The sequence below is a fragment of the Dasypus novemcinctus genome, chromosome 10 (assembly GCF_030445035.2).
Source record: "Dasypus novemcinctus isolate mDasNov1 chromosome 10, mDasNov1.1.hap2, whole genome shotgun sequence".
Taxonomy (NCBI): domain Eukaryota; kingdom Metazoa; phylum Chordata; class Mammalia; order Cingulata; family Dasypodidae; genus Dasypus; species Dasypus novemcinctus.
Window position 1 is genome coordinate 29,941,082 of NC_080682.1, and position 72,089 is coordinate 30,013,170.

Below are 72,089 nucleotides of genomic sequence, written 5' to 3' on the forward strand. Positions count from 1 at the left end.
ATATGTTAACTTCAACTGATGCAGAAAAGACATTTAACAAAAACCAGAGTACTTTCTTTGTAAAACACTTAGAAAATTAGGAGTAGAAGGAAATTTCCTCAACATGATAAAGGGAATATAGAGAAATCCATAGTAAACATCATGCTTAGTGGTGAAAGACTAAGTTTTTCCCTCAAAGATCAGGAGCAAGACGAGAATGCTCACTCTGACTAACATTATTCACCATCAGATTGAATATTCTAGCCAGAGCAATAAGAAAAGAAAAAGAAATAACAAGCTACCACATTGGAAAGGAGGAAATAAATCTTGCCTATTTGCAGATGGCATCATGCTATATATTGAATAGCCTGAAAAGGTAACAAAAGCTACTAGATTTAATAAACAAATTTGGCGATTTGGTAAGGTATACCATCAACATGCAAAAATCAGTGGTATTCCTATGTTCTACTAGTCTGAAAATGAACTAAAGAAAAAATTCCATTGTACAATAACAATGAAAAAATGAAATCTCTAGGACAAATATTCAAGAATTTAAAAACTTATAAATAAAAAACTAAAAATAAAGAAGACAAAATTTTAAAAATGAAAAATGATTACACATTAATTTGAAAAAAGCAAAGATATCCTAAATAAATAGAACATTCTATGTTCATGGATTAGAAGATGAAATATTGGTAAGATTTAAATTCTACTGAAAGTGCTTTAAATATTCTATGCAATCCCAATAAAAATTCCAGCATCTTTGTTTGCAGAAATGAAAAAGGCAATTATCAAATTTATACAGAACGAAAATAACCCTGTGATGGTTTGCAGTTGAAGAGACCCAAGGAAACATTTAAAAATATAATCCATTCCTGTGAGTGTGAACCCATTGTAAATCAAAACTTTTGATGAGATTACTTCAGTAAAAGCAGAGGTTCTTAAAATGTTTTGTTTCTTTACCTCTTTGCCATTCAGGTAAAAATCATGTTCTCTTGACTAAGTCCACACTATACTGTATGTTATTTAATAAATACACCACACTTGTACCAACATGTCCCCAAAAGAATAATGTTTGTTTTGTTTTGTTTTGTTTTATTATTTCAATTCAAGCTCATGGAACCCCCAAATCTTTCCATGGACCCATGGGAGAGCTTGTGCATCTACGCTTAAGAAACCCTGATTTAAAGTATGACCCAGTTCAATCAGGATGGGTCTTAATCCTCTTACTGGAGTCCTCTATATGTGGTATAAAACTCAAATGGACATAGAGAATACCATGTGAAGCAAGAAGCTGAAATTCAATGACACACAAAGGAAAACTGAGAGGCCAGGTGAAGCTGCCATTTGCATTGTCATGGGATGGACAAACCGAGAACCATGTCTCTCCAGCTAGGAAGCATTAAAATGCCAGTCTTCAAGAAGAAACCTGTGCCTTGATGCTGCCTTAACTGGGACTTTCTTTTTACCTCAATGCAGTGATATAATAAATTATCGTAGCTTAAGTCCACTCCGCATGGTATCTTGAGCAGCCAGGGAAACTGAAACATGTCCCAAATAAGCAAACCACCTCAAGTGGAAGAAAGAAGTTGGAGAACTCACACTTCCTGATTTTTAAAACTTACTACAAAAAGGCAGGAATTAAAACAGCATGTTATCCACATAAGGATAACATATAGACCAATGGAATCCAGTTGGAAGTTCAGAAATAAACCCTCACTCACATCTAAGGCCAATTGATTTTTTATTAAGGGAGCTAAGTTCACTTAATGGAAAAACGGTCCTGTGCGATCTGGATATCCACATGCAAAAGAATGAAGGTGGATGTCTACCTTACGCAAGAAAGAGATTAACACAAAATGGATCAAAGACCTAAATATAAGCAATCAAAACTAAAATTCTTGGAAGGCTAAGTGTAGTATCTTCAGAGCCCAGTGTTAGGCAATAGTTTCTTAAAATTTACACCAAAAACATTATCATCACAAAATAAATAAATTGACATCATCAAAATTATTTTTTTCCATCTAAGGACTTCTTCATAAAAGAAAGAAAGACAATTTATAGAATGAAAGAAAAGATTTGGAAACCACATATCCGATAAGGGTTTAATATCCAGAAAACATTAAAAACTTCTAAAACTCAACAATAAAAAGGCAAACAATCCAATTTACAAAAAGGGCAAAATTTTTGAATATCCATCACTCTAAAGAAGATACATAAATAGTAAAAATCACATCAAAAGATAATCAACATAATTAGCCTTAGGGAAGTGCCAATCAAAACCCTAACAAGATACAATTTCACACCTACTAGGATGACTACTATTAACAAAAATGGAAAATAGCAAGTGTTGCAGGGAGTCTGGAGAATTAGGAACTCTTGTCCATTGTGAATGTAATATGGTGCATGTTCTATGCAGACACAGTGTATAACTCTATCTATATATTGCTGAATTCAGTTTTATATTTGCATTTTAATGAGATAAATTGTTCTGAAGTTTTCTATTTTTGTACAGTCTTTGGTTATGATGAAAGGGTATTACTGGCCTCATAAAATAAGTTGTGAAGTATTTCATCCTTTTCTGATTTCTGGAAGGGATTGTGTAGAAGTGATATAAATACTTTCAATGTTTGGGAGAATTCTTCATCTGGGTTTAAAGATTTCTGTTTTGGAAATATTTCAAATATAAATTCAATGTATTTGATGATTACAATTCTATTCGGATGGTAAAGTCCAGTTGGATAGAGTTTGGATAGTTTGTAATTTTTGAAGAATTGGTCCCTTTTATATTACTGAATTCAAAGTTCTTTGTGGTATTTTTGTATTATCATTTTAATGACACCTGGGAACTGTACTGATATTCTATATTGTATACCTGATAGTAATTTATACCTTCTCTTTATTTTTTGTTAACCTTGCTAGAGATTTATTAATTTTATTAATTTTTTAAAGATGAGCTTTTATTTTATTGATTTTTCTCTAATGATTTCCTGGTTTCAAGTATATTAATTTCTGCCTTACTTTATTATTTCTATGCTTCTGTTCGCTTTGAGTTAAACTTTTTCTAATTTCTTAGGAAAGAACTTAGACTACTGATTTGAAACTTTCCATGTTTCTAATGTAAATTTAGCACTATACACTTCCCACTCAACAATGTGTAAGCTGCATTGTAGCATATAATATGCTGTTTATTTTTCTTTAATTTCTATGTAATTTTTAAGCTTCCATTACAACTTCCTCCTTGACCCATTGATTATTTTTTATATTTTTATTTTTATTAAATTGTCTTTTTTATAAAGATACATGAATCACAAAAAATGTTACATTAAAAAATAAAAGAGGTTCCCACATACCCCTCCCCCAACTCCTCCCACATCAACAACCTCTTTCATCAATGTGGCACATTCATAGCATTTGGTGAATACATTTTGAAGCACTGCTGCACTGCATGGATTATAGTTTACATTGTAGTTTACACTCTCCCCCAGTCCATTCAGTAGGTTATGGAGCATATATAATGTTCAGCGTCTGTCCCTGCAATATAATTTAGGACAACTCCAAGTCCCCAAAATTCCCCCAATCTTATCTCTACTTCTTTCTCCCTACGCTCAGCAACTGCCCTAGCCACTTTGTCCAGATGAATGCAACAGTTTCCTCCATTACTAGTCACAATAGTTCTATAGTAGATTACCAGTAAATTCACACTAATCCACATTTTATTCTTCCATCCTGTGGACCACACCACTAAGCCCCCTACTTAGTTCCCACATGGCTGATGAATGTGATTCTCCTGCTTCAAGTGGCATGCACTCTCAGTTCCCTGGTGAGGTGGTTGACCATCTTCACCTCCCTATTATCCAACCTGTGCAAGTCCAACAACCTGGAGAGGAGAAGCTACAGCTCTGCTGAGGCTCAAGGCCCAGCTGGCACATGGCCAGTCCAGAGATTAAAGTCTCCTGAGTGTACATCACTCCCAGCACCAACCATAGATTCAGTAAAAGGGACAGAAGAGGCATGTGTGGCAAGGTCACATCTGAGCCCAACTCCATCACACTCAGGAACACAAATTCCAAAGTAGGGCCCACTGACAAAGCACTGAATTCCAGAACCAACTGCCATGATTATAGAACCTGTATGTCTCTGTAGCCCTCAGGAGCACCAGTATTTGGGGTTGTATCTACTTTGGCTGTCTCTGTGATCCTGCTGAGGCATGTATAAATGCAACCCTCTGATGACCTCCCAACTTTTTTTGAAGTCTCTTAGCCATATTAACTCATTTGTCTTTACCATTTCTCCCTTTTATTCAAAGTCTCTTTCTAGTTACATCACCAGTTAGTGATTGGTAGTAATCCCTCGGTGCCAGTGAGGCTCATCTCCAGGAGTCATGTCCCATGGTAGGGGGAAGGTAATGCATCTACATGCTGAGTTTGGCTTAGAGAGTGGCCACATGTGAGCAACATGGAGGCTCTCAGGAGGTAACTCTTAGGCACCCTGCAGCTCTAGGCCTAGTTCAGATTTCAGGTACACAGGCTCATAAACATAGTCATTAGTATCAAGGGCTCATCATTGGAGCATCCTTCCTCACTGGTCTTTGCCCTTGCACTTGTAGGATTGTTGCTGTTCCATTGAGGAATGTGGCAGCGGTCCCCTGGCTAGGAACTCAGCAGTCCCTCAGTTGTCATTTGTAACTGTAACTACGATGAAAATACCCAACATAATCCAAACATGCTCTGGAGAACTCCCATCCAACCATGTGCCCCCCATCAGTAACACCCCACACCAGTGTTCCTCCCCTGCCATAGTTGAACCCCTTTGTATTCCAAAACTTCTTCAAAAATGAAGCCTAATATATTGCCAAATTCAATTCATAGGAAAATGAAATAGTAGTAATAGGTTTAAAAATTAGAAATAGAATACATACTAAGATAGAAAAACTAACAAAATAAATTGGGATATTAAAAATGAAAAATATCATAAAACTTTTTTTGACGTTTTGCCTTTCATCACTATAATAGGTGTTGACCTGTATGTACAGGGCAAAGGCAATTTCTTTCATTTCTTCCTCAGTGTCTACATCCTTTCTTTTTGGGGGGATCTAAAGCCATTTTGCTGAAATGAGCTTTGTTACAGATATGAGAACTGAAATGTGAATGGTTATGTGATAGTCTGAAATAATTAAAACTTTATTTTCTATCCTAAAGACATGTTGTTATAGGTTAGGGAGAATTTACCGAATCATGGTATATGGATTAGATTTTTCATTAATTCCTGTTTAAAGCAAGGTTTCCAGGACCTGGATCTTCTTCTACCTCTACCGTTAAGGCCATTTTCCTTCTTTCCCACCTTTCTCTAACTAAAATTCTTAGACTCTCCGAAGGGATGATCAGTGTAAACTTTTCAAAAATACATGTTCAGCTGTTTAAGTAAATATGTGAGCTGTTCCTCTATTCCTTCAGCAGCTCTATATTCTCATAATAGATATTTGTGGTATTCTAATTACCCTCATGGCTAATCTCACAGGCCTTGGGATTTGGAATAATCTGAATTTGAACTGAAGCTGTGAAGTCATGACTTTAAAAAATTACTTCCAACCTCAATTTTCTCATCCAAAATAGGGTGTCAATAAGGACAATGTACCTCCTAAAACACAGTTTATCATAAGGCCTTGGAGTCAGACCTAGGACTCTACCCCTGTTTCCACCATATCCCAGATTTCAAAGCCTCGTGCCATCATCCCTGATCTGTGAAATAAATATAATAATGATAGTGTCTAGAGCAAAAGTTTGTTAGTTTTATTGTACAATGAAATAGGTTATATGTAAAGTATTTACCTATTCCCTTTTAAGTAATAACTACTGCATAAATATTAGCCTTTATTAATACAACCTTGCTTCATAGCACTTGTCATAGGCCGATACTAAGGGGTAGCAGTAGAAAAATTGAAATCATTCTTTGCTGTTTACCTGCTTCTTGCAGTTTCTATAAAGAGTGACTACACAGATGGATACATAGATAGATACGTAGGTAAAAAGTTCACACATAGATGATAGATATTTTCCTTGTTTAATCCACTCAGGAACCCTGTGAGATTCTAATATTATGGGTAAAATAATTTTTTTACTATATTGGTGATGGTCAAAGCCAATATGTGACCAAGGTGAAATCATTAACAAATCTAAGTGTAGAGCAAAGACTTATCTTTTCTAAATACCTGATGTAGCAGTTTGATATTGTTTATGAATTCCAAAAATAGATTTTGGATTATGTTTGTAAACTTCTCTGTCCTGCCAGGCATATTATATTTTGTTGGATTCAGAAGTTTCATGTTTACTTGATTAAATAATGATTAAGGCTTTGACTGGGCTACTTCAGTAGGATGTTGCATCCCTGACTACTTGGTAGGTGGGGACTCACAGAGAAACTGCACAGCAGAGAAGGGAGGTTGGAGTTTTGATCCTGGAGCCCAGGAAGTAAGCAGACAGAGGAGCTTGGTCATGAGGCAGAGGCCCTGGGAAGAGAGAAAAGCTGTTCACCTGACAGTTCACAGCTGACCTTGTGGAGAAAACAGAGCAGCTGAGCCTGGAGAGAAGCAAGTTCTGGGAGGGATAGGAGACTTATCCCAGTCTGAAGTGAATATTGGGAGAAGCTGGGACCATGGAGCCTTAAGAGGAAGAGGAAGAGGAAGAGGAAGGTTGAATGATGGCAGCCATCTTGCTCCAACATGTAGCAATAGACTTTGGTGAGGGAAGTTAGTGTCTACAGCATAGTAACTGTAAGCTCCTACCCCAAATAAATATCCTTTATAAAAACAAACCAGTTTCCAATATTTTGCATCAGCACCTGTTTGGCTGACTGATACACCTGCTTATTTTCAAAACAGGAAAAATAAGAGTAAATTAACAGCTGTTTTGCTTTTATTGCATCTCATTCATACACTCTCAGGTAATAACATAAGACAACTTTAAAAATGTGATTAATCCTTCTATTTCTCAATAGATTTCAAAGCACCCATGTCTTAAAGTGGTTTTAATAATCATATCATAAAAATAAATTGAGTAATTAGTACTGTCACTGCTATAGTATTTATTACATAAATAAGAGAATGACCCCAAAATATTTTTAATTCTATCCCTGGATCATTTGGCAACACTAATATAACCCACTGGATATGTTAAATGTGTTGTTTCACATATTTCCTAGTCATTTTTTAACAAATCAATTTTATTGTTGCATATTAATAAAACACATATCCATCCAAAGTGTACAGTCAATGGTATTCAGTATAATCACATATTTGTGCACTCATCAGTTCAATAATCACTTTCATTATTCCAATAATATTAATAATAAACAAACTAATAAAACAATACCTCTCAGTCTCTCTATGCTCTCTATGCTTACCCTGCAGTACATAGCTGCTATTCTTTTTCCTTCTCTCTAGTACATTTGTAAAAAGCCTTAAATATTCAATATCACTCATATTCATGTTTCACATAAGGTTTTACCATCATATACAATGCTGCGTTGCAGCTTTTAGCTTTCATTCAGGATATCATGTGTTTTTAACTAGCCCTGCAATTGTATGGGTATGACAGTAGTTGAAAGGAAAAGTCTAAATTCATGTATATTTCCTAGTCTTTTTTAAAAGTCAAGTTCAAAATCCTTGTACTTCAAAGTCAAGTTCAAGATCCTTCTAGTTCCAGAAATATTTTGAGAACCCAGAATCAGTGTTCATCTGAATTTCAGAATCAATACCCTGATTTATACTAGCATAAAAATAGATGGCAACTGTTTTTGTCTGCTAATTATATTTCTCAGTGAGGACACAATACAGACTACTTCTAATTAATTAGAAGACAACATACGACTATTTATTTACCTGTTTTACACATTCATCAACTAATATTCTTTGGGTGTTATTTTAATAGCTGCAAAAATACAGGAACAAGTGTTTAACTAATTTTATGTTTGGTTTAGTAACTTGACAGGATTTAAGGCATTACCTTAATGTTTTTTCTTGTCAAAACAAAAGTGTGCTCAAAACTTATATTATTGATATTTGCTTTCATTTCACGTATATTACATTTACTTGCAATTCTCTGGTGCATGTTTCATTATACCCCTCTATCCACCATGATAAGAGTTATGTTTAGGTAGCGTCTATTAATTCCTTGACAGTAAAAAATAGATGGTTCCATAGTTCTTTCATCCCATGGCACACTCCAGAAGTCAATTTGCTTTATGTATTTACTTTTTCTTTCCTTTATGCAATCCTCAGCCCATTCATTAATTCAGTAATTTGTTTAATCCTCTGTACTAGTTATTTTGTAACATTTGGTGGGACAGAGGGAAGAAAAATCACACACAATATCTGAGCATATGGAACTAACTATCTGATGGAATAAGTGATCATTAATCACACAAATAAAATACAAATTGCTATTATGAACTCTTAGAACTATTAAATCCTGAACTATATATATCATTTTATATTTGAAGGACAGTTTGAGTCTTGATTTCTTTATTTGATTGCTTGTTTGGTGAAAAAATAAAACCACCTCTCAATTATGTCTAATTATTTTTCTCTTTTCATCAATATGGCATTTAGGATGTTAAGTTCTCATAAAAGGAAATCAAGAAAAACCCAAAGTATGGAACTGAAAGGTGTAAAATACGCATTGGTGACTGAGTTTATTCTATTAGGATTTCCAACTTGTTCTGAGTTGCAGATTGTTCTATTCCTCATGTTCCTGATATTGTATGGTATGATTTTCACAGGGAACATTGGCTTCATGATGTTAATCAGAATAAATCTCTGGTCACAAATCCCCATGTATTTTTTCCTTAGCAACCTGTCATTTGAAGACCTCTGTTATTCTTCAGTCATTATTCCTAAAATGCTGGTCAATTTTCTCTCAGAGTATAAATCTATTTCCTATTATGGCTGTGCCCTGCAGTTTTAATTTTTCTGTACTTTTGCAAATACAGAATCCTTTATTTTGGGTATTATGGCCTATGACCGCTGTGTTACCATCTCTAACGCTTTGTTGTATACATTTGTGATGCCCCTAGGCATGTGTTCCTGGCTGATTGTTTTATTCTACACTGGTGGCACTATAAGTTCCCTGGTTCACAAATCCTTTGCCTTTATTCTGAAATACTGTGACAAAAATGTCATTAATCATTTTTTCTGTGACTTTCCTCCCCTGCTCAAACTATTCTGCACAGACACCTCAATTGAACGGTTCCTCTGTACATTTGGCATCTTCATGGAAGTTATCTTTTTCATCATCATTATCATCTCCTCCTTTTTTATTCTTCTCTGAGTCATAAAGGTCCACTCTTCTAGTGGAAGGAAGAAAAACTTTTCCACATGTGCCTCTCATCTGACGTCTGTAGACATCTATCAGGGGACCCTTCTCTTTACTTACTCATGACCCAGCTACCTATGTTCTCCTAACACTGATAAAATTATCTCCATTTTCTACACCATTATCATTCCAGTGCTGACTCCATTAATATACACTTTGAGAAACAAAGATGTAAAAGATGCATCTAAGAAATAGCTAAGACCAAATGTAGATTCCTCATGAGTTATAAGATTCTGGGACTCACTACATTCCCCAAATGCAAACTCTAACTGGGAACTCGTAACCATTTTACCATGATGTACACAACTTGTCACATAAGGGATTTTATCAAATGCTTCCTTTTTATACAGAGCCAATTGCATTTCATAACCTCAGTATTAAGAAAGCATCAAAATTTTTGCAATTATCACTGAACAGTCAAAATGCTGTTTAATGAATACTAGTTTGAAGTTTATGTTAAAAAGGGTTATATCAGGTTGTCTTGAGGGATATGGGGATATGGTAAATATCTCAAAACATTATGTGTTAATGTGTGTTATGTGTGCTCCTGTGTAGAGTATCTTATATCAGTAGTAGATTACTAGGTGAGGGAATGAGCAGGACTGCCATGGCTGACCTGCCAGCTCTGAGTCTGGCTAATGAGTGGCACTTTGAGGAAGCTATTAATTTTCTATTGCTCAGTTTCCTCACCTGTGAAATGGGGAGAATATCATACTTTTATCATTTTGATTTAATGTTGGAAAGTTAAATGAGTTAATACAATTAATTGAAGTAGTGCCTAGACCATTTTAAGTGCTCCATAGGATTACGTGAGTTTATATAATATTCTCACTGTAATTTAAAAATGCATGCTGTGAGCTAAAAATGATGAGAGGTGGGAATATTAGGAAAGTAATGTTACAGAATCAGATAACAAATGTGCTTAAGTGTATGTCAATCTTATGTTGATAATCTTTCAAACTATATCTACTCCAAAGTGTTTTTGGAAACTTTTTCTAAGTGGCATCTTGAAGAATATAGGTTAATCACGTGGTGAAATATTTGTTTTTCCCTATATCTTGTATTTTCTATACACAAAAGTATTACTGAAAGTGTGGAACATCCCTCTCTACATCCTATAAGAAGAATAAGTTACTAAATGTATCACATGGTTTGATCTGTGTCCCCATGGGGAGATTAACCCACCTGCCATGGTGGAACTCCAAATGGGGAATGTGCATTTGAAGACTGATATTGAAGTATGTGTATCATTGCCAAATATATATTAGTGACTGATATGTTTTTAAGGTTTATAATTATTATTTTATGATAACAAATATTTACAAGCAGTGTCCTGGAAATATCAAAATTTAAAAATATATTTAAACCATGCATTCTTTTGTGAAAGCCTAAACCATTTTTATGCCAGTCATCAATTCCCCTAGGAGGTTTTATTTGGTATTCCTGACCAACAGTACTTCTCCCGAGATTTTATTTTGCTTAAACTGGGAGGAGAACACATTCACTCACAACTACACAAGCACACCACACCCTGTTGTATTAGGTTAAGTATCAGATTTCCTTAGCTACAGTTATAGAGGATCGTAACCACACAGAGCAAGATGAGACGCTATATATCTCAACATCACTTTTCATGGTCCATGTCTTAAATACATGCAAGCATCTACTAGTGGTAATAACTGCACTGAATAGCGTGAAGATGAATATGAAAGTTATATTTTTGCTATACCACTGCTTTTTGATACTGAAGAATTAAGTCTCCAATGATTCTACCAGTGGAAATAAATAAATGTTTCCAATTAAGGGATTGACTAATAATAGAAAGTATTCTTCTTGAGCCCCCCCCCCAGGTGATTTCAACATATAGCCAAATCAGAGAAGCACTTACACAGATGAAACCTTGTCTCAGCTATGCCTGCTTCTTAACGACTCTGACAGCCACTAGCATCTGCTGAGCATCCTTCCCTCCTGGTCTGCACTTTTTCTTCCACAAGTAGCAAGCACTGTGTATTTCAACACCCTGAAGATGTAGAAGGCTACTAAATTTCATGCCTTAATGGTGTTTAGCAAGGCCTGAATTTGTATTTTGGGCCCAGCATAGCCAGCATTTTCTGAAGCCACCCATTTACCTATAATTTGACTAAGACCTCGTCCTGTCATATTTGGTGAAAATCTGAACTCCTGCTGAACCCCATTAAATTCTCATTCAGTTACAGAAGTAGAGTCATGATACCTATTATGGGAATAGAAAAGTTAATTCCAAATCTCATGCAAATTCCTATTTTAACTAATTCTAACTTGGAACCCTGGGAAGAAGATTTTGGAAGTGAGGCTGCCATAATCAAGTTAACAGCAAGATCCTGAACAATGCACCCCTTCTCAACTTGCCATGCATACACAGCTCTTTGAACCATATTTAACTTTAAATAAATACAATAGCAATAGTATGCTTGCTCTTAGCATATGAACACAAACAACTGAAAAAAATTAGTTTTCTCCCCAAATGCACAAATCTCATGTCATTTCATCCCTCTGGGATGATTTAGGATTTTTGTAATTCACACACTAGTCTAGATGTCCTAAGACTTTAAAATAATGAGGAAAAATTTTTAATTAATTAATTAATTAATTTCTCTCCCCTTTCCTCCCCCGCCCCCGTTGTCTGTTCTCTGTGTCTATTTGCTGCATGTTCTTCTTTGCTTCTGTGTTGTCAGTAACATGGGACTCTGTGTGGGTTTTTTTTGCATCATCTTGCTGTGTCAGCTCTCCGTGTGTGCAGCACCATTCCTGTGCAGGCTGCACTTTCTTTCGCCCTGGGCAGCTCTCCTTATGGGGCACATTCCTTGCATGTGGGGCTCCCCTACGCAGGGACACCCCTGCGTGGCAGGGCACTCCTTGTGCACGTCAGCACTGTGAATGGGCCAGCTTCACACTGGTCAAGGAGGCCCCAGGGTTTGAACCGCGGACCTCCCAAGTGGTAGACAGGTGCCCTATCTACTTGGCCAAGTTCACTTCCCCAGGCAAACTTTTAAGTCCTATTACAACCTGTTTTTAAGAAGTAGGATAAAGGGAGGGTAGTTGCTATGGTACAATAATTACAAATATACTCACATCAAGCAAGAGAAAAGCAATCTTTTTTAACTAATAGAGCAGGTGTTGTTAACAAGGGGTCAATGAGCTCAAATTTAAATTAAAAAAGATATTATCCTTGTGGGAATGTGTTGATGCAGGTGTGATATATTTATTAAATAATACACAGTACAGTGTGGACTTAGTAAAGGAGCATAATTTTTACCTGACTGACAAAGAGGTTTATGGAACAAAAAAGGTTAAGAATTCACCTATTTTAGATTTTTGGTTTCAACAATTGGACATATAATCATAGCTGGTCTATAATGCTTCCTTTTTCTACTACCCTTTGTTACCCTTCCACTATGCCATAATCCCTTTGATCTCAGCAAAAAACTCAGCAAAAATTTTTGCTGAGATCAAAGGGAATATGGCATAATGGAAAGGTACCAACATGCAACTGCATTAATTAATTTATATAAATTAAATAATATCTTTTTTAATTTAAATTTGAGCTTGTCAGAGTTCTTTGTCTGACAAAGTCACCCAAAATTTTTTTTCTGATATATTGATTTCATTAGCAATCCTTTATATTTTGGGCTACTATAGCTTTCTCTCAACATTTTGCCAATGAATATGATAATTATTAAAGGTACCCCGAGTCTTTTCTGCATTCTCTAATCTTTTTCCTTAACCCTATTGTATGGCACCAATCCAGTTTCCCCACTGTAGTCAAGAACTCACCCAAGCCAACAGAGTAACCACTTTTGCTTTTGACTCAGTAGCATGAAGATCTCAAAATAACCTGGTAGCAATATCAGCATCAAGTTTAATGGAACCATTATTGTGTCCTCTAGTGGAAGAATTTATCTTTTGAGAAGAAAGAACAACTAACACTAAAACAGTGAGTATAGGATGCAAAAATGTCTTTTATGGACTTCTTCTGGGAAGATGGCATCAGAGTAGGTAGGCAGGACTAAACTTTCTCACAAAAACAATGGAGGAAGGACAAAAACTGACTGAGAACCTCTAGTACCAAATGTTAAAGTCCACACTATATATAAATTAGTATTGAAATACAGGTGATTCTTTCTCTAAGCTCTCCCATTTACTAATTTATATAGCTTTTTCTGATATGCTATTGTGGGAACTTTCATTTACTAATAAGAGTTAATAAAATGATTATTACAAGAACTAAATGTATCTGCAAAGCCTAATTACAAGAATACCTTACTTTTGTGTCACTAAACACCAAAGAAATAATGTGAATGGTGATAACTTTTTAATAGTTGAAGAGTTTAAACAGTCATCAATATTTTAAAAGTAATCAACATGCATGTAAGATCACTGCATTGTTTTCCATTTCTAAGGACTTTAAATAGAATCCAAGTAATTTTGCAAATCATACCTGTGCTCACTATTAATGCAATTTTGAACATTATTTCAGTGAGTTATTTCTGAATTTTCTATGCCTTCATTCATAGATCTTGGGGTTAATCCACAATATTTTAGTACTGGAAGTTTTCTTAAGAGTTATTTAGACCAATTATTTCTAGGAAGAAAACTAAACAATGGAGAATTTGGATGGTTTTTCAGTGACCCAAAGACTGAGAGCTGGGTAGTCAAATAACTGAGTCTAGAATCAGACTTCCTTTCTTTCCACAGGATCTATTTGAAGAATATCAAGGAATAATTCAATGAATTTGAAGCTATTTATTAATATATTGTACCAGATTCTTCTCTTCCAGCTCTCTTTATGCCAAATATCCATTGTTGAGTCATCACCACAATCGAGATAATGAGTATGTCTGTCATATCCCAACATTTTTTGCCCCTTTCTCACTTCTCCTTTATACTCCACCAAGAGTAACCACCATTCTATATTCTATCACTTGCATTTTATATAAATGAAATCACACAATATGTATTCTTACATGGATAGATTCTTTCAATCACCAAATTATTATGATATTTAATTTCTTTTGTGTTTCATAGTATATTCTTTTTTATTGATAAATATATTCTATTATATGGATATACCATAACATGAGTAGCCATTCACCTATTATATATTTGCAGTGTTACCAAGTTTTTAGCTATTTCAAATACAACTCCTATAAATAATCATATTCAAATTTTTTTTGGCCATATTATGTATTTTCTCTTGGGAAGAATAAAACAGTTGGATCATAGGGCAGGTGTACATTTTTTTCTCTTTTTTTTTTCTTTCAGGGGAGAGCACAAGCACAGTCCCCCACTACCACAAATTATGCAGTTGAGTTTCCTGCATTTGGGGAAATCACAGGGGTCAGCACTCCCAGAGTGCAGTGGATAAGCCTCGCCCTAGTAAACCACTTTAATCCCCTGCCAGGTAAATAATTTTTCTCTTTTATTTTTTCAGGTGTATGTTTAACTAAGAACTGCCTGTTTTTCAAATTGATTGTGGCAGGTCATGTTCCATCAGCAGAGTATGAAAGATATGAATGTCTATAGAATCATTATTTATAACAGTGAAAAAGTATAAATTAACCAAATATCCATTAACTGATGAGTGGATAATGAAATTTGGTGTACCCATACCATGGAATATTAATTGATCATGTAAAGTAATGAAATACTGAAACATGCGACAGCATAGATGAAACTTGAAAACATTATGGGAAGTGAAAGAAGTCTGACACAGAAGGCCACATATTTTAAGTTTACTTTATATTAAATGTCCAGAAAAGGTATATAAATAGAGTAGGAAAGATTAGTTGTTGCTAGGCACTAGATATCGGAGGATGTATTTATTTATCTACCTATATACAGACGTATATATATTAGTAGATTAAAAGGTAAAAGAAAAGGCAGGACTGTACAATACAATGTACCCTATTATAAACAATGGTCTATGTTAATAGAACAATTTAAAAAATGTTCTTTCATGAATTATAACAAATGTACCTCACTAAAGCAAGGTGTTAATAATAGGGTGGTATATGGTCACTCTGTATTTTATATATTTTATGCATGATACCATAAACCTACAACTTGTCTAGCAAAAATAAACATGAATGAAGCAAAATCAATTGCAGGTGCCTTCTTGGTTTTTATGAAATTTTTGACAAGAGTGAAGAATTTAAAGTTCAACAGGGGAGAGTGGAAAAGGGGGAGGATGTTAGATATATGGGAATCCCCTATATTTCCCAAATGACTCTTCTGTGACCTAAATCTTCTTTAAAGATAAAATGAAAAAAAAAATAAGACACTGAGGGAGCATACAAAAGAAATTGTCACTGTATTCACAAGATGAGAGATCTTATAGTGATGAAAGACACAATGTATGAATTTTTAAAATTTTATCTCAATTTTTGTTTGTTATTTTTGCATTTTGTTATTTTTTAAATTGTTATTATTTTCTTAATTTTATTTGCTTATTTTTGTCTTCATTTTTTAAGGCGTTTTGGATTACAGAAGGATCACAACTGTGGTAGGACCATACCATTGTTTCAGGGTATCAGCGATGGGGGGATATGTGGGGAGGGGTGCAACTTGGGCATGCTTCTAAGACATATGCATACATTCAGGTATTCATGGGGCACCATCTCAATGGGTGGAGATCCACACAAATACTGAAAGAATATTGAATTCTCATCCTGAAGAGTTCTGCTACAATCTATAATAGAATGTCAAGAATCCTTTGAGTACATGGGCAGTGCCTAGTGAAGGAAGACATACCATTTTACCAGGTCTTTGATATTGATGATTGTACATCTGAACCTCTTCATGAAATTGAAACTTAGTTTAGTATTATATTGCCTAAGAGTTACCTATTGAAAGCCTCCTTATTGCTCATAAGTGGTCTTTCTCTAAGCAAATCTCAGCACAAAAATGCACTAACTTTCCCCTGGCATGAGGCATGACTCATGGGAATAAGCTTCCCTGGCACTGAGAGATTATTACCAAAGCCAATTAGCAGTGCACCTGTAAAGAGATCTTGAACATAAGGGGGAAACATTAAATACAAATGATTTTTTTATGACTAAGAGATTTCGGTGAGTCAGAAGGTCATTCCACAGGTTATACATATGTACATATCAACAGAATCTCATTGACTGACACAGTAAATGGTGCCTCAAACAGCAGTACTCCTGAGGGTTCTAGAGACATCTAGACACCACAATTAGGGCAGGCAAGCTCAGTAATTAGGAATCCTGTCAGTGGGCCTTACTTTGGAATTTATGCTCCCTAGTGAAACAGAGTTAGACTCATTTATAGTTTCCCTACACATGGCTCTGATGCCCCTTTTATTTGAACCTAAAGTTAGCTCTATATTTGCTAAATATATGTCCCAGAGATTTAAATCTTGGTCTGTTTAGTTGAGCCCTGAATCTCAGCAGATTTGCAATATCTACTCTCCAGGTCTTTGGATTCACCCAGTACAACTAACAAGGAGATGATGGACAATGTCCATCCTAAGGAACAGAGCATCTGCAACTCCAAGCAAGATAGTTCCATCCATCTGTTCCATGAATTCTAAGCCTCCTCTCAGTTAGAAACAGAGTGGGCATTACCATCCCAAAATCCTCAAGATTGGGGAATGAACAAAGGACAAAGTAGACATTATTATTTTATTATAAACTTTTTATTGTTCTAGAAATGGAAGTACCTTTATCTCTGATAAAAAGGGAGTGGCCACCAGAGGTTCTCAGGGGAGGGAGAGGAAGAATACATGAAACGTGGGGGCACTTTTGGAATATTAGAATTGCTCTACCTGACACTGCAATGACAGATACAGGCCATTATACATTTTGTCATAACCTATAAAATTGTGCAGGGCGGAATGTAAAATGTAATATAAACTACAATCCATGGTTAGTAGCAATGCTTCGAAATGTATTTATCAATTGTAACAAATGTATCATACTAATAAAAGATGTTGTTAATGTGGGAAAATGTGGGAGGGAGAGGGAGTTGGGCATATGGGAATCCACTATATTTTTTTATGTAACATATTTTCTAAATTTACTTTTAAAATTAAAAACCTAAGTCTCAATAGTTGTAAAAATTATTGAAGTATTCACAGGGGAAAATACAGAATCTAATGTAATTAATCTCATGAGTGTATAACACAGAAATGTGAAGACAGAAGCTTCAGAGATTTAAGTCCCAAATGTTACTAGGTAAAATAAATGCCATTTGTTTTTTGTTCAACTATGAGACGTAACAGCAGAAAGACTTCATTATTCAGGTAGGTTTCTGAGTCTCCAAATTTAAATAATAAGAATAAAAGAAACCTATTTTTAGAAAAATATATGAGGGATTTGTAAGTGAATCTTTTTATACCTGCTTTCTTGGGTATAAAATAATAAACTGTGCAAACTACAGAACAAAAAACTATTTTCATCTCAGAACTGAAGGAATCTAATTGATATCATTACTATCCACATACACACAAAAAAGTGGTTTTAAGAACTTTATTTAATCTAGATTCATCAGAAAACTTTACTCCTTTGATCATTGTGAAAATGTATAAATGATTTTCAGATTTTATTTTTATCTTCATTTCAAAAATAATTGAGATGCATATTATAAATATCAACTTGTACAAATCCTACTCCATGTTGATCACATGCCACATTTACTTAGGCCTAAAAATTAAAATAAATCAGACCATCATCCACATTTCAAATCTCATATATCAACAGAGATATTATAGACACATACACAATCACATTATACATACACAAATAAATATATTTGCACAAGAAACAGAACTCTATGTAGCTAGAAATATTAGTTGGTTTGTTTCTCATATCAGTTTTTAATAGAAAAATTAATTTGAAATATAGAAGGATGCAAATGTATGTGTGTACATTTTGTTACTTTCATTTTTTTTTCAGCATTTCTTTTTCACTTGGTCTTTTTCACTTGTCCATGGCACCAGAACACTTCTACAAACAGATAATGAATGTCACAGCAAAGCAGTAATAACTTCGTAGAGAAAAACTCAATAAAACATATTTCATATCAGTAACTAGTAAAGAAAACATAGACCAAGAACAGTTACAAAATGAATTTCTTTATTTTTCACTCAGTGATAGGCTCATTATTTCTCTAGGTAATAGGTAATTTAAACTAATCATGATTTTGGAAGAATACAATAATTGTGATCTCTTTTTGTCCATGTACATATTTTCAATCATATCAGATCATTGGTCTTGTACCTTGGAGCCTTGTCTTACTATTATGAGTGTTTCTACCACAATATTTTGATGATGGAATGAGATTTCAAGTAATCCAAATTACATTCCCTGAAATAAAGAAATGAAGGCCAAGAGAAATTAAAACAGTGAGGAAAGTCATAAATCTTATGAGTGGAATCTAGATATAGATCAGAGTTTCTCATTTCTGATCACAGATAATTATCATTATTGTCAAATAGGTAAGAATGTCTCCTAAGTGACTGAAACATGCCTGGTAATATTCTGAGGAGAGAGAAGAAATTTTATAGAAACCATCACTTTCTGCTTTACAGATAATAGTCTGTGGATATCCGGAGTGCTGAACACGAATTGACAAATTTCTTGATTATTTTTTAAGTTTAGCACAAGAACAAAGAAGAATGGACAGGGGAAATTGTTCTTCCTTAACTGAATTCCTTTTCATAGGAATAGCTACTAACTCTGAGGGGAAAGTGACCCTCTTTATCATACTTCTAGCTGTTTACCTCATTAATATTTTGGCAAATCTTGGAATGATCATTTTAATTAGATTAGATTCCCAGCTTCACACACCAATGTACTTTTTCCTCAGTCACCTCTCCTTCTGTGACCTCTGCTATTCCACAGCAATTGGACCCAAGATGCTGATGGACTTCTTTGGTAAAAACAAATCAATTCCTTTTTTTGCTTGTGCTCTGCAATTCTTCATCTTCTGTATCTTTGCAGATTCTGAATGTCTTCTGCTGGCAGTGATGGCCTTTGATAGGTACAATGCCATTAGCAACCCCTTGCTCTATACAGTCAACATGTCCAGCAGGGTGTGCTCCCTATTCATGGCTGGGGTTTACCTGGTGGGAATAGCAGACGCTCTGACACATACAATATTAACATTCCGCTTATGTTTCTGTGGGTCAAATGAGATTAATCATTTCTTTTGCGATTTACCTCCTCTTTACCTCCTTTCATGCTCTGATATACAGGTCAATGAACTGGCATTATTCACCATTTTTGGTTTCATTGAACTGACTACCATTTCAGGAGTTATAGTGTCTTACTGTTATATTATTCTATCAGTGTTAAAGATCCACTCTATTGAAGGGAGATTGAAAGCTTTCTCCACCTGTACATCCCACTTGACTGCTGTTGCAATTTTCCAGGGAACTATGATCTTCATGTATTTCCGGCCCAGTTCTTCCTACTCCTTAGATCAAGACAAAATAACCTCAATGTTTTATACCCTTGTGATTCCCATGTTAAACCCCCTGATTTATAGCCTACGGAACAAAGATGTGAAAGAGGCTTTGGGAAGACTGAAAAATAAAAGGTGGTTTTAAATATTTATATTATATAAATCTATATGCATGTATATATGTGTGTGAATTTTGGTTGTTGTCTTCATAAAATTCTATGATACTGCAGGAGAGAAAAGTTTCCTCAAATACTAATTTATAAAGAATTATCACTAAATTACTATCCATACCAAATTTTTGCATTTCCCTATACAATCATATTCCATTGTATGCCCTGAATTATAACTCCCTCTTTGTGTGAACCTTGCCTGACACTTCTTGTTATGTCAATTTTATATTTGTTCAGATTTCATTCGTGTACTATTCCCATTGTTCTAAAACATATTGTGTTACTGCCTTTTGTACATTTCGATGCATAGCATTTCATGGTGAAAATGGTAGTTCTTATACTAATGAATAATCTAATGGAAAAACAAACATTAATTAGTTAAGCATTGAAAAATTCATTTAAACTGCAAATAATCACACAATAAAAAGACCAATAAAAAGCCAAAAAATAGTGTCTGACTTTATAGACAGAGTAGGGAAGTTTCCCTGAACAAAGAAATTGTGTCGGAGGTCTTAGGCAGAGAGATTAGCAATTACAGAGGGTCCAAGGAGAAGGATAACAATTTGCCTTTAAAGAAGTGATAATTCTAAAATACTTAGACTATAAAGAACAAAGGGTAGGACCTGAGGAAAGTACATCCCTGACTGATAATTCTTAATTTTTTCATAACTTCCTCCAGAAAAGCTTTTCTTCTCTTCTCTTTTACCCACCCATCTTAAATGCTCCTTTTTTTTTGTATTCAGAAGCAACTTTCTCCTCAAGGAATTTTCATATATTATTCTGTTTATTAAATCATTTTCTCCAACATGGGATTGTGAAAGCATTTTGTGTTTAATAACTGATTTTTTCATTTCTGTTATCTGAAGAATCTGCCTCATGTCTTGGGCACAAAATGGGAAATAAACCCATTGATAAGGAACAAGATCAAAACTACATTAACATTATCAAGTGATTATTAAAGGCTAGTCAAAACAAATTTAACTGAAGGTATAGTATGTGCCTTGACTATATTTTTTCATAGCCTATAAGCACATGTACTTGTGGTTACTATAACTAGTGGATATATGAAGGAATACCTACTAATAATTCTGGAATAAAGAACATTCATTGATCTACTTTCTTGATGTTCACCTATTTAATCTGCCTCAGTTCTAACAACATTAAAGGACACTCCTAATTATATAATTGTACATGCTAAAGACATGAAATTAATTAGACTTGACTGTCGACAGCGTAAAATGCTCAGTGAAAAGCCTGAAGACTTCCTGTTCTTTACAAGTTCACATTCATTTGTGGATTCTTAGGAATTTTAAGGGAAATTATAAAAGTTGAAACAGCCTATGGAGAAATCCTGTTTAGACCAATGACTTTAAGGGTTTCTCCTCCAACATATTTTCTCAATTAGTCCATACTGTGATGGAATTGTTGTTATATGCAGCAGCATGTTACAAAACTGCATTTGAAATTGAAATACTAAAATTCAAACAGTGGAAGGACTTCAATGGATTGCCACCAACTTGGAATACCTGAACATGTCATATAATTAACTTATCAAGCTCCTGTATGTATGTGTGTGTGTGTGTGTGTGTGTGTGTGTATATATATATGTACATCTAAGGACCAATTTGATCTCCAAATTGACCTCTTTATCTACCTAATGAGTGTGAAATAGAAGGAAGGCTATTTTAAGCCCAAAAAAGATGACCAAAATGGAATTGACTATTTTGATTGTGTTTTCCTTAAATGTGCAAGTTGACGTAGTATAACCAATTATTGGGAATCTTGTTTAAAAGACTCATGACTCACATAAGAGCTTGGGAAGATGGCTTGAAGGAATCTTTCTACCTTGGAATGCTACAGAAATAGTGAGAACCTAACTTCAAAAGGCTTTAATCTATCCTAACCTTGCTATGCAATTCTTCACTAGACCCTATTATTCTGTTTCTCTACCTCATGCCTTTCTCACACACCAACCAACTAATAATGGAAAATTTATGTTCCAAACTTTAAATTACAAGCATGTGTGTAGTGGGCTAATATAAGCATATTTCTGTATCTATACTACTCCCTTAGGTCTTCTCACTAACCCCTGAACATAAGAACGGCACAGTAATGGATTTGGGTATGTATTAAACAGTAAATAGAAAGATACAAAATGGTGAGCCCCTGCTTAACCACATTGGTGAGACTAGAAGAACAATAATGTTCAACGACTCAGTTAGAGGCAAGTAGGCATTAAAGCCAGAAGCAGCAAATTTACCTCCCTTGAGGAAACCTTTGTTAGGAACCTGCTGTGTACCAGGTACCTTAGTGCCACTAAAACCACTGTGCCCTTTAACAAGTCACTCTTCCTTGATAGACTTCAGTTCTTTCTCTGTAAAAGAGGGGCTTAATTTAAAAATCACTGAAGTCCTTCCAGATGCCACCTTTTGTCTCTATGTAGATCTATGATAATAATAAATCTACCACGCTATTAGACTGATTTTGGAAAATAAGTGAGTTGATTCATCTCTATAAAAAAGAAAGCACTGTGTATCTAGTCTGATATGACATGAGATCAGTGAGATTATAGGTTTATCAAAAGGCCAAATACTTTTTTAAACACAGCCCTTCTAGCTAGATTCTTATTCACATTCCCACTTTAAAAAACTCATCAAAGAAATGGATATCCAACTTTATACGTAAATAAAAAGTAAAACCTCACTGCAATACAATGACTCACCTTCAGGACAGCTAAATTGAGGATAATCAGAGCTCCTAAGTATTGGTGAGTACGTGGAGCATCCGTAACTCTCACACAAGTGAAATTGTCAACCTTATTTTAAAAGCTATCCAGGCGGCGGGCTTGGCCCAATGGTTAGGGTGTCCGTCTACCACATGGGAGGTCCACGGTTCAAGCCCCGACCCTCCTTGACCAGTGTGGAGCTGGCGCATGTGCAGTGCTGATGTGTGCAAGGAGTGCCCTGCCACGCAGGGGTGTGCCCCGCTTAGGGGAGCCCCATGCACAAGGAGTGTGCCCCGTAAGGAGAGCAGCCCAGCATGAAAGAAAGTGCAGCCTGCCCAGGAATGGGGCCACACACATGGAGACCTGACACAACAAAATGACGCAACAACAAAAAAAAGAACCACAGATTTCTGTGCCGCTGAAAACAACAGAAGCGGACAGAGAAGCAGCAAATAGACACAGAGAACAGACAAACGTGGTGGGGGGGGAGGGGAGAGAAATAAATAAATAAATCTTAAAAAAAAAAGCTATATAGAAGTATCTTCTATAGCTGAACATACACATGATGTAGAAAAATCCAAAACTTGGATTTCTAGTTTTAGCAAAGACAATGAGGAAATGAATCAACAAAAGCTCTGTACAAAAATTTTAACAGTAGTATTTTACAGTAACATAAATCTGAAAATGACTTAGGTTTCTATCAATACATTACATAAGAGTTGAGGATTTGTTTGTTTTTTTGCATATCATTAATAACTTTTAGACTTTGCACACCATAAAGCCTCTGTTACAAGCATTCAAACTTGCCTTTGTATCACCACAACCCAAACCAATATACAAATGAATGAGGGTGTCTGCATTCCAATACGTTTTTTATGGGCCATATTTGCAAACTGCTCCTCTAGATCAAATAAAAAACATATGCTATGTGACAGAGAGGATTATTAGCCATCCGTGAAAATTAAGAATGAATGGAAGAAATGACAACATGGAGGAATCTCACACACATAAACTTTAGTAAAAGAAGTCAGACATAATTGTATACAAACTGTATAATTTCACTTGTACATGGTTAAAAATATACAAACTGATCTTGTATATTGGACTTTAAGTTGTGCTAGGGTATGGGGATGATTACTGAGATGCTTAGTAGTGTCCTATCTTATGTTATGGGTTCTAGGTGCACAGATATTTTCATTTCTGAAAAATCTCTTGACATGATAATCACAAAATAATTTTTAAAATGCTTTAAAAACAAAGGCTATGAGGTATCATATTTTAAGCAAATGTTGGATTTCATTATTTTTTCAATCTTTAGTAGTTTCTTGTATAGAATAGTCAAATATATTTTCAAATTTAAAACAGACTGCAACTTCCATATAATATATAAATTAATAATTATTCTTTTTGTTGCTCAAAATGTGCTGCTTCACTTGTAGATCAAAAATATCTGTTATCAACACATGGGCATTTTTTAATCATTCAGAATTAGCAATGAGACTAAATGTACTTTGTAATAGTATTATGTATTGAACTCTGTTTTCCTAACGTCTATACCTTAGTGTCAGGGAATGATTTTCTGAAGAAGTCTTATAAATAGACAATTGACTGCATGGCATTATTTTTGGTGGCAGCAGAGGCACCCAGAAAGCCTTAAACATAGGCATAAGCATGTCATGTGCTTTCCTCTGATGCCTAAATTCCTCCTAAAGACATTGTTTTAAATGATAACAGTGTCATTCTGAAGTAAAACACAAATCCCTTTGGTTGGCCAATTACGATATCCAATTTGTAATGATGAGGCAGCTATTGAGACTTATGTTTTAATGGGAAGGCCTGGAAGGAAATCGGAATATGTTATCTGAGGGGCAAGTCATGCTTAGGTACCTAAATCTGGATCCTGTCTAAGCAGGGAATTCCTTTAAGCCGAGATTTGACATCCTTGGGGAAGGCTAAGCACCTAAAGGGAAAATGTGATTGGAAAAGAATCAGAAGTTGAGCAAGGAAGACTTCTTCTACTCCAGATATATATTAGATAAAGTAGCTAATGCAAATAAAGCTTTTGAGTAATACAAATCCGTCAACTTCTTATAGTTACCTGGTGGACAATGATTAATAAATACTCAGATGTTTGAATTCTTCATCAACACTATTCCCCACAGGAATAAATGTTATATATTAGTATCAAGAGCATTACATAAAGAATGGCAATGAAATGTGAAAAGCCATTACCATTGTCAACAAAATAACATCTCTCAAAATCAAAATATACTAATTCCACTGATTTTAATTTAATGAGTCTTCTAACTTTATACAAAGCAATGTAACCAACAACAATAAAAGGCATCTTCCTCTTTACTCACAAGTAGAGTTTTAAAAGAAACATGAAAAGATCTTAAGTATTGACATGCATACAATGGCATCTGCCTAATATGTCTTAGTGTTTTTTAAAACAGAAATTTTGCATTGGGTGGTTTAGTGACAGTTAAGTCAACTGTATTAAGACATAGATTTTACATGACTCATGTTTGACATTGTACATTGTCTTGAAACATAAGTCTCGAGTAGATGATCGATGAACCCATAGCAATCTGTGCTTGCCAATACACAGAAGTGATTCATACATTGTAAAATATACTATAAACCTGAACACTACAGAAAGATTCCCCAAGCTACCACTTTGCACATCTTCAAGAGGTACTATTCTCCTTATTTTCTATTTGTTTCCTGGAATTGTATAATATAGTGGTTGTCTATGTCACTTATTCTTCATAACAATTTTAATACTATTTTAGTGTACAGATGAAATGAATAAAACAATCTACCTCCCAACATGGTAGCTTTCTTATTTGCTTCTCCCTGCCCTGCCCTCCATTGCCTATATTGGAGGTCTGCCTTGGTTTACACGTGCTACTTGGATGACTGTTCTGTTCACTAGGATATCTAAAAATGTGTGGAACAATAATTTTTAATTTTCAACCATTAATTTTATGTAAACACACAACAGTGTTCCCTTAGAATAACCAAATGAATTGCTTTTTAAATGATTAAGCAAAGAACTTCCCGTTTCTATTTTCTAGAAATTTAACAAAAAAATATCTACCTAAGATTGGATTAATTACAATAAAATAGTCAACTTACAATATCAGCCCTTTTATTTAGGACTAAGGAGGTCGATTTTCCTATTTAAACAGCAGAATTGCACAACTGATATTTTTACCTACATTGGATGGCACAGAAATATAAAAGTCATACAACTTTTGTTGAGGGCTTCCTTCCCCTCCAGAATACAATTACTTCTCAGACTTTTAAAAATCATGTTATACTTTGAAATATCTCTACAACTACTCTAATAATGAGAACACTTTTAAAAAAATTCTTATAGCAAACAAAATATCTTAAAATAATTTTGTGGTATGCTAGACTGTTTAAAGAAACTTAGAAAAGATGAAGAATAATGTATAAGAATTATAGTTCTTTGTTTATAGCAACCACCCAAATAAAATATTTTCCCTAATTAAGTATTCTTGCTTTCTGCAATTTATTTAGCAAAGATGAATTACAAGAAGCACAATGTACCATTTTTTGGTTTTGAATTGTAGCTACCAGCAAATGTGTTCGTGACTGCAAAGGTGAAGCAAACTATGATTATGTTCACAAATAATAAAATGGAAAAAATTCTCTTTAAAGTGTTTCTCTGTCCTTGCTTTCAATTCAAGACAAAAATTTCACAGCAGTTTAAGGATGATGAAAGACTATGGGGCCCACTAAAATAAAATTATAATTAATTTTCCCTATTATACTCCTAAAGTGCTGTCATATGATATTTTATTACTAACTTAACATTCTATAGTAAGCTGTGAAAAATACAGCACTTGTCAGATTCATTTACAGATTAGTCATGGTAGCCTTTAGATAGACAGAACATCTTGTTTTAACTCTTTAAGTAGCAAACTTTTAAAAAATGCATAAGGAAATATGTAATTTATGATAGCTGACCCAGGGACTTAACTTGAGGTAAAAGACTTATAATTTCAAGGTAACCTAAAATTGTTTTTAGCAATCACAAACATATTCTAAAAAAATCACCTTTCATACCAAACTGACTGAAGTTATTCATCTCTTTTTGGAATGTAGTTTTGTCACCCTACTGTGTGAAGACTGAAACCCAAGTTCGACTTCTTAATATGATAATAAAAGAACATTTTCAAGTCTGAATTTTGGTCCTATTTAGATACTTCTGTTCTTAGAAAATACTTGAGAAAGCTTTAAGGAGTTATGGGCAAAAGAGCCTGAGATGAGGAACAATCTCTTTCTCTCTAATTTGACATTAAATTTAATAGACATTTTTAGGAGGTGTCAAGCTACCAGCCACTTTCATACTAAATAAAAAAGATTGGTTGAAGTGATAAGCCTCAATCTAGCCATAGGAAAAGATCAGAGAGCTTCTGTTCACAGGTGTTGATAGTACTGTGAAAGCTCCCAGAATCAGCACTAAGGAGCACAATTCCCTGGGTTTATTAAACTCTGGACAGTGTATGTTTCTTTCCCTTTTCTAAATTCATTTCAAGGTAATGTGGAATTTGCTTAACAAATGAGGATTCATAATAGAAGATAGGGGATCTCAGTAAGTATTTAGAATTATCAGATGAGAATAGAGGGTGGCCATTTTGGAATTATTCTTTTATCGAAAGTTATCCAGGTCTATTATTGATTTTCTATTCCTTTCTCAATTTCCATTCAAAGTCTACCTATTTGCAAGAAACTTATTAGCCTTGGTTATCTGGTATGCATAGACTAATCAAAATCCTGTTTTAAATAGATCATTATGTATAAAGAATTTTTTTTAAATTTTAATTTGAGGCATCATTCTCAAAAAAACATCTAAGGAGAAAAAATTTGGTTTAATTTAAAGTTTTTATATGTCTTTAAAAAAGTCTAAACACTTTATTTATAAAGAATTCTAGGCAGACCTCCTTAGTATACCAGTCATTGTGGAGGATTTGTGCTAATTGGCCTCTTTCCTTGCAGGGAAAACAGCAAGCGTCTGGAAAAACTGCTCCCTGTAATCACTAGTACAATGTGCTCCTGTGGAAGAATTTATGTCTGTGATACTAACGGGCTTGTTCAGGTTTTGAGATTATGACCCTGGTTCATTAGCACCATACTTTACTGAACTGAAATAATTAATCATGTACCAAATGATGCTGGTTGAGAAGCACAAGATGGGATGAGAAGGAGATTGAGGGCAATAGTTATAAATGTCTCAGAATACATGATAAGCAGTGAAAATTTAGTTTGTCTGTTAATATACTGCTTTATAGATTGAAAATAGCTAATGACACCTATTAAAACCTCACCCAAATTGTTATAATATCTGACCTCCTGCAAATGTAGAGTCTCTGGAGTGACCTAAATTTCAATGAGTAGAAGTTCATCAGACATAAGTTTATCAATAAGCTAGACTAAACAAACATACATATATAAGTAGTAACCTTGCAAAAATGTGGAAATTAGGGAAAAATTAAGTGAAATTATCCATAATTGTTTCCAGTTTCAATCTTCTCATTGGACAGTCCAAAAACAGACTTCTGGAAGATCAACATAATGCATGTAAGAAATGGCATCTGCTACCATATAGATTTATCTTTCCCTCAAAGGACTGACTGATCATAAACATATCTCATTCATTCATTTTCATATTGTTTTTGAGACATTGACTCTACTGAAGTTTTGAAAAGGGAGTCTACTGCAAAGAAATTTTCTAGGAAAAAGGCACTTCTCTTTAAAAGTCAGATTTAATTACATGAAAGTTGAGAAAAATAGGATGGACTCAAACGTCTAAATACTTTTGTTTATATGAATATAGAGTAGATGCCAGTTTAGGGAATATGGCTGACAGGTTTACAAACAAAACAAAACTGCAACATTAACTATATTCTCTGCAAAACAGTAATTTATGACCTTCCTCCAAAAGTCAACATAGTTCCAAATTCAACAGTAAAAGAAAAAAAAAAGTCATCAGCAGTTGCTTTTTAGATCTCAAGACTCTGTTCAACAGAATTTTATGTTTTCAGTTTGGTTTTCTAATCCAGAGCATGAATTCCTTTTTGGATGAAAAACCTGAGTTGTGATGGAGGGAAGGAGGAATACCCAGGACAGAAAAGTACTGGGGAGTGAAAAGAGGTGTATTTCTCTGGTCAGACAGCAGAATGAGAAGATAGTTATTCTGAGAATTTCTCGAATAGAGAATATTGTATTGATCTATTGAGAGCTGGGGAAGTAGCAAGAACTTCTTGAGATTGAAAATCGCAACAGGGATAATTCTCCTCCAGGGAAGTCAGGACCAGGCACCAGAGCAGCTTGAAAATGGATCTTTACTGAGGATAGAACTTTATGAGTATCTTGTTAGATGAACACACATGGCAACCCCACACAACTTCGAGACCCATCACCACTGCTTTTGAATTTTTTCATTCGTTACTGACGTATATCTTACCAGTGTGTAAAAGGCATCTTGGACACCCTTTCTGGCCTTAGCTGAGGTTTCAGTGAATGGAATGCCATAATTCTTGGTCCGTTCATTGGCTTGTTTTTTGTCTACTGTCCTTGTTGGCAAATCACATTTGTTTCCTACCAGCACCATAGGTACATCATTTGAACCTTTAACTCACTTAATCTGTTCACTGTAGAGGTTATTACCTGTAAATGATTTACTATTACTGATGACAAACACACAAAGGACTTCTCCTGTCCTCATGTGTAGGTCTCTCATGGCACTGTATTTTTCTTGTCTGGTCATACCCAGTATGTATAGCAGACAGGTTTCGCCATCTATAACCACCTGTTTTTTGGTAAGAATCCTCTATATATTAGAATCGTACTCATCTACGAAGTGGTTCTGGACTAGCTGAATTGTCAGTGCCCTTTTACCAACACCACCTGTTCCGACCACCACCAATTTGTACTCAGTCATTTCACACCAGCAATTATCTCAACTCCGCTGTTTCCCTTTCGGAAGGGTTCAGGACTACAACCAGGAAAATTGCTGTAGACCCCAGAACCGGCATTAACAGCCACCACTAGGGAGTAGCACTTCGTGAATTGTTTTTTGAGGAAACTATTTATTGAAAATAAGTCATTTGCGGTCCTCAAAAACTTTGTCTATTAAAATCTGGATTTACTAACTACTTCTGTGTAATGAGGTTGTTAATAAACTATGGATATATTAGATAATATATGAAAAATGGGATAGTCTCTGGAAATATATTAAATAATATATGAAAAGCACATAGCATTTGTTTTAAACTCCAAAATGATATCTGATTAATAATAAAAAATATTGTCCCTCAAATCTATTTCTAAGGACTTATTTTAATAAAACACCTAGAAACAATAGATTATGTATATCTAATTTTACTTATCAGTCTAGTTTAAAATATGAAGCCTTATATATAAACGATAGCATGGATGAAGTAAATTTAATTTAATGGAAAGGTGTGTGCATGTATGTGTGCTTTTGTAATATGGAATTAAAACAAAATGCATATATTGATATTGGTAAAGCAGAAATAACATTAGCAGACTAAAGCTCATATCATTATTGTTTATCAGATATAATATTAGGCATTTGTATAGATAGAAATAAAAGAATATTGGTAAAAGTTGTGTATTTATTTTTCAATCAAGCAACCAATATCAGATTTTAAAATATGATTATACCCATCACTTATACCTGTGAATCATGAGATGAACACCAAGGACCAGATGCAGATATATTTATATGATCTAAATAAGTCAAGGGACAATCATGGAATACATGTGGATATAACTACATCAAAGACATGTCACTAGTTCTTAAAAAGGTAGTAATGTTTGATGTCAAGTGATTTATATTTTAAATTTATTTAGAACTTTTTTCCTTTCTCCTGTAAAATCATATTTCAAAAAGAAAGGTATAGAGCTTTATATAAACTTTCTTTTTTATAACATATGTCAATATCCTTCTATCTGTTGGTGGAAAAAAACCATGTGAACTCTAGTAAACTAGAGCTAGGACCATACAGTAAACCATACTCCCATTCTTGCTTCCGTGTTACCTTCACTACTAGTTGACCCACAATCAGATCTAAATATTCTTTATTGTCTCCCCCGAGTAACAACAACTTTCCTAAAGATGCATGGTTAGTTCTGTCAGTTATCACTTTGGCACTGCAGCCCTTGTTCATGGATATTTTTTCATCCTATTCTTGAACAAACCTGGGTGTTTCTGCTTCAGTGGTTCATGAATCACAGAATTTGTCCCTGACTGTGCCAATGCATTCAGGGTTATTTACTGAAACTCAACAGGACCTGAGAGGCATATGGGGAATAGGGTATTATTATATCCAGAAACCTGCCATATCACTGCATCTTTTCTACCATTTTGTATAATCAAAAGGAAAAAAATATTTATTTACCTGCACTTTTCACTTAAATAAAGTTTTTGTTACAAGATCTAATTAGAAAATTGACAAAAAAAATCTTGTTAGAAGATGTGTCAACTGGAAAAACTAACTGTATGTATGATGACCTTCAAATATCATGATGCTGATTATCTGTAAGAGAGAAGTAGGAAAAATTATAATGAAGAGTATATAGATTGGTGTAGGAATAATGTGATTTAATTTGGATGAAGGTGAGCTTCAAATTGTACACCATTATACAAATGTAAGTAATATTATAATTGATTTCATAGATTTCTACTAAATTATATACATTCGGCTGTCCCTTACTTCAAGCAATCCTAGCATTATATATATATATATGTATTATATATGTGTGTATAGTTACTGAAAACATATATCATTACTTACTATAATACACACACATATATATATATACACACATACACACACTTATTGTTACTGAAAATGAAAATGAAAAGAAACTTGTGATGAAAGTGCTGAGAGAGGGCAATTATTTCCCTTCTATGTGTGCTGATTTGAGTCTTTTGTGGACCCCAGAAGATCCTATTCTTAAAATGAACCTACCCTGTGCCTGTAAACCTATAGTAGATGGGAACTTTTGATTAGATGGCTTTAGTTAAGGGCTTTGATTAGATTTTGGGATCAATGGTAGGTTCTTAATCCTCTTATTGAAGTCTTTATAAGCAAAGGATTAAAAGCAGGAGACACACAGAAAAAGCTGCAGAAACAGAAATCCCAAGAAACTGGGAGAGAGGTCCCAGAGGCCAGACCCTGGAATCAGCAAAGAACAGATTCACAGAAAGAGGCACAGAAAAAAGTCCCCGGAGAGGTTGAAAGAGAGGAGACCTGAAGGAGAGGGGAGAAACAGCCATATGTCAGATCACCCACAGCTGAGCTCAGGAAGAAAGTAAGCCGTTAGGAGATGGCAGAGCCCAGACTAGCAAAGCTGCCTTTGTGTACTTCTCCTCTCTCTCTTTTTTATTAAACTTTATTTCAACTTCAAAAATTAAAATAACCAAAAAAAAAATGGCATTTTAACAAATTATGGAAGCATTACTTAACAAAATTCTGTCTAGGAACATTTATCTTATTCAATTCTAAAAACATTTGTTCTTCCAGTGTTCAGAAATATAACTAAATTAGCACAGATTGGTTAAATGACATGACCAAAGACTCCTGTTAATGAAGAAAATAAAGAACAGAAATGTTTGATCATATTCATATCTCATAAAACTAAGTCCCATATTTTCTTTTTTTGACCTTAGTGCCTTCTTTACATTTCTACAAAAATATTACAATATTACTGCCACCTATAGTCTGTAAGTTACATTATTTATATACTAAATATCACAATATTCTTAATACCTTCTATTAGGGGAATATTCTTCTATTTATATTATTAACAATTTTCATCTACCAACAAGATCACAAAGTTTTATAGTCCCTAAATTTCCTCTAGCTGTCTTTCAATTAATATTAACTTTCCTAGACTATTCCTTTCAGCCATAATCACATTTCTAAATCAGCACTATTATGCTCATTATAATGTACTACCATCAATTCTATCCATTTCCAATATTTACAATTGGCCTTATTAAATATCCTACATATATTTAATATGTTTAAAACTTTAAGATGTACCTGTTTGTGTTATCAAAACAAGGCCAGGGAGCCATTACTGGGGTGCAGACCAGATCAACAGCACTTCATTTGGGAAAGGTCCGAGAAAAGTTTTGTTTTAATGCACTTTTCCAGGTGGCAGGGAGAGGGCACTCTTTGACAAACCTTTCCACAGAGATGATCCTTCAATTTCCACTGACTGGATCTTAGGAGCCTGTGATTCAAAACCGGGCTAGAAAAACTTCAGTCAGACTTTCACTGCACCTCCCTCTTCCCAGGAGGAATAGTCCTTTTTCCTATCCATTGTCCACTTAAATGCAGGTGTTACCAAGGCTTATCCCCTCAAGGGTTGTGCATAAGCAGCATTCCTAGCCACAGGGGCTAGAAAGTCGTGATTTTCCTTTTGGCCTCTCCGTCTTTCTGTCCCCAGTCCCTCCTGGAAGATGCATGCAGCCCTCTCCTGGTCTGCAGTCCCCAAAGCAGTCCCCTTGGACAACTTCTATGTTTTCTCCCCTATTTTGTAAGAGAGCTGCACCCTACCTGAGCTATTCCAATGCCATCTTCCCAGAACACCTCCTGCGCCATTACCATTGTCTTGTCACATGGCAGGAGTCCAGGATCGCTAGAAGCCAACCTTTGGTGAGATAACAACTCTGATAATCATTGATTTAGACATTTTCACAAAACCAGAAATATAAGTTTTATCCTAATAAATTCCCACTGAAAAACCCAATCCACTTCTGGTATTTTGCTCATAGCAGTTCTTATCAAACTGAAACACTGTGACATTGGAAATAGGAGTTATGAAGCCATAAACCAGATAAGCCATAAATTCCTAAGTAAGACAATCCTTCCCCACCATAAGCACAATTTAAAGTACACATTTATATTCCTAAACATGATAACTATCTGTATTAGAAACACTTCCAAGTTCAGTGCCAGACAATTGCATAGCCACCAAGAAGACTGAAAATGAAACAAGCTGAGGGAAATTGGAATCTGTGGAGGAAATCCCAGGGTAGCCAACTTCCAGTGTGTAGGGGGAGGTAGTCCATTTTTCACAACAGTTCAGACCAGTGTTTGAGCCAGAGATGCCCATAAATGATAGGCACAGTGCCATTTGTCCTGTGTGGAAACAAAGAAAAAATGGAAATTGCAATGAAAAAAATGGATTGTTGCATCTTTATGTCCAATGTTATGGCAGTTAGATAACCTTTCAAAGCCCAATTAAAGCAAAGATGAAGAGGTAATCCAAGATGGTGACAAGGCAATTAGTAATCACCCAGATCTATCTAAACCACCAATTTGGGAGCCCTAGGAGACCTGAAGAGTATCCTTGAAAGTATGGAAGGAGACTGACCCTGCAGAGAAGATTCACGAGTAGAGTCTCCACACAGCAGAGGTTGGTGCTTGTGGCACAAGCTGCCTTGGGAACTATTTCATGGCTGGAGTTGGAAACTCCATTTCCCAAAAATGGGGGAAGAAGACACTGTGTGGCACCAACTACAGTTATTAATTAGTAAATCCAGCTGGCTAAAGTATATCCTAAGAACAGCTAAACTTTTCACCTGTCCGAGTCAGAAAAAGGCCAGTAGCCTCCATTTTTAATCTACCCCCCACATGATGGGCAGCTGGGCTGATTGAAAATCATGGTGTTAGTACCTGCTTCTTTCCATCCAGCCTGATTGCAGTTCTAGCCTAAACTATAGCCCTACCTCTGGCAGGGAGGAAGCTGGGGGACCTGCACCACCTCTCTGGGAAACTGGAAGCCACATCACAGAGACCAGTGCCCATCATACTCTTGTGGCACAAACTGCCTCAGGAGCTATTCTGTGGTTAAAGTTAGAGGCTCTATTTCCCATAATCTGGGGAGGAAGAAACAGTTGTCCACTGACCTCGGCTACTGAGTATTGATCCCAGCTGGCTAAAGCATAATCCTAGAAACTTTGGTTTGAAACTTTTCAAGTTGGAAAGTGTCCAGTAGCCACCATTTTGACTCCAACTATGTTAAGACAGGAAGCCAGGCTGACTGTAAATTCAGAGAAGTTAGGGACTGGCTTCTTTCCACCAAGATCAGACTGCAGCCCTACCTTTGGCTCCAGTCCCACCTCCAGCAGGGTGGAAGCTGGCAGGATCAGCAACAGGCTATCCAGGCAACTGCAGGTGCTTTTAACTGGCACAGACTGAATAGTCAGACACCAGGGGCTGCAACCCTGCCTCCCAAAAGGATAAGTAGAAGAGCTATGTATCCTTAGTCTTTCTGGGTAACTGCAGACAATTTTAGCCCACACAGACTGCTTTGTTGAGTGTCATTGAGTCCAACTCCACCTCTGCGCCCTCATAGAACAGCTTCTCAGTGCAACTGCAGGTGCATTTGGCTCACATGGATTAAATTGTTGGGCACTCCAGAGGGTTGATTTCCACGCTTGGCAGGGAGGAGTCTCATGGTATGTCGGTTTATTTGGGCAACTGTGGTAATTTTGGACCCACATGGCATAGATTGCTGTCCACAACTACAGCTTCATTACCAGCAAAGGTAGGGGAGGAAGGAGTGTGAAGCTTCATCAGTCTCTCTGAGCAACTACAGACAGTCTTGCCCTGCCTAATTTAGATTATTACACATGGCTACAGCACTGTCCCTTCCCCTGACAGAGGAGAAAGTTGGGAGAAACTCATCAATTCCTGGGGAAACATGGGCAGACTTCAGCTTCTATAGCTTACAACACAAACTATATCTTTAACTCTTACTACACAATGAGCAAAGGGTAAAAAACAAGAAAGTTCTAAACTAAAGAGAGAAACTGCACCCAGAATAAATACATCTAGTAAGCCAGATGTGAAAACACCAATAAAAATTTACAATCCATACCAAGAAACAGGAAGACATGTCCCAGTCAAAGGAACAAAGTAAGCCTAAGATGACATAAAATATTTGAGACAACTAATCACAGATATCCAAACAAATCTCCTTAATAAGTTCAGTGAAATGGCTAAAGAGATTATGGTATTAAGACACTGGGGGAGTACAAAGAAGAATTTGAAAGCATACCTAGAAAAATAGCAGACCTTATGGGAATGAAAGGTGCAAAAATGCAATTAAAAATACACTGGAGTCATATAAAAGCAGATTTGAGGAAGCAAAAGAAAGGATTGGTGAGCTTACATGACCTCCGATAGCAAACATACAAAAGAACGGATGAAGAAAAGAGTGGGAAAAAAAAATGAACAGGGCCTCAGGGAAATAAATGAAACGAGATGTGAAAACATACATGTAAGGGCTGTCCCAGAAGGAAAAGAGAAGGCAAAATGGGCAGAAGGAATATTTGAAGAAATAATGGTGGAAAATTTCCCAACCCTATTGAAGAACATAGATATCCATGTCTTAGAGGCACAACGTTGTCCCATCCAAATAAATCTGAAGAGACCAACTCCTACACACATATTAATCAGAATGGCAAATGCCAAATTCTCAGAGAATTCTGAGCACAGCAAAAGGAAAAAAATGCGTAACATATAAGGGTTACCCAGTAAGAGGAAGTACCAATTTCTCATCAGAAACCATGGAGGCAAGAAGGCAATGGTATGGTATATTTAAGACACTGCAAGAGAAATATTGTCACCCAAGAATTTTATATCTTGCAAGATTATCTTCCAAAAATGAGGGCAAGATTAGAATATTCACAGATAAACAGAAATGAAAGAGTGTATATCAAAATGACCAAATTTGCAAGAAATACTAAAGGGAGTGTTACTGCCTAAAATAAAGGGCTGGAGAAAGAGGTAGAGTCTATAAATGATGACTGCATTAGTAACAGTAACTGAAAGTGTCAAAAAAATGGTGAAAATGAAATGACGGCGGTGCTCAGAGATGTATTCAGCAAATGCAATGAACTTCTCATGATGCTTGAGGAGGTTGCTGTTATGGGGGGAGGAGTGGTGTGAGGGGGTGGGGGGTATATGGGGAACCTCATATTTTTTTAATGTAACATTAAAAAAATAAATAAAGACAAAAAAATTGAAAAAAAAACTCAAAGATTAAAATGGAAGAAATAAGAAATTTACAGTAATAGCATTGAATGGTAGTGGATTAAACTCCCCAGTCAAAAGGCACAGACTGGTGGAATGCATAAGAAAATATGAGCCATCTATATTATTTCTGCAAGAGACTCACCTAGGTCACGAGGATACCAAAAGATTGAAAGTGAAAGTTTGGAAAAAGATATTACACTCAAGCAGGAATCAAAAAAAAAAGAAAAAAAAAGCTGAAGTAGTTATACTTATATTAGATTCCATAGATTTTAAAAGCAAACTCTTATTAGAGACAAAGAAGGGGATTGTATATTAATAAAAAGAAGAAATAACAATCATAGGTGTGTATGCACCTAACCATGATGCCCCAAGATACATGAGGCAAACACTGGCAAAACTAAAGGGAGAAATAGACTTAGCTACAATAGTAGTTGCAAACTTCAATACACTACTCTCAGCATTGGATAGAACCATCTGAGTAGAGGATCAATTAAGAAACAACTTCAATAATATGGGCTAAACCTAATAATATACAGAAAGTTGGGCCCCAAAACAGCAAGATAAACACATTATTTTCAAGTGGTCGTGGATCTTTCTCCAGGATAGACCATAAGTTGGGTCACAAAACAAATCTCAATAAATTCAAAGAAATTGAAATTATTAACACTTTTTCTGATCAGAACAGAATAAAGTTGGAAGTCAACAAGCACCAGAAAAAGGACAATTTCACAAATACATGGAGATTAAACAACACACTCTTAAATAATCAGTGAGTCAAAGAAGAAATTTCAAGAGAAATCAATAAATAAATTACAATGAGAACAAATGACAATGAGAACACAACATATCAGAATCTATGAGGTGCAGCAAAGGCAGTGTTGAGAGGAAATTTTACAGTGCTCAATTCAAACATTAAAAAAGAAAAAAGAGCTAAAAGCAATGATCTAAACACATTGCTAGAGGAATTCAAAAAAGAACATCAAACGAATCCCAAAGCATGTAGAAGGAATGAAATAGCAATGATCAGAGAAGAAGTAAATGAAATTGAGAAGAAAAAACAATAGAGCATTAAAAATACCAAAGTTGGTTGTTCAAGATTAACAAAATCAGCAAACTCTTATCTAGACTAAGAAAAAAAGAAAGAAGATGCAAATAAATGAAATAAAAAATGAAAATGGGAACATTACTAATGACCCCACAGAGAGAGATCATAAGAGGATAGTAAGAACAAAACCTAGACAATGTATACCAAAAACTAGACAATGTAGATGAAATGTAAAAATTCCTAGGAATGCATGAACAACCTACACTGACCCTAAAAGAAATAGAAGACCTCAATACACCAATCATAAGTAAACAGATTGAAACAATCATCGAACATGTCCCCAAAATGAAAAACCCAGGACTAGATGGTTTCACAGGCAAGTTCTACCAAGCATTAAAAGAAGATTTAATACCAGTCTTACTCAAGCTCTGCGAAAAAAGTTGAACAAGAAGGAATTCTACCTGACTCATTCTTTGAAGCCAACATCACCCTAATATCAAAGCCAGATAAAAATATTAAGAGAAAAGAAAATTACAGACCCATTTCTCTATTGAATACAGATGCAAAAATCCTCAATAAAATACTTGCTCTTTGAATCAAACAACACATTAAAAGAATTATTCATGATGATCAAGTAGGTTTTATTTCATTTTTTATTTTGGCATGCAAGAATTCAATACAAGAAAATCAATCAACATAATACACCACATTAGTAAGTCAAAGAAGAAAAATCACATGATCTTATCAATTGCTATAGAAAGGGCATTTCACAAAATACAGCATCCTTTTTTGATAAAAATACTATAAAAGTTAGGAGTTGAAGGAAACTTTCTCAACATGATAAAGGCCATGTACAAAAAACCCACAAATAACTGTGTACTAAATGGTGAAAGACTGAAAGCTTTCCCATTGAGATCAGGGGAAAGACAAGGATGCCCATTGTCACCACTGTTGTTCAATATAATGCTAGAGGTTCTAGCTACAGGAATCAGGCAAGAAAAAGAAATAAAAGGCATCCAAATCAGAGAGGAAGAAGTAAAACTTTCAGTATTTACAGATATGATCTTAAATCTAAAAATTACCAAAAAATCTACAATAAAACTGCAAATGCTAATAAACAATTTCAGTAGAGGGTCAGGATACAAGATCCACATGCAAAAATCAGTGGTGTTTGTATACAATCATAATGCACAATCTGAGGAGGAAGTCAGGAAAAGTTCCATTTACAATAACAACTAAAATAATCAAATATATTTTAGGAGTAAACTTAACCAAAGATGGAAAGCACATGTATTCAGAAAACTATAATGCATTGCTAAAAGAAATTTTAAAAAGACCAAAACAATTGGGAGAACATTCCATCGTCATGGATTGGAACACTTAATATCATTAAGATATCAATTCTACCTAAACTGCTATGGATTGAATGCAATCCCAATAAAAATTCCACCAGTATTTTTTAATAAATGGAAAACACAATTATCCAACTTATCTGGAAGGATAACAGGTTCCAAATAGCCAGAAACACCTTAAAAAGTAAAAGCGAAGTTAGGGGACACTTATCCAGACTTTAAATCATATTACCTATCTACAGTGGTATTAATAAGAACAGCATTAGGGGGTGTGGGGTATGTGGGAACCTCTTGTATTTTTTAACATAACATTTTTTGTCATTTATGTATCTTAAAAAAGACAATTATATATATATATATATAAATATATATAAAGAACAACATGGTATTGGCATAAAGATAGATATATATAGACCAACTGAACCAAATTGTTGGTTCTGAAACAGACCCTCAGGTCTATGGCCAAGTACTTTTTGATAAGCTTGTCAAATCCACTCAGCTGGGACAGAAGAATTTGTTCAACAAATGGTGCTGGGAGACTGGAATATCAATAACAGAAGAAAGAAAGGAAACCCTTATCTCATACCTTATACAAAAATTAACTCGAAATGGATCAAAGACCTAAATATTAAAGGAAGTAACATAAAGCTCCTTAAAGAAAAATTAGGGAAACATCTTCAAGGCTTGGTGGTAGGTGGTGGATTCTTAAACCTTACATTGAAAACATGAGCAATGAAAGAAAAGATGTGTAAATGGGACGTCCTTAAACTTAAACAGTTCTGTGATTCAAAGGACTTCATCAGGAAGGTGATGGGAGAAAATATTTGGAAACTAATATTCAATATGCATCTGATTTCCATTCTATATAAAGAGATCATACAACTCAACAGTAAAAGAACAAGCAATCCAATTTAAAAATTGGCAAAGCATTTAAATAGATATTTCTCCAAAGAAGAAATACAAAGGGCCAAAAACACATGTAAAATTTTTCAGTATTACTAGCTCTTAGACAAATCAAAATAATGAGATATCATCTAACACCACATAGAATGGTCATTATGAAAAAACAGGCAAAAAATAATTGTTGGAGAGGATATGGAGAAATAGAAACACTCCTTCACTGTTGGTAGGATTGTAAAATGGTGCAGTCTCTGTGGAAAAAAGTTTGGCAGCTCCTCAGGAAGCTATATATAGAACTGTCATATGTGCCAGCAATTCCTCTACTTGTAATACATCCAAAACTGAAAACAATGACATGACGACACATCTGAACACCAATGTTCATAGCAGCATTCCTCACAATTGCCAAAAGATGGAAACAACCCACATATCCATCAACCAATGAATGGACAAAGAAAATGTGGCACATACATACAATGGAATACTATGCTGCAGTAAGAAGAAATGAAATTGGGAGACATGATAACATGGATGAATCTTGAAGATATTATATTAAGCGAAATAAGCCAGACACAAAAGGGCAAATATTGCATGGTCTCATTAATATGAACTAAATAGAAGAATAAACACATGGAGTTAAAAACTAGAGTATAAGCTATTAGCAGATAAGAGTAGGGTTGAGAAGAATTATTAATGCTTAATGTATGCACAAGTTTTAATTAACTTGACTGTAAAAGTGTGGAAATGAATAGAGTTGATGGTAACACATTATCGTGAGTAGCAGCTGGTTTATAAATGGGATTGTGGTTGAAAAGTGAAGTCTGGGGAAGTAAATTTAATTAAAAGATAGCTAAAGAATAATCAAGGAACTGAATAACACAGTGAACCCAGAGGTAGATGAGAATTGTGGTTAAGGGTATAAATGCTACAGAGTGTCTTTCTGTGAGCGAGAACAGATGTATATCACTACTACAGGGAGGTGGAAATGTGGAGAAGCATGGGAAAACTACAATTGGTGTAATCTATAGACTGTGGTTAACAGCAGTATTATAATATTCTTGCATCAATGCCAAAGATAAACTGTGTTGATAATGAGGGTGTATGGAAAAAGTGTGGCAAATGAATGCTATCACCATGGTTGGTAGTAATAGTGTGATGATATTATCTTGTAATCTGTAACAAATATTCCACCATGGTGTGTTATATTGGAGAAGGGGAGTTGTATAGTAATTCTATATATATGCACAATTGTTTTGTAAGTTCACAGCCTCTGTGAAAAAATATATTAAAAAAAATAGGGTGGTTTTGGGGAAAAATGCACCAAATGTAAGATAAGGACTATAGCTAGTAGTAATATTTTGATGACACTCTTGCATAGTTTGTAACAAATGTTTCACAACAATGAAAGGTGTTGGTAGAGGGGTGATATATAAGACCCCTGTATGATGTTATGCATGTTTATTTTGTGAGTTCACAACCTTTACTATACACTTATTATTTATACATGTTCATGAATGAATGATGATATACTTCAATAAAAATTATATTTAAAAAAAGCCAAAGCTGAAATGAAGAGATTAGAACAGGCTGTAGTTCTGGAAAAGGACATTAGAATAGCATCTTCCTAAAACACCTATGTATAAACCAAAAAAGGTGCAACACACAGAAGGACAATTAGAAGTAATGCCACATAAAGGTGTGAAAATGCATGGACTAAGGGTGCTATGGGGGCAGAGGAAAGGCTGGGATCTGGAGGTGTGGGATCCCTGAGGAGTGTAGAAGAGGGATTATGGAAGGAGAAAATTGAAATTAAAGATGAGCCTAAACAAGCAGACATTAATAACTACAAAAATGGAAGAAATCAAGGATCCCATTAAAAATTAGGAAGAGAAACCTGCTCAGGAGCAAATAGTAATAGTAATGAGGGAGTTTGCCTCTGCAAAATTAGTATAAGTAACAGAAAACATTCACCAAAAGGCCAAGAGAGCATAGCTATCTGGTTACTATGATTATGGGATATAGGGGGAGATGGCATTATGCTTTCAGGATTGGAAATGGCAAAAATGGACAGCTCTTTGTTCATAACCATCTTTAGCAGGCATGGCAAAGGTCAGACAGCATTCCAAATTTATTAGCATGATGCATTTTAGTTGCAACATTTGCCTGGCCTAATGAAGGGAATATACCATCCACCATAGGCATATGATCATCTATGAAAGAATTACAGTACATAGTCAGAGAATTAGGAATGAAGCATGCAGCATATACTGAACACATTTGTGGACCTGATGATGAACTCTTTATGGCTGGTATGAAGGATAAAATCCTCCAAACTTCACACCCAACTTGATATGGGACTACGATAGCTGTTCTCAGCCTACTAGGCAGCCAGGAAATTCACTGCGTGGGACATGCAATAGCAGACTTGGGTAAGACAGAAAGAAAACGGTCAAAGAGGGTATAGAAAGTAAACAAAGAGACCTCAAAAGAAGAGGGGCAGGAAGGCATGTACATACATGTAACCCATAAACAATTTTGGGCTGATTCAATTGCTGTAGGCACCCCAACAGAAAATATACATAAATAACTGATGCTAGAATGGTAGGACTCTGGCAAAAGCTGCTTAAGGAGAAAGTATGGGCCTTGGTCTACATCTAATTCTGTGCCACTGATTATCCTCTCACAGCAACCCTCAAGAAAAGTATGTCTAATATAAAGAGGTGAATATGGCCTACCCCTGAAGACTAGGGCTAGGGACACAGTTGCCTGCAAATACAGGTGACAGCAGAAAATAAGAGGCTTCATGTACAACTAGTTATTCACTGATTTTCAACAAACCATTTGCACATTTTAGCTGTTATTGATATTGGAGCAGAATGCACAATCATTCCCTCTGGAATCCCCAGAGATTTAATGTCTTTTAAAGGTAATAAATGGATATGGGGGGGGAGGGGGAGGGAGAGAGCCAACCAATAGTGCAAACTACCCTAATATTACAAATCAGGTACTTCACCCCCTGAAATTACATTGTATGCATTTCTTCCATTCCTAAATATGTATTAGAGGTGGGTGTGTTAAAAGACCTATTCCTTACCATGTATAGGTATATTTTGCCTTTGCACCAGCTGTGTAAAATCATTTATACAGAGTGCTGCTTGTAAGTGCCTAGTATACCTTCCTGCAACCAGGAGGGTCACCCATACCAAACAATATCACTCCTGGAAGGACATGATTAAATCAGTGAAACATTGTAAGAACTGGCCAGTGTGGGGATCATATAATCAGCACAGAGCCCATTTAGTAGTCCTGCATGGCTGGTAAAAAACCTGTGGGGAGTTGGAGAAAGAGTACTGAGTATCTAGAATTGAATAGGGTGATTCCTTCTATTCATGTAGCAGTACCAAATATTGCGTTGGCAAATCTACTCAATAACTTATCAGCCCAGTTAGGAGAGTTCCAATATGTATTACACTTAGCTAATGCCTTTTTCAGTATCTCACTACCTGAAGATAGCCAAGATCAATTTGCATTTATATGGGAAGGGTGGCAGTGGACTTTCCACGTTTTGCAACTATGGTACTGTCATAATCCTACTATATGTCACAGAATGTTGGCAGCTGATCTAGCAAGATGGGAAAAGCCACCAACTCTTACTGTGTTTCGCCACATTGATGATATTACGATTACTTTTGACAGGATTAATCTCCAGAAATAGTGGCACTACCATTACAGTGCCTTTAAACCAGTCTTGGATGGGCAATCATTGATGTCAATGTCCAAGGGCCCAGACAGTCTTAAAATTCCTAAGGATGGTTTGGTTGGGCAAAATGAAAATCATAGCTATAAAACAGAGACAATCTCTAGGAACTTTAACAACAGGACAAGTTGTGAATTGGATGTTGCCTGCTACCCAGAAGGGTATGGGTGGGGCCTATGGCAAAAACAAAACAGGAAGCATGTACTGCTCAGATCTGGTCCCAACCATGGAAAGAAACAGAACAATGATATAGCCCTATTGAAAACAACTACTAACAGGATGTCTTGCTCTTATACAAATTGATCTTATAACAATATTTGCCAATAACTGTGTGAATATCATTGAATGTCATTTGACACAAATGGATGTATCAAAGCCACTTGTATGCAGCCTAAAAGGGCTTGCTCACAGTTGCATGTTTATTTGCAACAGTGGCGTGCTCTCCATACTAGCCTACTATCTGAAGATTTACATAAATTACTGTAGGCCAGTTAAATATTTAGTGAATCTGAACTCCCCTCTACCATCCATGCCTGCAATAAAGGAAAAAATAGCATCAATAATAGATGAAGTAGGTGTTCCATTGGAAAATGCCTGGTATTTTTGTTTCCTAGGCTGCCCAGAGCAATACTTTGAAGTGGTTCAGCTTAACAGGAATTTATTCACTTACAAACTTAGAATTTTGAGGCTGAGAAAAATGTTGAAATCAAGGCATATCAAGGCCATGTTATCTTACCAAAGACCAGCTACTGGCAATCCTTGGCCGCTCTGCCATATGAGAAGACACATGGTAGTGTGTGCTGGTCTCTTCTTTCTCTTTGGGGTTTGATGATTTCAATTACTTCCTTCCTTGACTATTTCTTTCTTTCCTTCTCTCTCTTTATCTTTATTCCATTTATAAAGGACACTGGTGAAAGGATTATTACCCATCCTGAACAAGGTGCATTACATTTTAACTGAAGTAGTCTCATCAAAAGGTCCTACTTACAATTGGTTTACACCTACAGGAATAAATTATATTTAATAACAGATTTTTCTGAGGTACATACAGAGTCACAGCACCACACCTAGTATACTGATGGTTCCTGAAAAGGACAGCCCCCAAGATGGCAAGCAATATCATTTCAAATAACTATGGGCAAAATAAAGATGGATGAAAGAGAACATCAGGACAGTCAATAGGCTGAGCTACAAGCCACCTGGAAGGTTATAGTCAAAGTAAAAATACAATTGTAAGATAAATTGCATAAGGGATTTCTTAAGTGTGTGTGTGCACTTTAGTGAATATGTACACACATAAAATATTACACAATAATGAGATATAAATTTATCAGATAAATTTTATATCAGCTGTGGTAATAATAAGAAAAAATGATTTCATTCTTTAGGAATGAGGTACTAGCTAAAAGAAATAATAATAAACTGAAAGAAGGAAGGGAAAAATGTACAAATTAATTTTGCTTTTTTACCTTATTCATGCTTGTTCTTGAAGTGATTTTCTATTGACTGCAGCTGTGGTTGCCATATCTCAGTTCAGATTCTGGAGAAGAGATTAGTATTATAATTACTGATATTACTAGGATGTCAACCTGGTTAGTGTTTGACATTCTAAAGAAAACCAAAATGAAAAAATAGGATAAATAAGGACATATTCTCCCCAAGTTACATTTAGAATATTCAATAATATTTGCAAATGAATAATATTTGCAGATAGAAATAATTATGCAATTATAGCTTTGAAGCGCTGAGATGTCAGAAATGTTTAAACATTCAGCTTTTTCCTTACAAATGTTTTAGTCAAAGCTGATACATGATTTTTACTGACTAAGGCTGAAGTTGAACTTCAGAAAATCCCTATTAAAAATCTTGTATTATTTTTGAGAAACAATAACCTACACAGAAAAAGGTGACACATATAAACAATGAAAACTTCAAAGGGAAACACAAGTCTGTATGTGAAGATGGAGCTGTGCTATGCTTTGAATGACAGGTAGGGGAGTAGAGTGGTGTCAGGAAGATGTTATGTGTGAATACAGAGAGTTGGCATGAACTCATGAATGGAGAGAATGGAAGGAGAACTGGATCACAGTTCTTGCTTGGGTAGCACACTGGAGAAAGAAATACCTCAAAAGGTGGGTGATATAATGTTTTCAGAGAAAATTTTACTGTGTTAGAATAGTCGGAATCACTAGTATGAGCCATATTCGGTAGCTCAATAGTAGAATTCAACTCCAGAGCTTCTTGCCAAGAAACTATTGGATGTTAGAAGATATCGTTGGGGGAATTGAAAAATAACAGTGCTTGTTAATGTGGAAGTGGTTTTTAGCACCAAACATTCTGAATAATTAAAGCATTGCATCAGCCTTAGAGATGAAGAGAACATGTGGGAAGGAGACCTTGCCCATAGTTTGCTGCACGCCTAAGGGAATTCATTGTTTCCTTCCTTGCTTCATGGGCCAGATGCAAGATGCTGGAGTTCTAGGGAATCTATAAGTAGGGCTTACAGATCAGTAGGGCTGATCTAAAATAATACACTATTCTCGTTACCTCAATAAACTCATGACTGCAAGAAATCTTAATCTAGAGAACACTTGACATATACATATAAACCTCTAAACATCCATTAAATCATATTGGGTTTTTAAAGAATGAAATAGAATGAAGATGAATTTATTTTTGATTTTGCAGTCTTTCTGAGTGCTACAATTTAGGGGATATCTTGTAGATTGAAGCTCCTGAATTCAGAGTCTGGCATGAGAAAATATCAGATCCTGGAGATTCATCTGTTTCTTCAGATGTTTAACAAATGAATAAGTGAGTAAAGATGATGATTACCATTTTCATTTTCCAAACAGGAGATATTTTTTCAACTTGGTCAGGCTTTGGAATCCAGGCTATATTCTAAGGATCAAAAAAAAAAACTTACTATATCGTGAATCACTCTAAGATTCTTCATTATCATACCTATCCTAAACTTTGCAAGTCCTTAAATATTTGCCTCAAAAAGTTCTGGAATGAAGTTGGGTATGAATGTGTATATGTAAGGTTAGATGTAAATATTTTTAACAAACATGATTCTTCTTAACAAAATCATAATCATGCCTTCAAATTTAACATTCTAGATCAAATGTTTTAATGGTATTTAATAAATAAGTCTTTCTGCCATCAAAGAAATGCTTTCCTTTACAGGAGATTTTTTTTTTTTTTTTTTTTTTTTTGGTATTCTAGAAATAGTATTCCAAATCACAGATCAAGTGGTTTAATAACGACATTTTGGGAAGCAAATGTGGCCCAAGCGGCTGGGCACCTGCCTACCACATGGGAAGTCCTGGGTTCAGTTCCTGGTGCCTCATAAAGAAGATGAGCAAGGCAATGAGCTGATGCAGTGGTGCAGCATGACAAGCTGATGCAGCAAGATGATGCAACAAAGTGATGCAATGAGGGGACACAATGAAGAAACACATTGAGAGACAAAATAAGCATGGGGATAGAGGTGGTTCAAATGATTGTATGCCTCCCTCCCACATGAGAGGTCCCAGGTTCAGTTTCCAGTGCCTCCTAAAAAGAAAAGGAGCAGACACAGAGAGCACACAGACACAGACAGCAGACAGTGAGCCCAAACAACGATGTGAATATATTTGTATTGTCATAGGTATGTTTTCTCTGTGAATGGTATATTAATCAGCCACAGAGTGCTGATGCAAAATACCAGAAATCTGTTGGTTTTTATGAGGGATATTTATTTGGGGTAGAAGTTTTTAGTTACCAGGCCATAAGCATAAGTTACTTCACTCACTGAAGTTTATTGCCATGTGTTGGGGCAAGATGGCTGCCAAAATCTGCTAAGAGTTTAGGCTTCTTGGGATCCTCTCTTCCCAGGGCTGTGTTTTTCTCTGGGCTCAGGTGCTGTGCTCTCTCCACAAAGCCAGCTGTAGACTATCAGGTGAATAGTTCTGCATCTCTCCCTGTGGCTTCTACCATGTCTAAGGAGCCATCTGTCTTTCTCTGTGTTCTTCCCCTGTGTGTTCATTTCCAGGGCTCCAACTCAAAACTCCAAATTAACTCTTCTGCCATGTTGTTTTCTCTGGGAGTCCCCACACACCAAGGGGGCATGGACTCAAATCCTACTGACATGACCCAATCAAAGCCCTAATCATAATTTAATCACAGCCAGAAGAAAAGACCAGTTCACAAACATATTCCAATATTTCTTTTTGGAATTCATCTATAATTTCAAACTGTTACAGATGGTGATCCAGGAAGTAGCTAAAAAAATTGAAATTCCATCCTGGGGAATTCCTGGGCCTTGCCTGAGGAAAAAAGACAGGCACTATATGCCAATCCCTCCATCTTAAAGCTTTTACTTGTAAACCTTATTCCTGTAAAAATAAAACAGCCTAATTATAATTAATGCCTAAGCCTTATCTCTGGAAAATCTTCTTGTTACTGAAATATGCCTTTTCTTTAAACCAAACTCAGCAAATAAACATACTACCTTCACTCTGATGTGGGTCGTGACTCCTGGAAATGATCCTCCCTGGAACTGAGGGATTATACCAAGCACTAACCAGCAATGCATTTGGAAAAAGCCCTTAAGCAAAAAGGGAAAACGTACAATTAAAAAAAGAAATTGTATGGCTAAGAAATTTCAAAGTGATTCAGGAGATTCATGCCCAAGGTTATGCTCATGCATGTGTCAGGCAAATTTCTCTAATTGCCACAGTACACAAAGCTTCAAACAGGAGTGCTCCACGAGGCTTTCTGGATATCCAGACACCAGAGGCAAGGCACATAGCCTCATGAAATTCTTCTACTCCTTTTATTCGAATCTATAATTTTCAATGTATCCATTAAATATATCTCTCAGAGACTTAAATATTCAGATTTCCATATGCCAGTTGACCCATGAATCCCAGCAGAGTTGCAGCTACCTTCTACTTTCCAGTTCTTCGGACTTGCCATGGACAACTAACAAATGATGATGATGGACAAGTCCCATCCCAAAAAACAAGGAGTATCTACAACTGCAAGCAAAACAATTCCTTCCATATGCCCCATAATATCTAAATCCCAACTCAGTCTGAAACATTCAGAGCGGATATCATCAAAATCACTCAAGATTGAAGAATGAACAAACATAAGGGGGGAGTATGGACTTATTGTAGTTATCATCTTGTGTTAATGGAAGAACTTGTATATTGATATAAAGACAGTGATTGCCAGACATTTAGAAGAAATGGGGAGGAATGAACAAGTGGAACACAGGGCAGCAAAATTGTTCTGTATGATACTGCAGTGGTGGACACATGACAACATACATTTGACTAACCCTATTAAACTGTAAGCAAAGAGTAGGACATATTGTAAACTATAGACTTTTGTTAGTAGCAATGCTTTGATATTTGTTCATCAATTTTAACAAACGTTATCACATTAATGTAAGATGTTAATAATAGGGGAAACTATGTGTGTGGGTGGGTGAGTGTGGGAGGGTTATATGGGAATTCCCTATACTTCTGGAGTAATATTTCTGTAATTCTAAAACTTCTTTAAAAATTAAGTTTACTATTACAAAAAAGGAAGAAAGTTGTATAGCTGGAAATTTTTAAAAAGTAAATAAATATATATTTTAAAATCATTTCTGTTCCCTTCTTGATATAGATGTACCAAATGACAAGTGTGAAGACTTAAAGTTCAGTCTTTGCTAAAGTCATTAGAGTATTCATGAGGGAAAATAAAGAACAAGAAACATAATTAATCTTATGTTTATATAACACAATAGAGTGAAGACAGAGGCTTTGGGGACTTAAGTCCCAAAAGACATTAGAAAAAAATAAAATGTGTTCTGTCTATTGTTTATCTACCAGAGAAATGGCCAGTAAGACTTGTCCAACTAAGATAGGTTTCTGAGTTATCAAATTTAAGTAATAGAGGGAAAAAAAATACTTATTCCTTTTTTTTAGAAAAATGAGGACTCAAGTATTAAAGAATTTTTAAGTGAATCATTTTATAACTACTTAATCAATGAAATGAATTCTGTTATCTAAATTGACTAACCTGATTTGTATAAAGAAAATGTGAATTTTCCTTATTTATATTTTAACCAAAATTTAAGTAAGCCTTTATTTTTACCACCGTGCAATAGCAAATTGTTATTTTTAGTTAATTTATTTAGTTTACACCAATAATGACTGACATGTCACTTTACCAGAACCTATATATATGTGTGTGTATATATATGTATATATATATATGAGTAAATTCAAGCACATATGGGCTGCATACTATAACACTTAATTATAGAAAAAATTAAATCTAGAACAAAACCTAAATTCAAATTCATATAGCAACAGAGAGAGGCACACACCAAATACACACATGAACACATATATAGATATGAAACACAATCTTATATATCTACAAATTATTTATTGTTATTTTCCCATTGTAAACTTTAATGGAAAAGTCAATTTAAAATGCAGATGCAAATGTGCTTGTTAAATTCTCTTGTTCCCACATTCTAGCACAAAAAATTGGATTCTCAAGAGACTTTGTAAGCCAGTCATGCAATTGGGTTAAAAAAGGTACGGGAAAGTGTGGAAAAGTGATGAAGTGTGATAGAAAAGTTCAGTAAAATATGTTTCATGTTTCAGGAAACACTAAAGACACCATACAACAAAAACAATAACATATAATGATTTTATTTATTAATTTACATGCAGTATCATTAATTCAGTGATATGTTCTTTGTTGCCAAAACTTTAAAATCCATCATGTTTTCTGAAGAATATAATGAATTTGGCTATGATTTTCTCAATTTAGATAATTGTTTCCAAAATATGAGATGTTTAGTGACATGTCCTCTGGTCTTGTCTTGGCTGTCTAACTTTGGTGCTTCCTTAATATAATTTTATTCTGGAAAGGCCTTTCAGTTCAATCAAATCAACTGCCTGTCATAAGCCAAGACATCACATATCACATGGATGCCATTTAGATTTAGAATCAAAGCTTCCCAATTCTTGTCAAGACTTTTCTGATTTTTCAATGAGAAAACAATTTCTTTTTAAAACCGACACATTTTTCATATTTTTTGAGGATAAAAGAAAAATTAAAGAAACAAATTGCTTTCTGCTTTACAGATAATATATAGTGAATGTCTAAAGTTTTAAAGTTGCAGCTACTATTTTCTTGTTTATTTTGCAAGTTTTTGGAACAAAATCAATGAAGAATGGACAGGGAAAATTGTTCTTCCTTGACTGAATTCATTTTCTTGGGAATAACTACCAGTTCTGAGATCAAAGGGACCCTTTCACCATACTTCTAGTTGTTTTTATCATTACTATTGTGGCAAACCTTGGAATGATCATTTTAATTAGAATGGATACCCAGCTTCACACACCAGTGTACTTTTTCCTCAGCCACTTCTTCTGTGATGTCTGTTATTCCACTGCAGTTGGGTTCAAGATGCTGGTAGACTTCTTTGCAAAGGAAAAATAAATATCCTTTGTTAATTATGTTCTGCAACTCTTAATCTTCTGTATCTTTGCAGATTGTGAGTGTCTCCTGCTGGCAGTGATGGCCTTTGATAGGAACAAGGTCATTAGCAATCCCTTGCTCTGTACAGTCAACAGTCCAGCAGGGTGTGCTCCATACTCATGGCTGGGGTGTACCCAGTGGGAATGGTGGATGCTCTGACACATATGACGTTAACATTCTGCTTATGTATTTGTGGGGCAAATGAGATTAATCACTTCTTTTGTGATTTACCTCCTCTTTACCTCCTTTCATGCTCTGATATACAAACCAATGAACTGGTATTATTCACCATTTTTGGCTTGATTGAACTGACAATCATGACTGGAGTTATAGTATCTTACGATTATATCATCCTATCAGTTTTATTTTTTAAAGATTTTAAAAAAAATTTCTCTCCCCTTCCCCCCCGCCCCTCAGTTGTCTGCTCTCATTTGCTGTGTGTTCTTCTGTGTCCACTTGTGTTCCTCTCAGCGGCACTGGGAATCTGTGTCTCTGTTTGTTGTGTCATCTTGCTGTGTCAGCTCTCCATGTGTGTGGCACCACTCCTGTGCAGGCTGTGCTTTTTTAGCACAGCGTGGCTCTCCTTTACAGGGTGCACTCCTTGCACGTGGGGTTCCCCTACACAACACCGCTGTATGGCACGGCACTCCTTGCATACATCAGCCCTGAGTGTGGGCCAGCTCACCACATGGGTCTCCCATGTGGGTAGGCGGACGCTCTATCAGTTGAGCCAAATCTGCTTCCCATCATTCTATCAGTTTTAAAGATCTGTTCAACTAAGAGGAGATTGAAAACTTTCACCACCTGTACAGCCCATTTGACTGCTATTGCAATTTTCCAAGGAACTAGTCTCTTCATGTATTTCTGACCCAGTTCTTCCTGCTCTCTACAACAAGATAAAATGACCTCCTTGTTTTACATCCTTATGATTCCCATGTTAAACCCCCTGATTTATAGCCTAAGGAACAAAGATGTAAAAGAGGCTTTGGAAAGACTGAAAAATAAAAGGTTGCTGTAAATATTTATATTAAATAAATACTTATGTATGTGTATGTATGAATGTGTATATTCTTTTGCTTGTATTTTTCATAAAATCATTTGAAAATTCATGAGAAAAAATTTTCAAATCCTAATTTTTAAAAAAAGCACTTACTAAATTACATTCATATCAAAATATCTATTTCCCTAAAAGATCAAATTTCATTATATGCCCTGAGGTTGTATGTATAAGTCCCTCTTTGTGTACTACATGCCTGACACTTTTTTCATTCAAATTTTTATTTGTGCAAACTTCCTTTGTGTACTATTTCGATTATTCTAAAATTGCATGTTTTCTAAGTGCTTTTGTATATTTAGGCCCTTATTATTTCATGGTGATGCCAGTAGTTCTTATATTAATTAATAATTGGATGTAAAAGCAAACACTCATTAGTTGAGCATTCAAAAATTCATAGTAAACTGTAAATCATGAAATAATAAAGATCAATAAAAATCCAAAGCAAAATGTCTAACTTGGTAGGCAGAGAAGGAAGGCTTCCCTGAATGGAATAACTGTAACTGAGATCTAAAGTATGAGTAATAATGCTAGTTGGAGAGAGAAGAAGATCCTTGGCAGAGAGTCAGGCAATTAGAGAGTGTTGAGGAGGACAACACCATGCTTTTAAAGAAGAAGAAATTAAATCCAGCATGCTTAGGTCATAAAGAACAATTGGAAGGGTCTGAAGAAAGTACATGCTAAAATGGTAATTCTCAACACTTCCATAATTTCTTCAAGAAAGATTTTCTTCTCTTTTGTTTTCTCCACACATGTTAAATGCTCCTTTGTTTTCAGAAACAAGTCTCTCCACAAGATTTATACAAATAAATTAGACTTGATAATTGACAGTGTAAAATTACGTGTGTGAAAACATTTCAGAATGGGATTAAAACCCAAGTCCTCCTATGCTTTACACATAGGCATTTCTTTGTGGAATCTGGGGTATGTTAGGGGTAAGTATAGAAGTAGAAAAGGACTTGCAGAATGCTTGTTCTAGGCAAAAGACTTTGTTTCCTCCCCATCATATTTTCTCAATTTACCCATACTGTGTTGAAATTCTTACTATGGACAGTAGCATTGCAGAAAAATATGCTTGAAATTGAAAAATTAAAGTTCAAATTGTGGAAGGACTTTTTTGGATTGCCACTGATATTTAATATTTAAACAGGGCTTTTAATTAACTCATTGTGCTTGCATATGACATCGTATATTACTACATCTAAAGATGAATCTGATTTTCAAATTGCACTTTAATCCACCTAATGAGTATGAAATAGAGGACAGTATATTTTAAGCCCTATAAATGGATTACCAAAATGGATTTGACTGTTTTGATCCTGTGTTTCCTCCTGCTTAAATATGCAAATTGAGGTTGAATTAGCAATTGTCGGGAATCGTGTTTAGGTTATTCATGACTCAGATTAGAGCTTGGAATGACAGCATGTAGGGATCTTTCTACCTTGGAATGCAACAGACAGAACCTAACCTCAAAAGACTGTGATCTATCAAATGATATCTACATCATTCCTCACCTCACTAGACCTGTTAACTTCTGTTTTTCCACCTCTCAACCTTGTCACACATATACCTACTGATAACGGAAATTTTATTTTCCAAATTTTAAATTACAAACATGTGTGTAGTGGGTTAATATTATAGGCTTTTTCCTATATCTATACTCCTTCCTGAAGGCTTATCACTGATATCCCAAAACACAAGAATGGCACAGTAATGGGTGTATGTATATTTATAAAACAGCAGATAGAAAGATTCAAAATGGTGATACTTAACCACATTTGTGAGAACAGAAGAACGGTAATGTTAATGGCCAAGTTAGAGAGAAGTAGGCATTAAATTCAGAAGAAGCAAATTTGTGAAAATACTTTATTATGAACAGGCTATGAACCAGGTGTCCAATGCCTCCCAAATAATTGTGCCATTTAATAAGCCATTCTTCCTTGCTAGATTTCAGTTCTCTCTCTGTAAAAGTGAAGTTCAATTTCAGTATCACTAAAGTCCTTGCCAGGTGCCACATTGTATCTTTATACATACTTAAGATTCTAATGCTGTTTAAACTCTTTCTACTACTGGACTGATTTTTCTTTTTACTACTGTTGAATGTGCTTACTTCTTTATTCACAAGGAAAACTCTTTCATATCACATTATACCATTTTTCACTTATAACAGGGAAATTACTTCACACAAAGATGGACTTTTATAAAATAGAAAATAAGAATATTTCCATCAGATATGACAGAATAATCTGCAGGAGAGGTTTTGAAATGTTACTCTGGTAGTTAATCTTGTTTGAGTATAAATAAAAAACACTTTCACTCATGTAGGTGCCTTGTTTTTCTTTATTATTCATATAATTATCAAAAGTGCCTGACACTTCAGCCTCACCAAAGTCCTTGATAAAATGGACACAGTTTGGAACTGATTTTAATATAAGATAAATCGTAAGAGAACTGATTCCTTAAGAGTATTGAGTCTTTGAATCCATATATGTGGTACATCTCAAATATATCTAGATATTCTATAAATTGTCTAAGTAATATTTTAGTTAATGATATGTTGTTTTATAAATTATTCAAAACCAACCACTTGTGAGAAAAAATGTCTGTCTTATATTTTTATGGGTTGTAAATGGTTCTTGTGCTTCATTTTATATTTTTAATTGCTAGCATATAGAAATAAAATGAATTTTTTATTGTGTAAACTCTGACATCCCAAATTGCTAATTTAGTCTAATTTTTAAAATAAATATAGCAGTGGTTTTTATATACACAATCATATCCTCTAAAATAAATTTAGTGTTCAACATTTGTGATTTTTTTTCTACTTTATGATGTGAGAGGTCATACTTTCCTTGGCCTGTTTTCAGAGTAAAGCATTCAGTTTCACTGAAAAACTTTTGCAATATGAATTATCTAGCAGTCTCCCTAGGGGTCTGGTCCTATTACTAAAGACTTTACTCAAGTATATTTTGTTTTAGTGGTTATGCCTATTGTAGCAGTTTGATATTATTTATGAATTCCAAAAAGAGATATTGATGATGTTTTTAAACTGGCATATTCCTTTGATAACCTTTGACTGATATAAATTCAAATACTTTACAATTATTTGATTAAATCAACATTAGGACTTTGATTTGTCCACATCATTAAGGCTTGCAAGGTTGAATCTCCCCACCCTTGGTGGGCTATATAAATGGATGCTTAATCAAGAGATCACAAAAAGAGATACACAGGGGAAGAAAGAGAGCTCCATAGACATGGAAGAGGAGAGAGCTTTGATGTTGTGGCCCTTGGGAGAGAGGAACCATTCACTTAGTATTTGCAGCTGAGAGAACAAAGCAGCTGAGCCCTATGGAAGCCTACAGTTGAGATCAGAAGAAGATGGGACCATGCAGGTTTAAGAGGGAAGAAGAAGGCTGAATCCTTGCAGGTAAAGCCCCCCATTATGCGTCAACACATGACAACAGGCTTTGTTGAAAAAAGTAACCTTGAGTTGAACTCTTTAGGGCTTTGTAACTGTAAGTTTTTACCCCAAATAAACACCCTTTATAAAAGCCAACATATTTCTGGTACTTTACATCACCATCCCTTTAACTGATTAATACAGAATTTGGTACCAGGAGAGTGGGATGCAATTATCAAAAGTTGGGATAGTTTAATTAATGGTTAAGGGGTATTTTTTGGAAATATTGTGAGACGCTTGATGGAAAAAGTCTAGATTGCTTTGAAGAGACTGTTGATAGGAATATGGATGATAAAGAGAATTTGTTGAGTCCTTAGAAGAAGTTAATGATGAAACTAGTATTGGAAACTGGGAGGAAAGGTGACCATGTTTTGAAGTCACAGGGGAATTAGCAAAATTGACTCCTGATGTTCTATGGAAGGCAGAATTTGAAAACTATAAGTTTAGACATTTAGTCAAGGAGATTTCCAAATTAAATGTGGAAAATTCAGCCTGGCCACTCCTTGCAGCTTTTAGTAAGTGTTAGAGGAAAGAGATAAGCTGATAACAGAATTGTTGGGCACAAAGAAACCAGAAACCAATTCTGGAAATTCCAAACCTCTGGAAATAAGTCCTCAAATAATACTGCCCCATTGGAGGAATTAACTAAACATGGAACTTGTAAGTCAGAATTGGAAATGCAGCTATCCAGGAAAGGCTTTTGGAAAGCCTTACTGTCTGATGGCTTGAACCCCTGCTTCTGGCTTGCTAAACAAATAAGGTTTTTTGAGAGAGCTGTGTGAATAAAGCCACTGACAGCTTGGATGAAAAAGGCCATGGAGGGAAGACATGGAGAGGAAAACAGCCCTAAAAGGAAAACTGTGGAAGCTGAGGTTTTCAGCTTTGCCTAAGATGTCTCCGTAGGCCAAGAGGGAAACCCCAGCCATGTGTACAAAAAGAGTGAGCTTTTGAAGAGGGTAGATGTTCAAGCATGCTGTTCAGGGAACGTGTTGCTGACCCAGACAATAGAGAGGGTAGAGCACACTCCCTTAGGGTTGGAAGAGTTAGGTCAACACCCTGGAGCTTTGAGAGTGTTGAACAAGTTCCCCATAGGTCAGGAAGGGTGAGATTGACACACATTGATCTGTGTGGGATGGGCCTGTCCCCCATAGATTAAGGAAGGTTAGATGCCAGGTCGCAAACCTACTCTTGTGAGATGGTTGGTCCTGTATGCCAGAGATTAGGGAGAATGTTGCCTACATCTCACTGCACTAAGGGACTTGAGACTGTTCAGGGAATCTGGGGCCATTACCTAAATTCTTGGATCGAGAAGTCTGGACCTTGTTCTTGGTCATCACCCAGATCCTTGAAAAGGATGGATCAAGAAAACTGCTGTTGGGCAAGATTGTGGAAAGTGTGGGCCTACATGAGGCCCCAGGGAGAAGACTCCATCATCTCAAGAATGACACTTGGACCTTGAAATTTAATGAAATATGCCTCACAGGTTTTCAGAAATATAGGGGACCTGTAACTCATGTTTCCCTTCTAAATTCTCCTTATGGTAATGCAAATGTTTATCCTTTGTCTGTCCCTTTGTAACCTGGAAGCACATAGTTTTGTGGGTTTCACAGGTCTACAGTAAGAGGGGGCATTGCTCCAAGACAAACTGCCTTTCTTTACACTGAATTTGATGTGACTTTGTACATAACATTGTTACAGATTTAAGAGTATTTTTTTAATATTGTAATTTCTTTTTTGGTATTCAGTGTGTGGTATGTGTGTAGTATGGCAGTTTGATATTATTTAAGAATTCCAAAAGATATAGATTATGTTTCTAAATGGGTCTACTCCTCTGAGCATGATACCCGTTTATTGACTTAAATTCAAAGATTTTACTTTTATTTGATTAAATAAATAGTAGGGGGTTGATTTGACCACATCATTAGGGCATGCAGTTATGAGTCACCCCACACTTCGTGGGCTATGTAAATGGATGCTCAATCAAGAGAACACAAAAAGAGATACACAGAGGAAGAGGGAGAACTCCAAAACACAAGTGAGGAGAGAAATTTGATGCTGTGGCCCCCTCTGGGAGAAATGAGTCATTTGCCTGATAGTTTGCAGCTGAAAGAAAAGAACTGCTGAGCCCTATGTGAGCCTATAGCTGCAATCAGAAGAAGCTGGGCCTGGAGCCTTAAGAGGAAAGAGGAAGGCTGAACTCTGACATTACTTCCTATCTTGCTTCAACATGTGGCAACAGACTTTGATGAAAAAGACAACCTTGGGTTGGACTCTTTAGGGCTTTGTAACTGTAAGCTTTTACCCCAAATAAACACCCTTTATAAAAGGCAACATATTTCTCGTACTTTGCATCAGTTGCCTTTGGCTGACCAATACACCTATACTAAATTTTCTTTATACACCAAAGCAGGTGTCTGGTGAAATGGCTATGCACTTTGATTACAAACCTAGTATTTCCTTTCTATGATGCTCACTCAATATAAAGGATAAATTACTAATTAAGCTATTCAGTTTTGTTTATGTTTTAAAGAATATGGAAGAAGATTCTTGCACTTTGATTATATTTATATTGTGAGTTCACTCATGTTATATATCCTATCATTGATGGAAGGCTTTGCTACATAGATGACATTCCTAAGGATTCTTTACAGTACAAATTTGCTAACATTGTCTGAATTACTAATCATGACGAGAAGCTTTTATATTTTGACTAAACTGTTTCTTCAGTGTGAGTTCCCTGGTATGTTAAGGTTAATTCTATGCCTGAAAACTTTTCTGTATTTAAAACATTTATAACAAATGATGTGCTATCACCTAAGGTCAGAACATTGCCAGAAGATTTTCCAACATATATATCACTATAGGTTTTCCCTCTAGTTTGAGTTCTGTCATGTTGTCTAAGGATATAAAAACAAATTTAATGCTTTCTTATATTGATGACATTCATATGTGGTTGTTCCCAAGTGTTAATCCTCTCACTTCATTTAAGTTCACAATAATGGGTGAAGGCTTACACACAGAGATGGCATTCATATGATTTCTTTCCACTTCTCTAAGATGAAAACATCTGCTTTCTCACATAAATGGCATTGATGTGGTTTCCCTTCAGGGAGTCCTCTTGTAGCAGTTTGATATTATTTATTACTTCCAAAGAAGGTATTTGATTATGTTTGTAAAATGGTCTGTTCCTCTGGGTTTGATACCCTTAGATTGAATTAAATTCAGCTGAGATGTCTTTGATTAAATTCTGTTAAGATTAGTGTTTTGATTTGATCACATCATTCAGGCAACTCAATTTAAGTCCCTAACAACTTTATGGGCTATATAAATGGATGTTCAATCAAGGAAACACACAGAAGTAGATACACAGAAGAACACAGTGTAAGAAAGACAGCTTCATAGACAAGGCAGAGACCCCAGGAAGAAAGATGATCTATTTGCCGATAGTTTATAGCGAACTTTGTAAAGAGAACAGACTAGTTTGAGTCTGGAAAGAAATGAGCCCCAGGAAAAGAGGCCAGCCTTAAGCTAGCCTACTGCTAAGATGGGAAGAAGCTGGACACTAGAGCCATATGAGGGAAGAGGAAGGCTGAAATCTTGCAAAGGTTGCCTGCCATCTTGCTCCAACACATTGCAACAAAGTTTGGTAAGTAAGTAACCTCTAGTTGCACTGTTTAGGGTCTTGTAACTGTAAGCTTTTACCCCAAATAAATACCCTTTGTAAAACCAACAGATTTCCGGTACTTTGCATCAGCACCCTTTTTGCTGACTAATACAGAATTTGGTACCAAGAAGTGGGGGTGCTTTTGAAATTCCCAAAATGCAGGAATGATTTTATAAATGTGTAAGGAGTATTTTTTGGAGGAATTGTGAGATGTTTGATGACAAAGGCCTAGATTGCTTTGAAGAGACTACTCGTAGGAATATGGATGCTAAGGAGACTTTTGATGAAGTTTTAGAAGGAAATGATGAAACAATTATTGGAAACAGAGGAAAGACATATGGAAGACAATATTTGAAAATTAAGGATTTGGAATTTTAGCCAATCAGATTTCCAAATTAAATGTGAAAAAATGCTTCCTGGCTTTCCCTTCAGCTTATAGCAAACTATCAGAGGAAAGAGATAAGCTGATAACAGAATTTTTAGAGGCAAAACAAACAGAAACTGATTCTGGAAATTATAATCCTCTGGAAATCAAGCCCCCAGACAACAACGCCCCATTTGAGGAATTAACTAAACTTGGAAATTGTAAGTCAAGATTAAAAATTTAGTTATCTAGGAAAGACTTGTGGAAAGTCTTTGATTGTTTGAGCCCCTGCTTCCTGCATGCTAAACCAATAAGCTTTTTGAGAGGGCTATATGAACAAAACCACTGCCAGCCAGGACTAAAAGGGACATGGAGTGAGGAGATGAAAGGGAAAATGACTTTAAGAGGAAAACCATGGAAACCGAGGTTTGGAATTAAGAAATCTCCTTGGGTCAAGAGAATCACCCCACCTATGCATACAGAGAAGGTGAGTTTGTCCTGGCAGCTGAAGGGTGGATGGGTCAGCCCACAGTTCAGGGAGAGTTTTTTCTGTCCCAGGCTACAGAGCGGGTGGAGCACATTCCCCAAGAGTTGGGGAGAGTAAGTTTAATACCCCATAGGTCATAGAGGGGTGGGCCTGTCCCCCATAGATTAGGGAAGGCAAGGTCACCAATTCATGCTCTGAGAGGGTTGGTCTTGTACTCCAGAGATTAAGGAGAATGTTGCCTCTACTTACTCTACCAAGGGACTTGAGACTGTAACCTGGAATTGAGGAAGGTGTGGCTATCACCCCAAATATTCTTGGTCAGAGAGTTCTGGAGCTTGGTCACCACCCAGATGTTTGATGAGGTTGGAACCAAGAAAATAGTTGTTGGGCAAGTCTGTGAAAAGGGTGGTACCCCATGAGGCCCCAAGGATGAGAAGAAACCAACATCTTAAGAATGACTCTCAGACTTTGAAATTTAATGAAGTATGCCCCACAAGCTTTCAGAAATGTAGGGGATCAGTGACTCATATTTCCCTCTCAAATTCTATTTATAGTAATGCAAATGTTAATCCTTTGTCTTTCCTTTTGTATATTGGAAGCAGATTATTTAATTGTAACTTTCACAGTTCTACAGCAGAGGGAACAAACTGTATTTCTATAACTGATTCACTGTGATGTGATTTTGTACTTAACATTGTTACTTATTTAAGTTTTTTTTTTTTTTTTATTATTGTAATTCTTTTTTCAGAATTCAGAGGGTGGAGTGGGAGGATAGTGATTTGCGTTATTTATGATTTCCAAATAAGATATGTGATTGTGTTTGTAAACTGGTCTGTTGATCTGGACAAGAAACACTTTGATTTTATTAGATACAGCTGAGATGCCTTTGATTCCATTATGTTAAATTAGGGCCTTGATTTGACCATATCATTCAGGTGACTCAGTTTAATTGCCTGCCCCCCTTTGTGGTCTGTATAACAGAAATTCAGTCAAGGAGACACACAGAAGTAGATACACAGAAGAATAAAAAGGAATAGAGACCACTCCTCAGACAAGGCAGAAGCCTCAAGAAGAGAGATGAACTATTCATCTGATAGTTTACAGTTGACCTTGTGAAGAGAAAAGAGCAGCTGAGCGCAGAAAGAAATTAGCCCTGGGAAAAGAATGAACCCTATGCCAGCCTACTGCTGAGATCAGAAGAAGCTATACCCTGGAGCCTTATGAGGGAAGAGGAAGTCTGAAGCCTCACAGAGTTTGTCTGCCATCTTACTTCAACAAGTGGCAACAAAGTTTGGTAAGGAAGTAACCTTGAGTTGGACTGTTTTGGACCTTGTAATTGCAAGCATTTATCTCCAATAAATACCCTTTATAAAAGCCAACAGATTTCTGGTACGTTGCGTCAGTACTTCTTTGGTTTACTAATAGAACTCTCATTTCCTCTCAGGCAATTAGAATGGATAAAAGCTTTCCCACAGAGATAACATAGAGTTTATCTCCAAAATGAGTCATCTTATATTGTTTAAGGCCAGATCAACTGGTGATTGGTTTCCCATATAATATAGATGTCATTCATAAAGTTTCTCCACTGTGTGACTTTTCTCATGTTTTCTAAAATAAGATAATTTACTGAAGGCTTTTCCTTATATATGACATTCAAAGTTGCTCTCAAGTGTTGTTTCCAAATATGTCATAAGTCGTATGTCACATGACTATCATTTTTTAATGCTGCTATCCCTGCCTGAACTCTAGTTTCAGATACATCCCATTCATTCTCACCAAAGTTCCTCTCCTTGCTTCTGCTGAGAACATACATCTAATTTCCAGACTTGATAACCTATTGTTTTCACTACTGTGGTCTAATGCATTCAGCTTTTTCCCAATAAGACCAGATGATTTAAAATCTCCAACATTACATGTCTGAACAGCTTTCCTTGGGATGCCTCCAGCAGGTCACTCTTTCTGGGTGAAGTCTATATCTTTCAAGTATACTAACCTCAGTGGTTGTATTGTCAGCAATGCATATGACAGCTCTCTGCTTCTGAATTTCTAGCACAACCAGAAAAGAAGTAGTTGAGCAAATGTGGATGGAGCCCAAGTAGTTCCAGATCCATTGCTGATGTGCACAAGGGGTATCGTGCCACGCAGTGGTGTCCCCCGCCTATGGGATCTCCACACACAAGGAGTCCGCCCCGTAAGGAGAGCCGCCCAGCATGAGAAAAATGCAGCCTGCCCAGGAATGGTGCTGCATGCATGGAGAGCTGACACAGCAAGATGATGCAACATAAAGACAAAGATTCTGGGTGCCACTGACAAGAATAGAAGCAGACACAGAGAACACACAGCAAATGGACACAGAGAGCAGACAACTGGGGGGGAGGGGCAGGGAAGGGAAGAGACAAAATTTTAAAAACCCTTAAAAAAACAAAAAACAAAACAAAAGACAGGAATAGAAAGAAATTTTCTCACAATGGTAAAGGGCATATATGAAACACCCAGAGTTAGCATTGTACTGAACAGTGAAAGACTGCTATTCTAGAATTTCTAACTAGGGCAATTATGCAAGAAAAATAATAAAAGTTTTCCAAATTGGAAAGGAAGAAGTAAAACTTTCACTACACACTGATGATATGATCTTATATGTAGAAAGTCCTGAAAAATCCACATAAAAAGCTACTAGAACTAATAGCTGTGTTCAGCAAAGAGGAAGAAGACAAGATTAATAAGCAAAAATCAGTAGTGTTTCTATATACTACTGATGAGCAATCTGAGGAGGAAGTCAGAAGAAAAAATCCATTCGGAATAGCAACTCAAAGAATCACAGTTTAGGAATAAATACAATCAAGGATAAAGGACCTGCATTCAAAAAACTACAAAACATTGCTAAAGAAACCAAAGAAGACCTAAATAAATGGATGGGCATTCTGTTTTAATTGATTGGAAAGCTAAATATCCTTAAGATGCCAATTCTACCAAAATTGATTTACAATGCAATCCCAATTAAAATCCCAACAGCTTTTTTTTTTCATAAATGAAACAGCCAATTATCAAATTTATTTCTAAAAGTAAGCGGCCTCAAATAGCCAAAGACATCTTTAAAAAGAAGATTGAAGTTGGAAGACTCTCATTTCTTCACTTTAAAGAGTATTACTAAGCTACAGTGGTAAAAATAACATGTTACTGGCATAAAGAAAGATATATTAACCAGTGGAACTGAATAGAGAACTCAGAATTAGACCCTCACATCTACCATCAAATATTTTTTCCCCATAGAGTCACCAACATATCAGACATAAGGGATATAAACGCTATGCAAAATGCAAAGGACTCTGCTTGCAATGTTCACAATTTCCACCTAATCAAAAACACAGTGTCTTTTAGCCTGTCTCTACCCAAGTGTTTCTCCCACTCTAAGTCCAAAATCACAGTTAAGGAGATAGCTTTTTAGTTTTCAGAGTTCTGCTCCAGCAATAAACTGGTATCTTAAGACTTCTTAACATTGTATGGGAAATCAGGGGGTAATCGGGTCCTGAGAATCCTGTCTTTCAAAACCTGGTCACCCTGGAATCCTCACTCCCCTGAAAGACCACAGTCATCCTGGAATCTTCATTCAGCAAAACTAAGAAATGCCATATACAATGGAAACTGTATTTTCCCAAAATGTTGCAGATCAGTTACAGCAAACAGAACGGAGACGATCAGGAAAAACTGTCATTCTGGGCTCCTTTTTGACCATAGTAGCTATGTGGAAGCAGCTACAGATTTGATGCAGTCAAATGATTTTTTAATGTATTGCCAAACATACCCAGCTGGGACAGAACAGTCTATTCAACAAATGGTGCTGGGAAAACTAGATATCCATATACAAAAGAAAGAAAAAGGACCCCTATCTCACACCTTATACAAAAATTAACTCAAAATAGATCAAAGACTAAGTATAAAAGCTACAACCATAAAACTCCTAGAAGAAAATGTACAGAAACAGCTTCAAGATCTTGTGGTAGACAGTAGTTTCTCAAATCTTACATCCAAAGCAGGAGCAATGAAAAAAAAAAAAAGATAATAAGGACCTCACCAAAATGAAACACTTTTGTTCTTCAGAAGACTTTGTGAAGAAAGTAAAATGGCAGTCTACTTTTTATTGGAAGAAATATTTGAAAACCACTTATCCTTTAAAGGTTTGATATCCATATTATATAAAAAGATCATATAACTTAATGATAAAAAGACAAGCTGCAGCTTAAAAAGTGGAAAGGGGACTTGTGTGGATATTTTGTCAGAGAGGAGATAAGGATGACCAGAAAGCACATGGAAGTATGTTCAGTGCTGCTGGCTTTTGGAGAAATGCTGATCAAGGCTACAATGAGATACCATTTTGTTCTTTTAGAATGACCATTATTCAAGAGGCAGAGTGCTGCAGGTGCTAGAGTGTATGTGTTGGTGGGAGTGTGAAGTGGTGTGGCCTCTGTAGAGGGCTGTTTGGCAGTATCTCAGGAAACTGGTTGTGGAACTGCCTTATGATTCAGCAATCCCATTGCTGACAATGTATTCAGAAGTACTGAGGGGAGGGCCAATGATCCTGGTGGCATTACTCAGGTTTGCTAAAGTATGGAACCCACCTGGGGGTATATCAACCAATGAGTGGATAGGCAGGGTGTGTGAATGCATGCAATGCAGTACCGTTCAACTATAAGAAGAGGTGAATTTGGAATTTATGTGGCAGCATGGATGAGCCTGGAGGATATTATGTTGATTGGGATGAACCAGAAATAGAAGGACAAATGTTGTATGGTCTCACTAATGTGAACTAAATATCTAATATGAACTAAATATGATGAGCAAACTCTGGGAGATTAAACTCCACAGAATAGATTATTAGGAGATAAAATGTGGGTTGAAATGGGAGTTGATACTTAAATATGCAGAATTTTTAATAAGGTTTGTTGCAAAAGCATGTAAACGAATAGAGTTGATGGCAACACAATTATAGTGAGTATAATTAACACTGTCAACTTATAAGTGTGCTTGTGGCTGAAAGGGGTAGTCTGTGAATATAAATGTCAATTGAAAGGAAGTTACAAAATAATCTAAGGAATGTATAACATAGTGATTTCGGTTGTGTATGAAGATCGTGGTTAAGAGTATAAGATTTCTTGAATGGTGCCATTCATCACTACCATATCTGTTCTCTTTTCATGTATGCTTACAATTTCTTCAGTATGTTCTCCCAGTGTCTTCTTAATATCCTTAACCTCTTCCTTCACTTCATTACGTAGATTCATGATATTTGTATGGACATCTCTGATTAGCTGTTCCATGTTCTACATCTTCTCCTGGCTTTTAGTTTGTTCATTGTTCTGAGTCATGTCTTCCTGTTTCTTAAATATGGCTTGTAATTTTTGCTGGTGTCTAAGCATCTGTTTACCATGATGGGTTTATACAATTGATTAGCTTCTCTTTCTACTCTAGGGTTTTATTTTGTTGTTGTTTTGGTGTGTGGTAAGGTTTCACTTTGACACTTCATTCCTCTTATTCTATTTCCTTGCTTTTGTTTATGTTCCCTTGGGGGGAAAAATTTAGGAACTGAGAAAAGGAAAGAGATTAGAAGAGAAATAGAATAATAATAACAATAATAGTAGAAGGTAGAAGAGGGGCCATACAAGACTGAGGAAAATAAATAATTTTACTCTTCTTACAAGAGTAAGTACAGAGGAATAAGAATTAAAAAGTAGAACAGAATCAACAAAACAAGTAACAAAATAGAGAAAATTATATAGAATGAATTAAAGGCCAGAATGATGAGAAGAGACAAAAAGAAAGAAGAAAAAGAAAAAGGATATAAAAGAAAGAAAACAGAGAAAAAAAAAGAGAGGGAGCTAAAAACAAGAAAAATTGAAGAACAAACAAAAAGTGGTGGAATGACGGAAAAACAACAGAAGAAAAAAAGAAAGATGAAGGAATGAAAAGAAAAGGCATGCATAGAATAAATCAGTAAAAGAAAAAGCAGGAAACAAAGAAAAGGGAAACACACACACAAAAAAAGAAAGAAGTAACTAATTTTTAAAAAGGAGAAAGAAAGAAAAAACAGAACAAAAACCATGAAAAACAGCTTTCACTCCTAGCACCCTAAGGAACTTCTCATGCTAGCAGGGTTCATCAATCACCCTGCAGCCTACCCTCTGCAGATTTTGAGCCATGTTTTAGTAAAATAAGGAGAAGGAGTAAAGAAGGACCCTTGTTAAAAAAGAGAGACCAAGAAAAGCCAATACAAAAAGAATGTCTATATATTCCATGTCATAAAGCTATCAACTGGGTGCATGATAATCTGGTGGATTACTTCTCTAAGAGCTGTGACTCAAACCAGGGACCTTGTATGTGCAAGGCAGGATTCCTCCACTGAGCTAAAATGGCTACTTACATTAGTTAGCCTCTTAGAAAGCTATCTGCTTCTTTTCCCTTGTGCAGGTTAAAATTACCAGCAGTTTTCCTTAGTCTTGCTGGTTAGGTGCCTGTCTGACCCTGCATCCTCTCTAATCTATTTTCTCTCTCTCTCCAGAAGGTTGGGAGTGACAGCCTACCTGAAGAGATCCTTATCCTTTCTCCCCTCTCCCCATCGGGTTGAGGTCACTTCTGAGGTTCAAAGAGGGCTCAGCAGGCCAAACTCCCTGCAAAGAAACCACTTTCTACCCTCCCAGACCCCTCTTCCTCCCAGGGAGTGTCCCCTCACATTCTTTTGGTAGCAAGGAGCTAGATGCTCCACCTAGGCTATTTGCCTTGAGGGTGGGGTATATGTGCTACTTCAACCCACAGGGACCAGCTACTCAAGGTTTTCTCTTGGCATCTTTATCTTTCTAGTACCCTCCTGATGATTCCTGATGGTTTTGAAGACATCCAGACACTATAAACAGCAAAGACAGCTCAGAAATTTGGCACCCTGCCAGAGCCAGTGGCTCCTACTTTGGAATGTATGCTCCCCAGTGTGACAGAGTTGGACTTGGCTGTGTTTTCCCTACACAAGGCTATTCTGCCCCTTATTTGAACCTATAGTTAGTACTAGACTTGATAGGTATATGTCCAAGAGACTTAAATCTTTGAGCTTTCCGCGTACCAGTTGGACCATGAATCTCAACAGATTTGCAATACCTACTCATCCAGGACAACTAACAAGGAGATGGTTATGGACAATGAACATCTCAAGGAACAGAGAGCATCTGCCACTGCAAACAAGATAGTCCCATCCATCTACCCAATGGGATCTAAACCCCCTTTCAATTAGAGGTGAATTAGGCATCACCATCCCAGAATCTTCAGGATTGGGGAATGCACGATGGACTAGAGTAGATTTACTGGCATTCTACTATAAATTTATTGTGACTGTAGCAATGAAAAAGCTTTTATCATTATGTGGAGGCAGTGGCCACTGGAGGTTCTGAGGCAAGAGAGAGAAAAATCGGTGTAATTGGGGGGCATTTTCAGGACTCCAGAATTCTCCTGAATGGCACCGCAATGACAGATACAAAAATGTGTGGGAGAGAGTATAAACTAAAATGTATCTATAATCCATGCTTAGTGGCAATGCTCCAAACTCTGTTCATCAATTTTTTAACAAACATACCAGAATAATGAAGGATGCTGTTAATATGGGAAAATGTAGGATGGTTAGGGAAAAGGGCATATGGGAATCCCCTATATTTTTTATGTAACAATTATATAATCTAAGTATCATTTTAAAAAATTAAATAGTATATTTAAAAAGTATAATATAAGAATGTTATTTTTTATTTTTCTATCTGATTGCATCATCATCTTTTTGGGGCATCGCTTGGCTAGGTGGGGGCCTGCATCTCTTTGCCCAGGTCTGGGAAGTCTATTTTATTTTTACACCAGGAGGTCTCAGGGATCAAACCATCTTCCATATGGTAAATGGGAGCTCAATTACTTGAGCCACAGCCTCTTCCCCAAGAATATTCTTTTACAACGTGTTAGGAAAACAGTGAAACATGAGAAAATTACACTAATGTACCTTATGGTAAGCTATAAGGCCCCTGGCACAAGCAATCAAGTCGACACATAACAACCAAAGAATTGGGTTAACTGTGTTCCGATACATTTTCTTGGGCCTTAGTTCACTGATCCCAGTTCCTCATTAAATAATATCTTATGGTACGTTGTACATTCAACTACTACACAACAATGATAACGAAAAAACTAACCCAACAAACGATAGCATTGAGGAATCTCACAAATATAAGCTTTAGTGAAATAAGCCAGATATAATTGTATGTAAGCACTGTGATTTCACTTGCACATATTAAAATATACAAACTAATCTAATTTTTAGAAATGAGTTTGTGATGGGCTGTGTGTATGATTTCTGGGCTTTTAGTAAGTCCTGCTTTATAGTCTGGGTTCTGAGCACAGGGAGATATTCATTTCTGAAAATCGACTTCATGTGTTTTAATTATATGATCATATCTTAAAAGGTTTCCAAAAGTAAAGTCTATTCACTATTGTATTGGAAACAAGTAGAGGATTTCAATATGATTTTTTCCATCTCCAGTAGTTTCTTATATACAATATGTATTCAAATATATATGTTAATTTAAGATAGAACACAATTTTAATAGAATATATCAACTAATAATTATGTTTTATGTTATTCAAAATGCCCATTGCCTTGTCTAACAAAAATGTCTTTATCAACAAATGGACATGTTCTCCATAAATAGGGAGACATATACTTTGGTATTAGTATCATGTATTGAACTCTGTTTTATAACAGTCCATGACTTGGCAAGCAATGACTTTTGAAGAAGGTGGTCTTGTACATAGACAGTAGTCTACATAGTATTATTTTAGTGACAGTAGGGTCACCAGAAGAGACTTATACAGGAAATTTTTCTCATATCCTCTTCTCTGATGCCTAAATCCTCTCTAAAGACATTCATTTCAACTTTAAGAGTGACTTTCTGAATTACAACAGAAATCCCTTTGGAAGGCCAATTAGGTTATCCAATTTGTAATAATGATGTAGTTATGTAAACTTAGGTTTTAATGGAGAGAACTGGAAGGAAATTACTATGTGATCTGTAGAGGCAGTTATGTTTCAGAAGCTTATTCTGGGACCTGCCTAAACATAGTGTACCCTGAAGGAATTTGACATCCCTAGAGAAGAAGAAGCACCTGAACGGAAAATAAACTTAGGAAAGAATCAGAAGAAGGCAAGCAAGGGCAATTCCCTCTTCACCAAATATGCTCTAGAAAAGTAGATAATGGTAGTAAACAAATCTTCTTGTGGTTCCCTGCTCGGCAATTATTAAAAATTACTAATGTGATTTGAGCTTTACTTCAACACTATTTTCACAGGAATACATTTGGTAATTTAGTATTGGGATCATTACACAAATAATGGCAATGAAATGTGAAAAGGAATTATAACTGTCACCTAAATCACTTCTCTCAAAATTAAAAATAGGCTAGCTTCACTGATTTTAGTCTGGTGAGTCTCTTAGCCTTACAGAAAGGAAGATAAACAAGAAAAACAATAAAACCATGTCCCCTTTACTCCCACGTGGTGTTTTAAAAGAAACAGGAAAACATCTTCATTGCCACAGTACATAAAATGTTATAGACCTAATACATCTTAATATTTTTTTACATTCAAATTTTACATTGACTAGTTTAATGGTATTTAAATCAATTGCATTGACATAAATTTGACTTTTTATTATTATCTTGATATATAAATCTAGAGTAGCTGTTTAATGACATATAGCATTTGTGCTTATTGATATATGGAAATTATTCACACATTATAAAATATCACTCCAAATTTAAACAATACAGAGAATATTCCCATAGACGCTAATTTGCCTAAATTCAGGGGACATCTTTTTCCTCATTTTTTATTTGGTTCCTGGCATTGTGCAATATAGGGGCCCTCCATGTCACTTAATCTTCATAACAATTTTAATAATGTTTCTTTTTTCAACAGAAATAAAGCAGTCTACCTCCAATATGATAATGCTTCCTTTAGGCTTCTCTCTGCCCTTCATCACCTACCTTGGAATCAATCCTTTATTGGTTTAGACATGTTACCTGATGACTTGTTTCTTCACTAAGAAATCTAAAAATCTCTGAAACAGTAATTTTGAATTTCTACACAAATAATTTCATGTAAACACACATTCACTTTCCATTACATTAACCAAGAGAATCTGCATTCAGGAACTTGTTGAGAGCAAGGGCTTTGCAATTCAAAAACGCAATGTCTGTGAGACTCCAGATATTACTATCTACATCTGTGAAATGATGTTGTTAGTGAAAACTTTGGAGATATGAGATAGTAGAGGAACCATAAGATAGTCTGCTGGTACATTGGATTATATATGAAAAAAGAACTAAGATTTGTTTTGAACTCCTAAATGCTCTTTTTAAAATCAAGTACTTTTGTCCCTCAATTCCATTTTAAAGGACTTATTTTAAATAAACACCTGGAAATGATAACCTATGTATATATAATTTGACTCATCAGACTGTTTATAATATGAAGAATTATATACAAACCATAAGATGGTTTAAATAAATGAATAAACAACAATTTGAAAGGAATGGAATGCTTCTAGTAATAATATTTTATATATAATTTTTATGTCATCATATTGGCTAAAAAATAAAAATCTGATTTATAGGAAAGAAAACATGGTTGTCCCTAGGCAGTATGATCATAGATGTTTCTATCTTTTAAAAAAGTTCTTGTATTGTCTCAATGTATTTAAAGGGAACGTGTGGGCATGGATATGTATGCATATAATATGGAATTAAAATAAAATACCTATATTTCAATTAGTGAAGCAGAAATAATAAATGTTGGTTGACTAGAGATCATGCAGTTATTATTTATCAGCTACAATATTAGTTTAGATAGAAATAAAAAATAATTCTAAAATAAAATAAAATAACAATAGGTATTTCTCAATTTTGCATCTGTGTAGGATATCAAATTTTATTTTATTTATTTTGTTAAATTTTTATCTGGGGGGAGAGAGTACCAGGGATTGAATCTGGGACCTTGTAGATGCCAAGCAGGTGTTTAACCACTGAGCTCCATCTGCCCCAGAATATTAAATTTTAAACTATTTGATTATAGATTTTACTTGTTATGGTAATCAAGAGTAGAACACCAAGGCACCAGACACAGACATATTTATATGGTCTAAATAAGTTAAGGGCCAATGCCAAAACCCATGTGGATATAGCTACATCAAAGACTCATCACTAGTTTTGGAATAGACAGTGATATGTTTGTTGTGGTGGTGTTTTTCACAAAAGAAGTGTATGCAGTTTTATAGAAACTTTCATTTTCACAACATATATCAGCATCCTTACATCTGTTTGTGAATAGAGACTAGGTGAGCTCTAGCAAACTAGGGAAGAGGGAGACACCCAGTAAACCACCCTCCCTTTCTTGCCTGTGTTACTGGCACTAACAGCCCTCTGTGATTAGGTCTTTCTAGTCTTCGTTCTCTCCCCTGAGCAAGAGCAACTTTCCAGAGAGACACGGTTTGCCCTGACACATTTCTGTCTGTTACTTCCGTTTATTGCTCTTGGAGACCTTCCACCCTCTTCCCCAGCAACCCTGAGA

The 72,089-nt window shown here is 35.7% G+C and overlaps 1 protein-coding gene, 1 non-coding gene and 3 pseudogenes across 2 annotated transcripts; 2 read left to right on the forward strand and 3 right to left on the reverse strand.

Annotated features, from left to right (window-relative positions):
* The first annotated feature begins 8,576 nt into the window (after window positions 1-8,576).
* On the forward strand, window positions 8,577-9,572 carry LOC105746897 (olfactory receptor 5I1-like; annotated as a pseudogene).
* Window positions 9,573-14,648: 5,076 nt separating this feature from the next.
* On the reverse strand, window positions 14,649-14,798 carry LOC111766098 (U1 spliceosomal RNA; annotated as a pseudogene).
* Window positions 14,799-19,026: 4,228 nt separating this feature from the next.
* On the forward strand, window positions 19,027-19,959 carry LOC105746907 (olfactory receptor 5W2-like). The gene has a single exon (XM_058306391.2). It carries the CDS (start codon window positions 19,027-19,029, stop codon window positions 19,957-19,959), a length of 933 nt encoding a protein of 310 aa, XP_058162374.1.
* A 9,158-nt stretch (window positions 19,960-29,117) lies between these two features.
* LOC101411957 (GTPase NRas pseudogene) lies at window positions 29,118-29,685 on the reverse strand (annotated as a pseudogene).
* Window positions 29,686-64,088: 34,403 nt separating this feature from the next.
* Window positions 64,089-64,223, reverse strand: LOC111766099 (small nucleolar RNA SNORA16B/SNORA16A family). The gene has a single exon (XR_002798242.1). It is a non-coding gene; the product is annotated as a small nucleolar RNA SNORA16B/SNORA16A family (small nucleolar RNA).
* Between the last annotated feature and the right edge of the window lie 7,866 nt (window positions 64,224-72,089).

Excerpts from the sequence above, each read along its gene's own strand:
- LOC105746907 (XM_058306391.2), top strand. The coding sequence starts at position 19,027 with ATGGACAGGGGAAATTGTTCTTCCTTAACTGAATTCCTTTTCATAGGA.